The sequence below is a fragment of the Homarus americanus genome, unplaced genomic scaffold (genome assembly GCF_018991925.1).
Source record: "Homarus americanus isolate GMGI-L3 unplaced genomic scaffold, GMGI_Hamer_2.0 scaffold53659, whole genome shotgun sequence".
Classification (NCBI taxonomy): domain Eukaryota; kingdom Metazoa; phylum Arthropoda; class Malacostraca; order Decapoda; family Nephropidae; genus Homarus; species Homarus americanus.
Genome location: NW_024722346.1, coordinates 3,832 through 75,920, shown reverse-complemented (window position 1 = coordinate 75,920; position 72,089 = coordinate 3,832). Strand labels below are relative to the sequence as shown.

Here is a 72,089-nt window from a genome sequence, read left to right as displayed (position 1 = left end):
ACTGTTGTGTCACCCTAGCTGGTACTGTTGTATCACCCTAGCTGGGTACTGTTGTATCACCCTAGCTGGTACTGTTGTGTCACCCTAGCTGGTACTGTTGTGTCATCCTAGCTGATACTGTTGTGTCGCCCTAGGTGGTACTGTTGTATCACCCTAGGTGGTACTGTTGTGTCATCCTAGCTGATACTGTTGTGTCGCCCTAGGTGGTACTGTTGTGTCATCCTAGCTGATACTGTTGTGTCACCCTAGCTGGTACTGTTGTGTCATCCTAGCTGATACTGTTGTGTCACCCTAGCTGGTACTGTTGTATCACCCTAGCTGGTACTGTTGTGTCGCCCTAGGTGGTACTGTTGTGTCATCCTAGCTGATACTGTTGTGTCATCCTAGCTGATACTGTTGTGTCACCCTAGGTGGTACTGTTGCACCTTAGTGTTGTATCACTAGCTGGTGTTGTGTCATCTAGTGGTACTGTTGTGTCATCCTCTTGCTGATACTGTTGTGTCACCCTAGCTGGTACTGTTGTGTCACCCTAGCTGGTACTGTTGTATCACCCCAGCTGGTACTGTTGTGTCATCCTAGGTGGTACTGTTGTGTCACCCTAGCTGGTACTGTTGTGTCATCCTAGCTGATACTGTTGTGTCACCCTAGGTGGTACTGCTGTGTCACCCTAGCTGGTACTGTTGCTGATACTGTTGTGTCATCCTAGCTGATACTGTTGTGCTGGTACTGTTGTGTCATCCTAGCTGATACTGTTGTGTCATCTTAGCTGGTACTGTTGTGTCATCCAAGCTGATACTGTTGTGTCATCCTAGCTGATACTGTTGTGTCGCCCTAGGTGGTACTGTTGTGTCATCCTAGCTAGCTGGTACTGTTGTGTCATCCTAGCTGGTACTGTTGTGTCGCCCTAGGTGGTACTGTTGTGTCATCCTAGCTGATACTGTTGTATCAACCTAGGTGGTACTGTTGTGTCACCCTAGGTGGTACTGTTGTGTCAGCCTAGCTGGTACTGTTGTGTCAGCCTAGCTGATACTGTTGTGTCACCCTAGCTGGTACTGTTGTGTCATCCTAGCTGGTACTGTTGTGTCAGCCTAGCTGATACTGTTGTGTCACCCTAGCTGGTACTGTTGTGTCATCCTTGCTGATACTGTTGTGTCGCCCTAGCTGGTGTTGTTGTGTCCTCCGAGGTATTGCATCTCTCTGGGGACCCAGTTTATAATTTCATTCACCCATCCCGGTCTCTGCCTTTCCCTGGCCCTCCTACCTTCAACTTTGTTCATTATTATGTAACTTATTATCCCCTTATCCCTAATTATATGACCTAAGTATCTTTTTTTTTCTCTATAAATTTCAATAATTTCTCTTGAAGTTTTTGCCAATCTTAGATCTTCTTTGTTTGTTTTCCTGTCCATGTTTCTGACCCATAAAACAGTCCTGCCTATAAATAGTATTTCAGCAGCCCTTTTCTCTTATGGAAGTTAATGCTTTCTTTTTATTAGGTATTTTAGATTGATAAATACTGTTTTTGCTTAGGCTTTTTTATGTATTTATGTTGCATGTCTACCATTACAGTTAATGTTACTTCCCAAATACATACAAAAAAAAATCAATCATTTAAGATCTCTGTTACCTACCATAATATATTTTTTTGGATTTATTTCCAATTTGGAAACAACCATTACTTTCGTTTTTACATCATAACTCTTAACCCATATTCATCACCTTTTTCCACTAATCCGTTAATCAGTTTTTGTAACGCCTCTTCACTTTCCGTAATAAGAGCAGTATCCTCTGTATAGCGTTTTTATATATTTCTTTATTCCTTCAATGCCAGTAAAGATTTGTTTTAGAATTCTAATATCTCCTTCATCAATGCTTATTATTTCCAAGGCATTTGCTTGTATACCGAAGGCATAATATACCTTAGTATACAGTGTGCTGTATCTACACCGTCCAGAACGTGCAGTCATGCTTATGGGGCTTACTTTCACGCTCACTTTCAATAATGTTACAGCACCCACTTATAGCATCATGGTGCAGTTAATGTTAGATTAAATTAAATTCTTAAGATGTTGACATAAACCTCACAGCATAAAATGAAGAAAAATTAATTAATTTGTAATATGAAGCTCTTACCTACAGTATGAGTGTTCGGCCTTCCAAGATAATAGGGAGCCAGGTTGAGACAGAAGCTCCCAGGTGACGAGGCAGTTAGGGGCAGTTACCGTGGGAGGGATGAATGAATTGGAGTTGATGGATGATTTAGGTGAGAAGAAAACGTCTGGGATGATCCAAGGAGAGGATGAGGCTGTGAGAGTGTGTGCACGTGTGGTAACTGTACATGTATGTTAAAGATGCACCTGTGAGAGACTGTGTGTACGTGTGGCAACTGTACATGTATGTTAAAGATGCACCTGTGAGAGTGTGTGCACGTGTGGTAACTGTACATGTATGTTAAAGATGCACCTGTGAGAGAGTGTGTGTACGTGTGGTAACTGTACATGTATGTTAAAGATGCACCTGTGAGGAGTGTGTGTACGTGTGGTAACTGTACATGTATGTTAAAGATGCACCTGTGAGGAGTGTGTGTACGTGTGGTAACTGTACATGTATGTTAAAGATGCACCTGTGAGAGTGTGTGCACGTGTGGTAACTGTACATGTTACGAGTACACTTGTATTAGGTGAGCACTTGTGTTAGGTGAGCACTTGTGTTAGGTGAGCACTTGTGTTAGGTGAGCACTTGTGTTAGGTGAGCACTTATGTTAGGTGAGCACTTGTGTTAGGTGAGCACTTGTGTTAGGTGAGCACTTGTGCTGGGTGAGCACTTGTGTTAGGTGTGCACTTGTGTTAGGTGAGCACTTGTGTTAGGTGTGCACTTGTGTTAGGTGTGGTGAGCACTTTAGTGTGCACTTGTGTTAGGTGAGCACTTGTGCTGGTGTTAGGTGCACTTGTGCACTGTGTTAGGTGAGCACTTGTGTTGTGTAGGTGAGCACTTGTGTGTTGTGTTAGGTGTGTAGTGTGCACTTGTGTTAGGTGTGCACTTGCACTTGTGTTAGGTGTGCACTTGTGTTAGGTGAGCACTTGTGTTAGCTTGTGAGGTGAGCACTTGTGTTAGGTGAGCACTTGTGTTAGGTGTGCACTTGTGTTAGGTGAGCACTTGTGTTAGGTGTGCACTTGTGTTAGGTGAGCACTTGTGTTAGGTGTGCACTTGTGTTAGGTGTGCACTTGTGTTAGGTGAGCACTTGTGTTAGGTGAGCACTTGTGTTAGGTGAGCACTTGTGTTAGGTGAGCACTTGTGTTAGGTGTGCACTTGTGTTAGGTGTGCACTTGTGTTAGGTGAGCACTTGTGTTAGGTGTGAACGTGTGTTAATCGCATACAGGTTCGGGAGGAAGTTAACAATGTGTGCTGTGATACACCTGTGATACACCTGTGATACACCTGTGATACACCTGTGGTACACCTGTGATACACCAGTGAAACACCTGTGATACACCTGTGATACACCTGTGAAACACCTGTGATACACCTGTGAAACAGCTGTGATACACCTGTGATACACCTGTGGTACACCTCTTGTTTCAAACTGCACCAGTGTAATGGCGCCCTACAGGTACAGCAGAGTAAAGTCCTCGGGTATTAATGTAATGTAATAATTCGCGAGTAAATCTGGATATGATACTTGGGGATAATATTTACAGTATGCATGATTGGCTATACAATGCTGGTTATATACTGTTAGTTATATAATGCTGGTTATATAATGCTGGTTATATAATGCTACCAATATAATACAAGCTATATATTCCTAGCTATACACTGCTAGCTATATATTGCTGGTTTTTACTGCTAGCTATTTAATGCTTGCTATATAATGCTGGTTATATACTGCTGGCTATATAATATTTGCTATATATTGCTAGCTATATACTGCTAGCTATATAACGCTAGTTGTATACTGCTAGCTATATACTGCTTGCTATATACTGCTAGCTGTATACTGCTAGCTATATACTGCTAGCTATTTACTGCTAGCTATATAATGCCGGTTATATACTGCTAGCTATTTAATGCTAGGAATATAATCCTGGTTGTATACTGCTGGCTATATAATGCTAGCTATACACTGCTAGCTATATACTACAAGCTATACAATGCTGCTAATATACTGTTAGCTATATACTGCAAGCTATATACTGTTAGCTATATACTTCTAACTATATACTGCTAGTTATATACTGTTTGCTATACGTATACAATACCGTCGGTGAAATACTCCTAGCTACACACTGCTAGTTATATACGGTCTACTATATACTGCTAGCGACGCACTGCTAGCTATTACTGCCAACTATTTACTGCTCGCTATTTGCTGCTAGTTATTACTTCCTACTATATTCTTTTTAATTATATATTCTAGCTATGTACTATACTGCTAAATACAATTATAAATGTATATCTATCTACAAAAATATTAGCCTTATTAGTATTCCTCTGTAGACATGATTATATATGAGAATAATTACATTAGACTCTTTTTCTGCTTCGTCCAAATGTTGTTCAAATCAGACTGAATTACTCGGTGAAAGTCAAGAGTAATTCAATGACTCCTGCCCTGTGATTACTCCGTGTGTGGATGATAGTGATTGGATGGTAGTGATTGGATGGTATTGATTGGATGGTAGTGATTGGATGGTAGTGTTGGTAGTTGTATATGTTCTGGGTACCAAGTTCTATCTACAGGAGCGAACACAAACTCCTGTAGATTTTTCGTAGGTTCTATTTACTGGACAAACAGAGATACACAAGTGAGGTGACGCTCCTTACTCTGTCTGGGGGTCAACTAGCCTTTCAGGCGACATGTGGCAAGTGATACATTAGCAGCTTCCATATGTCGCCAGGCACATTAATTAAGCGTGTGGGACATGGTAAATACATTGCCACACGCTGCTAGCTAGGCTGAATAAATAATGTATATAAATGGAACACATACATAATATACATACAGCATACATAATATACATACAGTAATGGCATTTACGGTGGTAATATTGGTGTTGTTTAATGGTTGAAATAATGATCTCATCTTCCTCAAGTGAAGTCATTTTTAGTTGGGTTGAGGTATCATTAATTAGTTGAAAATTGACTTCATAGGCCTCTAGTGACGTCATCTTAAGTCACAAAAATTGTGACCAAGTCCCAGGTTGCTAATCTGACTTTCTGCCTCATTTACACACAATTGCAGGGTCTCAATTGTTTCTCTTACTTTGACAACACACCATACATATATTGTTTCTCACTATTTATTTATTTAAATTTTTTTGTATTTCTTTATGGTTCTTTATTATTATTATTATTGTAATCAGTATTTTATTAATTTATTTGTAATTGTATTTTTATTATAAATTTTATTTGCTGTGAATTATTATTATTTTATTTTTAATTTTGTATTTTTATTATTTATTTTATTTACTATTATTATTATTATTATTATTATTATTATTATTATTATTATTATTATTATTATTATTATTATTATTATTATTATTATTATTATTATTATTATTATTATTATTATTATTATTATTATGATTATTATTATTATTATTATTATTATTATTATTATTATTATTATTGCTATAATTATTATTTATTATTACATTTCGCCCCCCAGGCCCTAATGTGGGTCAGTGACCTCTGCCCGGGTGGGCTAATCCCCGTAAAAAAATAATAAAAAAAGGTTGAAAATTGACTTCACAGGCCTCTAGTGACGTCATCTTTTAGTTGAGTTGAAGTGTCGTTAGTTAGTTAGAAATTGGTGTTTCAACTACCTCTTTTTTTCTTTATTTTTTTACGGGCATTAGCCCACCTGGGCACAGGTCATTTTATTGTAACTGTATAACTGTTGCTGTATTATTGTAACTGTATAACTGTTGCTGTATTATTGTAGCTGTATAACTGTGATTGTATTATTGTAACTGTATAACTGTTGCTGTATTATTGTAACTGTATGACTGTGGCTGTATTATTGTAACTATAACTTTGGCTGCATTATTATGAGTGTATAACTGTATGACTGTGGCTGTATTATTGTAACTATAACTTTGGCTGCATTATTATGAGTGTATAACTGTATGACTATGGCTCTATTATTATGACTGTATATCTGCATGACTGTGTCTGTATTGTTGTGACTGTATAAATGTATCACTGCTTTTCTGTAACCTGTATGATTTTAACTATCGTATAAAATATACTAACGTAATCTAACTATATTGAGTTTCTATAAATAATTAATATATCACTATCACTGTAACCTAACTCACTGCTGTAACCATGACTATAACTCATCAACTATCATCCTATCCCAGTGATGTAACTGTATCAACATAACTCATCACTGTAACCGGTTATGACAGCATCAAAATTACACTGAGACTCGACCTTAAGTTTAATACCATCAGTTAGTGGACAAAAATAAACGTTCATATAATCTTTTTCGTGAATCCGGACTCAAGGTTAAGTGAAACATAAAACGACCCCCTGTGGACGAGTGAACTCCCCCCCCCCAAGACCCTCTCCGCTCCGTAGCGAACCCGAGTGAGTGGCGCCAAATGGCAAACCCAGCAAACAGGCGTTAATTAGTTGCTTATTTCCTCACCCACACAGCAACATAAACACGCGTTTTGTTGCACCTTATTGCAGCATGTTGACACAGATGCCATTCAGTTTGATCATATTCCCTGACTGTATCAATGTTGCGTATCTCCCCGACCTCACCACCCACCCCTTCCTCCTCCCCCTACTCACCTCCCCGAGTTCCCCGACTTCACCCCCTCCTCCACTCCGACCTCACCCCCTCCTCCTCGACCTCACACCCTCCTCCCCGACCTCCTCCCCCAACTCCCCGACCTCCTCCTCCATCTCCCCGGCCTCATTCCTTCCTCCTCCCTTACCTCCCCCATATCTACCATCTCACCCCACGCTCCTCCACCCCCCTTCACTCTTCCTTTCTTCCCTCACGGCACAACAAAGATGTAAGGCTTGGCTGAGTGGCCGCTGGACCGAGGCAGGATCACGCCAAGCTGATACTGTACATACGACACCATGATGGCGAACAAAGTTATCATGTAAAATACTGGCTAGGACATGTTACCTCGAAAGATAAATATAATAATAATAATAATAATAATAATAATAATAATAATAATAATAATAATAATAATAATAATAATAATAATAATAATAATAATAATAATAATAATAATAATAATAATAATAATAATAATAATAATAATAATAATAATAATAATAATAATAATAATAATAATAATAATAATAATAATAATAATAATAATAATAATAATAATAATAATAATAATAATAATAATAATAATAATAATAATAATCAATAATAATAATAATAATAATACAATAATAATAATAATAATAATAATAATAATAATAATAATAATAATAATAATAATAATAATAATAATAATAATAATAATAATAATAATAATAATAATAATAATAATAATAATAATAATAATAATAATAATAATAATAATAATAATAATAATAATAATAATAATAATAATAATAATAATAATAATAATAATAATAATAATAATAATAATAATAATAATAATAATAATAATAATAATAATAATAATAATAATAATTATATTAATACTATTAAGAATACTACTACTACTATACTACTACTACTACTCCTTTTTTTTATGTGGCCTCCAGCCTCCCCCAATAGCCACACCTATCCTAAGTAGCTATCCTAGCTGTGTTGAATTAGTTGAGCCGCAGATCTATGAGGCATTCAGTGACTGTAGCCTCATAGTCAATATCTGCAGCTGTTGTCGGCTTTGGGGCCGAAGCTCTCGTTCCCCTGAGGCAGAGCAAAGCTGACCGAAGGAGAGAGAAGGACAGTCGACATCTCATCCAGGCTGTAACATAACTTCTGGGCTGCTGCTTCTGTTCGGAGATCACCTCCGCGAGTCTGGCGTAGAAACATCTTGCACTTGGTCCCATCCCACCAGAGGTTGTGAACACTAGAGGAGTGAAGCTGCCTTGATCAACGTTCTGAATTCTCTCCCCGTATGCCCTTATCTTGTCCTTCTCGTTCCTCCTGTGTGTAGCATCGAGAGCTAGGTTACGGTGACATGCGGCTATGGGATAAAAAATCCTGATGTCGAAGAAGGCTCGCTGTCCCTGCGTCCAGAATCCTCGAGCACTGACGTCAACACGGGCTTCGTTGGATGTGTTTGAAGTCCTATGTTGGAAGATCTCACCGTCCAATGGAAGGAGGGTCGGTTCTACCATGACATCACGACAGATTTCCTTCAACATATTTGCTGTGAGATCCCTTACTTCGTCATGCCTCATGCATATGAAGCCCCCTTTCTTGCACACCATGGCGTGATCGACGTCATAGGAAGAGCCACACACGCAATGGGAGGGCCAATCTTCTACTGGCCTTAGAGCATTGGCATCTGTAAGTTCTTGTTTATTGAGACTGAAACCATTTGCCCTTATCGGTAACGTAGGTAACCAGTTCGAGGCGCCCACCTCCTGCTCTATAGCTACTCTATTTTTCAAATTCTCTGGTACTTGCAGCAACAGTTGCTGCAACTTATCACTTTGGCTGTGCTGTCGTTCTGTCGTAATGGAACTTCGAATCTTGTTTACTTCGCTGGTATCCACCTCCCCTGTTGCGTTCTGAGCTATTATGTGGTCTGTGAAGGCTGCCGTGAGCTTAACTGAGTTTTGATGTTACTGTGGCAGCAATCTCCTCTGGATTGGTCAATCCCATACCTCCCAGTCTCGGTGGTAGTGCAAGGAGTGATCTTTCTGCTGGGGTTAAGTGAGGGTGTTTCACTAATTTGGGAATGAAATTAACGCTGATAGCTTCTTCCAGAGGGGGGAGGAGGAGACCAATATCAGGGATAGTGAGCATCAGGTAGTTCCAGCAATGCTTGACTCCATGAGTGAATGCCGGAAAAGCCGCATGAGGCTCTGTGTTAGCAATCTCAGACAGTGCTTGGATTTCCCTAACCCACTCATTCACCTTTCCTGCTCCATGTCATTATTGCCTGGCAAGAATGAACTCTGATTAGATTGTAAACCATAGACGTAAGCAATTTATCTTACCCGTGACACTGATTTTCATAGCCAAATGTACATCAAACTGAATTAAATGAAGCGTAAGTCAGTGCGTGAATTGCCCATTCGGCATACCTGAGCTGCCAGTTAACTAGTATATAAATGCATGTAAGAGAGAGAGCATCACTTTTTAACGCTCCCTCATCCTATCTTAGGTATGTAGCGAGTGCCTCACGCCCGCTTTATTAAGTGGATTTAACTCAGCTGAACATTGTTGAAAATCAGTGTTCATGTTAAAACATAGTTAAATTCTCATGTGCCAAGTAAGAATTAGCGTAACGTAAACATCGTCTGTGTCGATGCCAGGAAGATCTAAAAAAATTTTTCGAATGGTCTGAAAAATGGCAGATGAAATTCAATGTGAACAAATGTAAAGTACTCAGTATAGGAGATGTAAACAGGGAAACCAGATACCAGACGAACAACGATGTTATTGAGAAATTCGACTGCGAGAGAGATTTAGGAGTAATGATAAGTAGGAATCTTAAGCCAAGTAAACAATGTGTATTTGCTCGAAACAAGGCTAATAAAGTACGTGGGTTCATACAAAAGAGTGTTAGTTACAAGACTAACGATGTCATCTTAAAACTATATCTTGCGCTTGTGAGACCTCACTTGGATTACGCAGTTCAATTCTTGTCACCGTATTACAGAATGGATAGATTCCTTGGAAAGAATTTAGAGGAGAATGACAAGACTAATCCCGGGCATTAAGAACCTTGAGTACAGAGACATGTTGAAGCATCTTAATTTGCACTCCTTCGAGAGACGTAGAGTGAGGGGCGACATGATCGAAGTGTATAAATGGAAGTCAGGGCTAGACAAAGGGGACATTGCAAAGATACTCAAACTATCCAACCAGGAGCGAACTCGTAACAATGGTTTTAAATTAGACCAATTAAGATTTAGGTGCGAAATAGGTAAACATTGGTTTAGAAATAGAGTAGTGGACGACTGGAACAAGTTACCGAATATCATCACTAACTCGAATACGCTGCATAGCTTCAAACTTAGGTTGGATGGATATATGAGCAATAGGGGCTGGGTGTAAATGGGACTGCCCAATATGGGCCAATAGGCCCACTGCAGTTTCCTCCATTCTTGTGTTCTTGTGTTCTTGTGTGTCAAGGAATAATCCGAGAACACCGGACAACTCGCAAACTGCAGTGGCTAACCATTACTCCGGAACACAATCCACTAATTGATTAACATCCAGGTCCCAAATTACCGCTGGGTCGACAGAGACAAATAACGTAAAAATAAGTAATATAAAAAGTTTTACCCTGCTCGGGAATCGAACTCGGGTCCAATCGCTTGCAAGGCGAGCACGCTGACCATTACACCATAGGTCATCAAAATAAAAAATATATATATTTTTTTTTTTCGTGCTGGTCAAGCCCCGACCAGAGGTTAGCTAGACCCCCGGACAACTCTTTCGGAGCTTGACCAGCACGTGGTATTGGTATTATTATCTCGACCAAATTTTATGTTACAAAGTCACTTGTGAATTTTTCAGTATTCTTTTTAATAATATTTACTTATTCTAAGCTAAATGTCAACAAATAATTGACTAATATAATATGAAAACAAACAAATATAAACGGAACTCCGCGTCATATATAAAATATGTTACACTAAATATGGATAATTGACGATTAGTGATAAATTCTAGGTATTTCTCTTTTTGGGAAACTTTTCACCGGGCATTAAACGATCCTGTAGATCATAAATATACATATAAATGAATACCTTCATACAAAATGTAATCTGACCTGACCTAACCTAACCTAACCTATTTAAAGTATAATTTAAAGATTATATGGCAGTAAGCAAGGGCTGAAAAGAAATATACAAAATCTTACAGTATACGAATTAATTTTTAATAAGTTGTAATAATATAACCAAAAAGTTATCTCTATTTGAATAAAACGACTGATGATTTGTAAAAGCTTAAACTAAACAGAGATAATTGCCTAATATCGATAACTTCTATGTATTATTTTAAGCTGCTAACTGGCCATCGGAGATCATGTATTTCATCATATTAGGTATTTATGAATTGCGAAATAGAAAACTTAAACTAAATTAACCTATCCTTAACGAATATTAACTTAGTGTTATTAATTTTTTTTTCGTTTTACATACAGGATAATCATCATGGGTGATATGATATTATGATATATTCTGAAGAAAATGTAAATGTGACGTAAGTTTCGGAGAAAAAGAATTAAATCTAAACTTACTCAAAACAACAGTAAAGATTTAAACTATACAGATGAGAGGAAAACAAATACCAGAAATAAGTGCAAGTAATAAATATCTAAATAAACCCTGGAACTATATATATATATATTTTGATGTTCTTTGTCTTTTGTACTATAGACTAACTGCAGTATATACTTATAACATTTAATCACGTAATTATAATGGTTGCCCCTCGTGTACGAGGATGGGCCGGCCTGAGGCGTGAATTTGCTTAAGGTGTAGAAGCTGTAGTCAGCACAACTACTACACCCTAAGTTAACGAGTTGCATGACCTAGTGTCATACAACTACATGGAAGTTGCAAAACTACAGGAAGATCTAAACAAATTTTTCGAATGGTCTGAAAAATGGCTGATGAAATTCAATGTGGACGAATGTAAAGTACTCAGTATAGGAGATGTAAACAGGGAAACCAGATACCAGATGAACAGCGATGTTATTGAGAAATCCGACTGCGAGAGAGATTTAGGAGTAATGATAAGTAGGAATCTTAAGCCAAGTAAACAATGTGTATTTGCTCGAAACAAGGCTAATAAAGTACTTGGGGTCATACAAAGGAGTGTTAGTTACAAGACCAGCGAGGTCATCCTAAAACTATATCTTGCGCTTGATCCCGGGCATTAGGAACCTTGAGTACAGAGACATGTTAAAGCATCTTAATTTACACTCCCTCGAGAGACGCAGAGTGACGGGCGACATGATCGAGGTGCATAAATGGAAATCAGGGATAAACAAAGGGGACATTACAAAGATACTCAAACTATCCAACCTGGAGCGAACTCGTAACAATGGTTTTAAATTAGACAAATTTAGATTTAGGCGCGAAATAGGTAAACATTGGTTTGGAAATAGAGTAGTGGACGACTGGAACAAGTTACCGAATATCATCATTAACTCGAATACTCTGGATAGCTTCAAACTTAGGTTGGATGGATATACGAGCAATAGGGGCTGGGTGTAAATGGGACTGCTCAGTATGGACCAATAGGCCAGCTGCAGTTTCCTCCATTCTTGTGTTCTTGTGTTGTGTACTTACTCGGTCTTGAAGTCAGTCGTGCCGATTACTGCACCTAGGTGTCTTTGGCCTTCCTTTGTTATTTTGACCTCACTTTCGCCAAACACCTCCATTGCCCGCTCATAATTTTCTGACTTCATAATGAGGAAGGACTTGCTGGCGTTTGGGTGGTACCCTATTTGTGGGCCTCGTGATGTTACCAGGTCCCACCACTTTTTGATGTCCTCCACTTTTCCTGCTACTGTAAGGTCATCAGCGTACGCCACTTGTTTGACCTCAGTTGTTTCAAATTTTATTGTGCGTTGGAGCACGGATTGGCCTATTGCGTACATTGCCATTGCAACAGGGTACCCCTGCGTTGTTCCCTCGGTTGACTGTATGATGGTATCACCTCTTAGAGCCTTGTTGTTTACTATATAGAGGTCTGATGGATTCCTATAGGAGTTTTCAACATACATTGCAAAGCTTGGACATTTGATCTTGATGTTGTGCAGTGCGGCCTTGCGGTTAAGTATGTCGAATGCGTTTGAAGCGTCAACCAGGAGAACGGCCTCACAATCACGCTGCTCGTGGCGTGAATTGCAGCTTCCCCTCCAGCCTGGTGGCCAGCACACAGTTGTAGGTTCCCTGCTGCTGCCCTGAGATCATCCTTTACCACCTCCACTATGCATTTTCCGATGATCCGCCTGAGCACTTCCCCCACCCCTATAGGCCTACATCCTGGATTCTTATCCAGGGGAATGAGGTTGCAGGCCGTCAGAGCATGGAGGTGATGGCAGCACGAGGATACCGATTTCTTGCAAGTCGGCAATGGCAGTGCAGCGATCACTTGCTACAGGGCCAAAATGGTTAGTGCTGAGGATGACTCTCCAACCGTTTGCATCCAGACCTGAAGGGCCGGCACCTCCTCGAGTGTTCGGTGCCTTTTTCCACACCATCCCTCCTGTTATTTTCTCGAATAGGACAGCATTTGGTGGGATATAGTCACCCTGGAACCTGATGCCTTCGTCTTCACTTGCAGGGGGGTGTTTTTCTTTCAGTAGTTTTAATGTCTCTCTGTTTATTGGCAGAACCCCACCGGGGGATTCCTCTGTGAGAGATCTTGCCGCCGAAGACACTTTTCCCCCACGCATTTTGTTTCCAAACTTTCGTGCAACGTCATCGGTGTTTTGCTTTCCGTCACCTGTAAATTTTAGTCTCTCCTGCAGTGTTCTTGCTTCACATAGGAGATCCTCAAGGGCCCCATTCTGCCACATTGTCAATCTTCTCTTCATTACTGCCGTATTTTCTTTGTGCTTTGCCTTTGTGTGTGTCCCCTGACAGAATAGATGTGGTATTACTACTACTACTACTACTACTAATAATAATAATAATAATAATGATAATGATAATATCAAAAATAATAATAAATATTTATTACCACTGTTAGAGCCATTGAAAATTAGGCCATAAATCCTGATATTAACTACCCACCCTATATAATTATATTACATCAACCAAAACTTTCCTCCATGATTCAGGCTACACGCCTGGAAAACTTTGGCAGTTATCAAGACCGTGACGCTGTACTCATCATCTTCACACGTCTACAACTTACACATGCATCCCTACACGTGCACCCTTACACGTCCTCCTTCCTGCTTATACCTCAGTTCTGTCTGACTGTGAAGGTGTGAGAGTAACAGACACACGCACACACACACACACACACACACACACACACACACACACACACACACACACACACATGACCATAGGTCACTTGGCAGTGAATGTTCTGGGCTGCTCATAAAGACAACATCATTATGATAATATTATATTTGTTTATTTGTAATGAAATGGCCTTTGAGGTTAGAGTTATTACTTAAACCATCGTCCTTAAGAACGATGGTTTAAGTTATAACCCCTTGCGGACGATGGTTTAAGTTATAACCCTTTGGGGAAGATGGTTTAAGTTATAACCCCTTGCGGACGATGGTTTAAGTTATAACCCCTTGGGGACGATAGTTTATGTTATTACCGTTAAGGACGATGGTTTAAGTTATAACCCCTTGAGGACGATGGTTTAAGTTATAACCCCTTGGGAACGATGGTTTAAGTTATAACCCTTGAGGACGATGGTTTAAATTATAACCTTAAGGACGATGGTTTAATTACAACCCCTTAAGGACGATGGTTTAAATTATAACCCTTAGGACGATGGTTTAAGTTATAACCTAAGGACGATGGTTTAAGTTATAACGCATTGAGGACGATGGTTTAAGTTATAACCCCTTGAGGACGATAGTTTATGTTATTACCGTTAAGGACGACGGTTTAAGTTATAACCCCTTGAGGACGAGGGTTTAAGTTATAACCCCTTGGGAACGATGGTTTAAGTTATAACCCCTTGAGGACGACGGTTTAAGTTATAACCCCTGAACGATGGTTTAGTTATAACCCTTGAGGACGATGGTTTAAGTTATAACCCTTGGGACGATGGTTTAATTTATAACCCCTTAAGGACGATGGTTTAAATTATAACCCTTAAGGACGATGGTTTAAGTTATAACCCCTTGGGGACGATGGTTTAAGTTATAACCCCTTGAGGACGATGGTTTAAGAATAAATGAATAAATACATAAATGAAGATATAATTCGTGTAGAAGTCAAATATGAACCTTCATCCTTTCACGTTATTGTCCAAACGAAATTGAGTAAAAATTGTCTTAATGAGCAGAGGTAAATACAAGAGAAGAAACATATAGAGAAAAAATAAAAATAAAAATTGGAAAAAATTAAAAATCTGTGCTGAGTTTTCTTAATGTAACTACAAATTATAAAATGGAAAAATAATAAAACATAATTTGCATAATAATCAACTCGTCAGGAACAGCAGCGTCGCTAACCTACATCCACTGACTATTAAGTATTAGTTTAGAAATGTGATTTACAATGGACACAACCTTTTAATATTTTAATGTAAGTAAATTGGTCATGTTTCATCCTCTTAAGAACCAGCTGAGATAGTGAGTGTGTTTGATTTATCACTGTATAATACTAAATGATACAAGTTGCTAAAATATCACATGAATTTCTTGTAAGCGTTCGTCACGGATTGATGGATTCTTCTTCTTCTAAAAAAAGAAATAAAGAGAGAGAGAATGTAAACACGTCCATCCATACAGACTCACTCACTCACTCACTCACTCACTCACTCACTCACGAAAAATAAATAAAATTACTGTGCCGCAGCTTCTAATTAACTCAGCCTTATAAATTAACTCCCTGTGATACGAGTTACCTTGTTAAATACATGAGTGAGTGAGTGAGTGTGTTAAGTCACCTGTAGCTCAGTCTTGCTTCTGATGGGCATTACAACACCACATCTTGAAGCAGTCCATCACCTACACCTCACCTGCTCTGGCAATCACACCTGTCTTGTCAGCTAGAGTAAGAATAACTATGGTTCTCTACTTAGGTGCTAAAGTACCTGTGTACACCTGTATCCTCACCTCACACGCTTGTTAACCTACTCATGTCATCTTAAAGTATCATATCCCAAAGCCACTGCACCTCACTAAGGATACATTAAAATTCACTTCAAGGAAAAAAATCCTAGAATTTTAGACAATAATTCAATGGTTAAATCTAATCTCTTCTTATGGCCCCAAAAGTGAAGTGTGCAGGGAAGGAATGCTAATGTGTTGACCTGACTGTGAAGCCGACACTCTCACACTGGCTCTACTCCCTCTCCTCTTACACTTTTTCCTCCCTCCTAAACAAAGCTAAACTAAATCAAATATACAATAACCTAACCTAACCTAACCTAACCTAACCTAACCTAACCAAATCTAACCTAGCCTAGCCTATCTCCCCCCTTAACATATGCGGTCCTAGACCCACGATTTAGGGTGGAGATCTTAGTCTTTTTTCCGGGTCATGGTAATAGTTTAACACACGCGAAAAATATTAAGTAAAAACACCATGTTAATTATCAATATAAAACTAAGTCTCACCAGAAGATTAATTAACAAAGCCAACAAGTTAAATATTGGCAACACAAACACAAAAACATTAACAAATGACCGTAGGAGCTTTATAAAAGTTGCTGATTTATGTTTACACACTTATGTTTACAAACAGACAGACAGACACACACAGACGTGCCAGTAGGTGTGTTACAGGGAAAACAAAGGGTCATAATGGTCAAAAATAAATAAAAAGCCTCAGAATGGAACCATCTGGTCTGATAAACATCTATCATTCATTTATACAGCGTGAGATTCCGTGGTAACTGGCGCAGGTGAGTCAAGAAGCTGGCGATTACATAAGGCAGGCAGGTAAGAAGGCACGCACGAACACACACACACACACCAGCTGATTGTATGTGTGTCCTGCCAAAACCACCGTGACCACCCAACCATGACCACCACAAACTATGAATAACCTGTTAATCATTTATTGCTCCATAGTATATTAGGATTCGTTGTATACAAATGAAAGGAAATCAAACATTCAATTGACGTCATCTCTCTCTCTCTCTCTCTCTCTCTCTCTCTCTCTCTCTCTCTCTCTCTCTCTCTCTCTCTGTGTCAATCTATCTACCTACCTACCAGGCTGAGAAGATTATGTGGAACTCTTACTTGTCCCGGCTAAGTAACTTTTGAAATTTACTTGCCCCTGACATATTTTTGGAGGTAATTTGCTTGCCCGGATGTTTTTTATGAGCAAAGTTAAATAATCATTTAAAAACATTCAAATTTATTGCGTGTATCAGCTCACAGATCACTTGTCTAAATGGTGTCAGTGATGGTAACCTTTGTCCTGTAATGGCACGACTCAGTGGTCCCCAACCTTTTGTAGGCTCTGGGCCACATTTGCCATTGTAAATATAATGGAGGGCGCCAAAACTTTGGATCTACATTCAAGAAAAAAATAATCATATATACAGTCATTTGCAGTTTTACAAAGGTCTACCTGTTACCAGTTACATACGTTTTTACATTTACTCTTTCAGGCTGGTTCTCTGTCTCTGGGCCCAGTCTGGGGTAAATACACACGTCTTGTACACGACAGACTCGAGACAAACGGCAGTTCCTCTCTCTCACTAAAGTCGTATTAAGTTATTACATATTTTCATTATTTTCACTCTGCCAAAAGATCCCAAATATTTTAAAATTTTCTAATAAACCCTTGCGAGCTCCATAACATAGTTCCGCGGGCGACAGATCGGGGACCACTGTGGCATAACTCCTCACCTCACTTCTACAGCCTCTCAGGTTAATGTAGAGGTAAACTACCAACTTACCTATCGATCTATCTTCTCACTCTCTCTTCCTATATACATAAGCCTTTCGTCTCACAGGTGACTGTGCAGACACCTAGTAATGGACAATTAGGCACAGTACACCCACACATCACAATGTTTCATTCTATTTATATCTTATTGTAACCAAAGTAGAGTTGTTGTACGGTGAGAGACGTAAGATTGAAAAACATCATTTAAATCTCCGACAATGATAGCAAAGAGAGTGACCAACCTTTCTAGTCTAGCGTGCTGACTGTCTGGGTCAATTTCCTGCAATTGACAGTAATAAGTGGAATATTACAAGGAGATCTAAACTATTGTGTCCCTCGGGCAACTCAGGCGAGCAGATTCAGGATACTATCTTAATACAGTGGATGATTTATTACAGATACGAGTCATGCAGATATCCAGACGGGCACTTGAGAAGGCATTACAAATTTAGATTCCTCAACGAGTATACTGTATTTATTTTTTTTTCAGTTAATAATACTCAAATCTTACACAATCAAACACATGCGAAACACAATTCTTGTATTTAGGTTCTCCTCCCACAGTATTCAACTCTTGCATCATTTCGTCATCTATCACAAGTATACTTTTCTACTGTTTAAGGCCAACGGTCGACTATTCGAGCCAACACGGCAACCTCCTTCCTTCTTCAAGCCACGGGTAAAACAGGAATACTCTCTCTCCTAATGAGGTCAGCGCTTCAAGCAGCAATTCTGTCGCACTTTTAACATACTAATTTACTGATGATAATTGTGGTCAAGTCTGCACAAATGTTATGTAGAAACAGGGAAGGTGTGTGTGTGTGTGTCTGTGTGTGTGTGTGTGTTTATGGGATTTGCCCACCCGAGCACAGGTCACTGTCCCACATCGGGGCCTGGGGGGCGAAAATGTAATAATAATAATAATAATAATAATAATAATAATAATAATAATAATAATAATAATAACAATAATAATAATAATAATAATAATAATAATGATAATAATAATAATAATAATAATAATAATAATAATAATAATAATAATAATAATAATAATAATAATAATAATAATAATAATAATAATAATAATAATAATAATAATAATAATAATAATAATAATAATAATAATAATAATAATAGTAATAATAAAAAAATAAAAAAATTAAAACGATCAATAGTGAGAAACAATATATGTATGTTGTGTTGTCAAAGTAAGAGAAACAATTGATACCCTGCAATTGTGTGTAAATGAGGCAGAAAGTCAGATCAGCAACCTGGGACTTGGTCACAATTTTCGTGATGCCATATGGCAGCAGGGTCTACCATTAGACAACACATTATGCTTCCAATATCTTCCCAGGCGGTAGTACCTCCCTGTTTGGTAGCTGCCTACTACCTACTACCGTGTGTGTGTGTGTGTGTGTGTGTGTGTGTGTGTGTGTTTTAGAGAGCACGTGCTTAGGTGTACATGCCTGCAAGCCATCTTTCGTGAGAAAATTTTATCTACATATTGTCATGAAATAACACGACCTACAGGAAGCACGCCGCCCGAGGCTGAGTGACCATAATAAGTCCTGAGACACTAAGACTGTGAGGTAAGCAAGTTCATTACTTCCTTTGGTTCACTTGATGCCCCTGAATAGTGCCTCTGAACAGTGCCCCTGAACAGTGCCTCTGAACAGTGAACCTGAACAGTGCCTCTGACCAATACCTCTGAGCAGTGATTCTGAGCAGTGCCCCTAAACAGTGCCCCTGAATAGTGCCCCTGAACAGTGCCTCTGAACAGTGAACGTGAACAGTGCCCCTGAACCGTGCCTCTGAATAGTGCCTTTGAGGATGCCTCTTAACAGTGCCCCTGAACAGTGCCCCGAGACTCTTGTACAAGATCGTTATTGTATTTAGGCACTTCAACACCCAGAGTCTTTATTCACTGTTAACTAATACTGAACTACAAGGTCAACAGAAGGAGTGAGATGCTGACACCTGTGTGAGGGATCTGTAGGGGAAAAAGTTAAAGAATAACTATTTTATTTCTGCAAATTTCTACACTGTGCGTACATGTGTGTGTGTGGGGGGGGTAGACAGTCAGACAGAAAGACAATATATAATTTAACATCTTCACAAGAAAACAAGAAAATATATACCATCCTCACTACTAAGGAAGCAGGAGGTAGTACAGATGGCCGACAATACCTGACACAGCCGGGCGGATTAACCTGGTCTTGGCTTCTAAACCATCTTCTCGTGTTTTAGTTTTTATGTAAAAGTCATGTCCAGCTTATATTAAGACTCGGTGTTTAGGGCACGACTTTATAACGGGACAGTGTGTGTGTGTGTGTGTGTGTGTGTGTGTGTGTATGTGTGTGTTGTGTGTGTGTGTGTGTGTGTGTGTGTGTGACACGAGCAACCAGCAGCAAAAGGGGCAACAACAGCAGGAGCCGACAACTGTGTTACATGTGTTATATTATTTGTGTTGCGTGTGTTATATTATTAGTGTTAACGAGTATGTCGATTGTGTTACTTGTGTTATGCGTTTTACGTTTTTTGTGTTAAATAGTCCTTGTGTTGTGTTACTTGTTTTACGTGTGTTATGTTACGTGTCTTATTATCGTGTTATAATTTAATTGTGTTGTGTTACATGTTTTACGTGTTATATTACTTGTGTTACGTGATACATTATTTTTCTTGCTTTACGTGTTAATTTTTTACTTAACATATGGTTGTCAAATATCTTGTCACTTTTTTTGCCCTCCCCTCCCTCCACTAACACCTTTCACTTTGACTTAAGTTGTCATGTTATCCAATCATTTATTTCCCATACACTGTGTTAAGTTTTACTCTTATTTTTTATTATGTCTTTTTATTTGTTATTATTTCTTAACTAAACAGCGGGACCAGTTGGTATTGATTATGATACTAAGCGAGACAAATTTATCCTGACTCGCTTTCTCGTGACGGACATTTACAAGGTGGCGCCAGTTGTTCTGATTTCCTCTAGCCATAAATCATTGACTTGAGCCCCAATCTTAATGGGTCCTAATCTGAATATTAAGTGGGCTCAAGTTTGGCCTCTTAGGAAGGAGGCCCACGACTTCCGTATTACACAACAGGAAGGCCAGCGTCAGGTACACGACTCACTCCAAAGTTTTAAAATAAAGTCACCACAAGTAAATGCTGGGCATTGGTTGGTGGACTATGTTTGATGTTTCGTTTTTGGTCAGCAAGTGAGCCTGGAGACTTCCCTTGTTGATGCTGTACTTATGCTCGCAACACTTAGTAATTTTGTCAGTATCAATCTAGAGCCCTCAACCTTTTTCACTCCATTCCCCCCTTGTCTTTATGATTTAACAAAATGACAAAAAAGAATGAAAATTCTCTTCTGCCAAAGTCAAAATAAGTAATACAAGTTTTGTTTAATTCAGATTCTCAACATTATTTGGAAACGTACAATTTATAACAGCTCGCCGTGGCTCCCCTAAATTCTTATCGTGGCTCCCTACACAAACAGATCCTAACCTAACCTTGCCCGTCCTTATATAGCCTTACCCCCCACTAACTTATACCTATCCTAAGCTAACATTGAAAGTGAAAGCGGGTCCCATATGCATGAATGCTCGTTAGGGACATATGGATACATCACACTGTATACTAAGCCTTCGGCACACTAGGAGGCAGCATGGCCTGTACTGCACTCGACCGCATTCACTTCCCCAAGTTGTAAACTTAGGTACCCTTAAACTAACATTAACTAAACCTAAATTATCTTAAATCTAGCCTACTCTAACGTTAACCTAGCCTACCCTACCTTTAATCTAGCCTACCCTACCTTTAATCGAGCCTACCCTACCTTTAATCTAGCCTAACCCTACCTTTAATCTAGCCTAACCTACCTTCAATCTAGCCTACCCTAGCTTTAATCTAGCCTACTCTAACGTTAACCTAGCCTACCCTACCTTTAATCTAGCCTACCCTACCTTTAATCGAGCCTACCCTACCTTTAATCTAGCCTAACCCTACCTTTAATCTAGCCTAACCTACCTTCAATCTAGCCTACCCTACCTTTTATCTAGCCTACTCTAACGTTAACCTAGCCTACCCTACCTTTAATCTAGCCTATCCTACCTTTAATCGAGCCTACCCTACCTTTAATCTAGCCTAACCCTACATTTAATCTAGCCTATCCTACCTTCAATCTAGCCTACCCTACCTTTAATCTAGCCTACCCTACCTTTAATCTAGCCTAACCTACCTCGAATCCCTCAGCTAACCTAACCTACCCTAACATAGCCTAGTCTAATCTACCTGTAAACAACATTACCAATAAAATTGTAAGTGGTTCCTATAAACCGTTAGGGGCATTAGAGTTATACTAGGAAGGCTTGGGCCGAGTTGGGTTAAGATGGGTCGAGTAAGTCAAAATGTATTAGGTTAAGTCGAGTTAAGATGTATTAGGTTAAATTGGGTATGTTAGGCTGAGTAGGGGTGGGTTATGCTAGATTAAGTTGAATTAAGTTAGGTAAAGTTACGCGATATTGGCTGGAGAAACCAATGTCAAATAAGGTTGAACTGTATTAAAAAAATAATATTTCGAGTTGAACTTTACCACCACTATCCTCTGTCGAAGACAAGTATTAGGGATGGAGACAGAATTGGGTAAACCTTCCTCAGTCAGTCAATTAGTCAATCAGTCAGTCAATCAGTCAATCAGTCAATCAGTCAGTCAGTCAGTAAGCCAATAAGTCAGTCAGTCAATCAGTAAGCCAGTCAGTCAGTCAGTCAGTCAGTCGAGATAGACAGTCAGCCAGTCAGCCAGTAAGCCAGTAACTCAGTCAGTCAATCAGTAAGCCAGTCCGTCAGTCAATCAATAAACCAGTCAGTCAAGTCAATCAGTAAGCCAATCAGTCAGTCAATCAGCAAGCTAGTCAGTCAATTAATTAGTCAGTCAGTCAGTTAATTAGTCAGTCAGTCAGTCGATCAGTAAGTCAGTCAATCAGTTAGTCAGTCAGTCAGTCAGTAGAGATAGACAGTCAGTCAGTCAGTCAGCCAGTAAGCCATTAAGTCAATCAGTCAGTCAGTCAATAAGCCAGTCAGTCAGTCAATCAACCAGTAAGTCAGTCAGTCATTCAATCAGTAAGCCAGTCAGTTAGTCAGTCAGTCAAGAGAGACAGACAGGCAGCTAAAAATAAAGCATCATTAGACACATGGAGAAACCTTGCCATCTTCTCCACTCACTCACTCACTCACTCACTCACTCACTCACTCACTCACTCACTCGCTCACTCATTCACTCACTCACTCACTCACATAAAAACTTATTTTGTCTGTCACAATTCTTTCCCTGACCTGAGAAAAAAGTATGTGGGTCAGATGCCGAGGAGGAGGAGGAGGAGGCAGTCTCTGTCTGTCTGTCTGTCTGACTGTCTGTCTGTCTGTCTGTCTGTCTGTCTGTCTGTCGTCACACTTCACCTGCATATGCGTCTGGAGAGAGATACATTAATTGTAAGACAGTTAGAGAGTAGACAGATAGGTAAAACTAACTACTCGAATGAAAGTAAACAAATTCGGTTGCAGCCATAAAAAGAAATTAGTTATCCCTATTAAACCAAAACAACCTTTGTGTTTTAAGGTTAAATAAGACGATTATCTCTGTTTAGGGAAGGAGGGAGAGAGAGAGAGAGAGAGAGAGAGAGAGAGAGAGAGAGAGAGAGAGAGAGAGAGAGAGAGAGAGACCCAACTGAAGTAGTTAAGTTCAGATACATATAAATTTTGCTATTGTTCCTAATACCCCAGCAAGTAAGTAAGTCCCTTATACCCCCGTAAATAAGTCCTTCTACCCCAACAAGTAAATCATTTGTACCCCAGTAAGTCCCTTATACTCCAGTTAAGACCCTTATACCCCAGCAAGTAAGACCCTTATACCCCAGCAAGTAAGACCCTTATACCCCAGCAAGTAAGTAAGTCTTTTGTACCCCAGTAAGTGAGTGAACCAATGGGCCATCGCTTGCTGGGGTCCCACCGAGTGTCTTCCCGTTCCCTTTGACACTGTACGGCAGAACCCTGGCAGGTATTAGGCGAGGTAGAGACATGAGTGTCACTGTGCCTTTCCTAGTAATGTGACTCTGGGACTGTGTGAATCTGAATTGAATTTTGCCGTTTACAGCGGCTAGTTTATTGTGCACCCCATACTCATCCCATGAGCGGTAGCGCAAAAGGATTACAGAGTAAGGTTTACAACGGGCCATAATAATTAACCCACGTGGTCAGGATATTATGGCATTGAATGTTACACAGTATTTCAAATACATTGTTTGTTTAGTTCTATACATAATGGGTAACTTATTCACAACTGCGTGAGTTCAGGCGTGTGAGGCAGTATGTCTGGCCTCACACTTTGTTATTCACATTTGTGTGAGAAGTATTCAAGCACATTGCGTATTTGGTTCTATACAGGAGAACTGATATAGTTAATAAGTGCAAAAAAGTGGATACAATCTTAATATGTCGGCTATCTTGCCATTAGAGATGATGTGTTGTGCCATTTCACACACAGTGTGCTTGAACCTGTCCCTAAAAGGTTCTATCTTCACACAGTCGAGGACGCAGTGTTCAAGTGTGTGGCCATATGTATGGCCACACTACATTTAGTCTTGTTCACATCTGCTTGAGGAACATGCTGCCAAAGGTACTTATATCCTAACCTTAATCTAGCGGTTACAACATCTTTAAATCTAGTGATCTTGTTACTTGCTCCATATACATGTTTCACTTGATACATCTCATCATGGTAACCTATGGATCGACTAGTGCCTGTTTGCACTTGTCTACTTGCGTCAAATTCATCAATAAGCTCCTTCCTAATTACAGTTTTAAGGTTTCTTTTTGACAGACCCAAATTGTATTCAACAGTGTCTTTGTTAGACGCGAGTTTGGCGAGGGCATCAACTCTGTCATGTTCTTTGAGGCCTATGTGAGAGGGGATCCACAACAGTTTGATCTTAACACCCCGGTCAACAAGGTACGCATATATGTGTCTGGCTTCAGAGACAAGCCCGTGACAACTTGAGTTGAGGGTTGTCAAGGGCAAGTACAATCATCCTCTTATAGCCCCAAGTATGGTAAGTAACGCACTTTTGTTTGTGATAGATAGATGTAATGCAATTTCCAATTCGCCAATATATTATATGAGGGAAGATATGAGATGAGCCAAATGTACTATCGTGGACAAAAGTTCGCTCCCTGTAGTGAAACTGAGACACGGGAATGAGTCTCCGAACTGACTTACCCTGATTGTTATCTAGTGCGGGTGTGCTGTGCGGGTCGATACTGCTTCAGTTTGGGAAGGAGCGAACTTTTGTCCACGATAGTACGAGGTAGATGCTGAGGTAATAGTTTACAACAAGTGTCATCTGTGATCCACGCTGATAATTACCATGGAAAATTTTCTCCTGCTATATTTCACTGTTTGGGTTGTTGTTGTTCCGGTTGTGTTTAGGTACTACCACTTTGTAAGTTTAGATTAGGTTACGTAAAATATTTTTTTAGAAGAAATGTTCAAACTGAGGGTTAGAAAAAATGCCAAAATTGATTAATGATGTTTTCAATCACTCGATTTAAATCGTGTCACTCCTATCTTACATCACCAGAAAAACAATAAACAAAAGTTAAATATACTATGGACAAATTTCTTAAGGCAGTCCTCTGTAATAGCTGTGCAACAAGCTTGTACACTATTATCAAAAGTAATTTACCTAATATACAATAGTTACCGCAAAATATAGATCATAGATATTACATTTTGTTTTATTTTTATCTTCTTCACGGCTCATGTTTGCTTTGATTTTGGCGCGAGGATGACCTGTTCATCTACATTTATCTTGGATAAGGCGTACCAACCCTCTCGAGTTGCGGCGTTCGGGTTACTAAATAGTAACCCGATGTTCGCGATTGCTCTTCGGGCTTGCTGCCCCGAGTGTTTAAAAAAATGGCCGAATGAATGAATGTGAACAATTTTACTGAATATCTATCTATCTATCTATCTATCTATCTATCTATCTATCTATCTATCTGTCGATCTGTCTGTCTGTCTGTCTGTCTGTCTGTCTGTCTGTTTATCTATCTATCTACCTGCCACGGGTGCTGTACCGTCCCCTCTCCTGCACACATGGGACCCACCACTTGAATAATTGTCTTACATAAAACAAGGACTCTACCGTTAGTTACCTTTTATGGTAACTCTCTCGTGCTGGGAGTGGACATGGTGAACGAGATGTCCTTTACCTCTTCACGCTCTGAGCACCACCCAAAAAACCGTAACTATAGGTGGTCTAGAGCGAAGCCCCAAGACTCGTTACAGGTGAAAGATACCCCAAGGATAGAACCACAGTACAGTATATATAAACAGAAACCTGGGAGTAAAACCCATCAACCAGCAGCTACACATCTTGGTCAGGAGAATGTGATAAACCATTGAGCAATTCCAGTATGAACTCCTATTATGGTTCCCTCCCTAGACCAAAACTCTCTTTTAAGGTCAACGAAATAGGAAATATGGCCTTAAAACCCATGAATATATGATAGGGTAGGCTGCATAGTGCAAGTGATAACAATATTTTCAGTCAATCAGGCAAACAGCTTTACCATCCATAATAACAAGCTCAATGCACACGTTCACACACATCATCCATCAGCTTAGTCAGTCAGTAGCAAGGTTGGTCAGTCCATCAACTGCTACCTCCTCCTACACTTCTTCAATTTCCGAACTAGCAACACCCTTCCTCCATCACGTACCTTCTCTCCCTCTTTCAATCTCTCTCTAAAAATAAAAGTCCAACGGGCCTAAACCATCGTAAATAATACAAGAAAAAGTTGATTCTCGAAGACGGCCGAAATATTCATGATATGAAGCTGTATATCAAATTGATGTCGATCCGCTAAACATTTATCATGTTCTGAAAGTTATTTTTTTACGGATGAACGGACAAACGAACAGAGGATAACCTCGTAAGTCTTTCTATAATCTTATAGAGGGAGTATAAAAACCAAGAAACACCGCCTGTGTGTGAGTATCAAGGAGGCAGACCACTCAACGACACACAGTAACACAAACATTAGTGGCGCCTCAGACAGATAAAGACTTGGGGCTGTACATCAAGTCTGTATCATACACTAAATTCTCGTTATATTATAATAATTCTGACGCCGTTGACAGTGAAGAGTAAAGATGGTCTTGTAAACATTGTGTGGGTGCATTTAACAGCCTCTTAAGAGATCACACTTCACATAACCAAAATATTAAGACAAAAAAAAACTACATTGTAATGAAACAACAGGGTACCTAGAGCTCTGAAAGAAAGAGATACCTCACAATAGCTCGTTTAAATATCTATTCAACGGAAAGAAAGCAGACTTTTGCTCACCGTGTCTCTCTAAACAGCTCATCGCCGTCTCTGTTATTCACATTTACGACAAGTACCGACAAACCTATTAAATGACTCGAGTATTTTGGTGAAATTATCAGATATTTATTTGAGTCCACCACTAGCATCACCAGCTCCTCCTCCACCACTAGCACCACCAGCTCCTCCTCCACCACTAGCACCACCAGCTCTTCCTCCACCACTAGCACCACCAGCTCCTCCTCCACCACTAGCACCACTAGCTCCTCCTCCACCACTAGCACCACCAGCTCCTCCTCCACCACTCGCACCACTAGCTCCTCCACCACTGCACCAGCTCCTCCTCCACCACTAGCACCACCAGCCCTCCTCCACCACTAGCACCACCAGCCCTCTCCACCCACACACACCACCAGCTCCTCCTCCACCACTAGCACCACCAGCTCCTCCTCCACCACCAGCACCACCAGCTCCTCCTCCACCACTAGCACCACCAGCTCCTCCTCCACCACTAGCACCACCAGCTCCTTCTCCACCACTAGCACCACTCAGCTCCTCCTCCACCACTAGCACCACCAGCTCCTCCTCCACCACTAGCACCACCAGCCTCCTCCACCACTAGCACCACCAGCCTCCTCCACCACTAGCACCACCAGCCCTCCTCCACCACCAGCACCAGTCCTCCCCCACCACTAGCACCACCAGCCTCCTCCACCACTAGCACCACCAGCCTCCCTCCACCACTAGCACCACTAGCTCCTCCTCCACCACTAGCACCACCAGCCCTCCTCCACCACTAGCACCACCAGCTCCTCCCTCCTCCACATCACCACCACGCTCCTCCTCCACCACTAGCACCACCAGCTCCTCCTCCACCACTAGCACCACCAGCTCTCCTCCACCACTCAGCACCACCAGCTCCCTCCTCCACCACTAGCACCACCAGCCTCCTCCACCACTAGCACCACCAGCTCCTCCTCCACCACCACCACCACCAGCTCCTCCACCACTGCACCACCAGCTCTCCTCCACCCTAGCACCCCTCCTCCACCACTAACACCAGCTCCTCCTCCCACCAGCACACCACTAGTTCCTCCTCCACCACTAGCACCACCAGCCCTCCTCCACCACTAGCACCACCAGCCTCCTCCACCACTAGCACCACCAGCCCTCCACTAGCACCACCAGCCCTCCTCCACCACTAGCACCACCCAGCCTCCTCCACCACTCAGCACCACCAGCTCCTCCTCCACCCTAGCACCACCAGCTCCTCCTCCACCACTAGCACCACTAGCTCCTCCTCCACCACTAGCACCACTCAGCTCCTCTCCACCACTAGCACCACTAGCTCCTCCTCCATCACTAGCACCACCAGCTCCTCCTCCACCACTAGCACCACTAGTTCCTCCTCCACCACTAGCATCACCAGCTCCTCCACCACTAGCACCACCAGCTCCTCCTCCACCACTAGCACCACTAGTTCCTCCTCCACCACTAGCACCCACCAGCCCTCCTCCACCACCAGCACCACTAGTTCTCCTCCACCACTAGCACCACCAGCCTCCTCCACCACTAGCACCACCAGCTCCTCCTCCACCACTAGCACCACTAGCTCCTCCTCCACCACTAGCACCACCAGCCTCCTCCACCACTAGCACCACCAGCCCTCCTCCACCACTAGTTCCTCCTCCACCACTAGCACCACCAGCTCCTCCACCACTCAGCACCACCAGCTCCTCCTCCACCACTAGCACCACCAGCCTCCTCCACCACTAGCACCACCAGCTCCTCCTCCACCACTAGCACCACTAGCTCCTCCTCCACCACTAGCACCACCAGCCTCCCCCACTACACCACCGCCCTCCACCACTCCCCACCAGCTCCTCCCTCCACCACTAGCACCACTAGTCTCCTCCTCCACCACTAGCACCACCAGCCCTCCACCACCTCAGCACCACCAGCTCCTCCTCCACCACTAGCACCACCAGCCCTCCACCACTCAGCACCACCAGCTCTTCCTCCACCACCACTAGCACCACGCCCTCCCACCACTAGCACCAAGCCTCCTCCACCACTAGCACCACTAGCTCCTCCTCCACCACTAGCACCACCAGCTCCTCCTCCACCACTAGCACCACTAGTCCTCCTCCACCACTAGCACCACCAGCTCCTCCTCCACCACTAGCACCCACCTCCTCCACCACTGTTCCTCCTCCACCACTAGCACCACCAGCTCCTCCACCACTAGCACCACCAGCTCCTCCTCCACCACTAGCACCACCAGCTCCTCCTCCACTAGCACCACCAGCTCCTCCTCCACCACTAGCACCACCAGCTCCTCCTCACAGCACCACAGTCTCTCCACCCTGCACCACAGCTCCTCCTCCACCACTAGCACCACCAGCTCCTCCTCCCACCACTACTTCCAGCTCCTCACCACTCCTCCTCCACCACTAGCACCACCAGCTCCTCCTCCACCACTAGCACCACCAGCTCCTCCTCCACCACCTAGCACCACCAGCTCCTCCTCCACCACTAGCACCACCAGCTCCTCCTCCACCACTAGCACCACCAGCTCCTCCTCCACCACTAGCACCACCAGCTCCTCCTCCACCACCACCACCACCAGCTCCTCCTCCACCACTAGCACCGCTCTCTCCACCACACCAGCCCTCCTCACCACCACCGCTCCTCTCCACCACTAGCACCACCCAGCTCCTCCTCCACCCTGCGCACCACCAACTCCTCCTCCCACCACTAACTACCAGCTCCTCTCCTCCACCACCTACTTTCCCTGCTCCTCCCCTCCACACTTCTTCCCTCTACCACCACCTCCTCCTCCTCCTCCCTGCTCCTCCTCCCACCACTTCTTCCTCCACCCACCTCCTCCTCCCCTCCTCCTTCTCCACCTCCCTCCACCATCTTCCTCTACCACCTCCTCCTCCACTACCTCCTCCTCCTCCCCCCTCACTCCTTTGTTCTTTTTCACTCCTTATTTTACTCTTCCATCACAGTTTATTTCCTCCTTCGGTCTCTTTTCATCCTCTCTTTTCTCCATCTGTTCCTTCTTTTATCCTGCATTCTGAACTGCTCTCCTTCCATCTCTCCTTCTTTTACTACCCCCCCCTTTTCTTCCCTTTGTTATTGTCCATTTCAGCATCAGTGTCTTTTTCTTCTTTCCATCATCATCTCCCTTTCTCCCTCCCACTTCCATCCCTTCCCTCTTACTCTTCTTTCCTCTTCCTTCTATCATCACCATCCTCCCTTCCTCTTCTTTCCATCGTTCTCTTCCCCCACCCATTACTACTCCTCTCTTCCTCCTCCCTTCCCTCCTCTCCACCACTAGCTCCCAGTTCAACATTAAAACCACTCGTGATATGAGATCTATTTACACTACCACTCCTCCCCGTTCCTTCGTCTACTCCCTCTTTCTTTGCTCTTTCCGCCTGACCTTCCCTGACCTTGTTCCTTGGTCTCCCTAACCCTACCACACCGCTACCCCTAACCCCTGGATCAACCTGACCTTGTTCCTTGGCCTCCTCCACCTACCCCTGGATCAACCTGACCTTGTCCTACTGCTGTTGCTGCTGAGGGCCGCTTCATCTTGATCCACCCTCACCCGGCTACCACTTTTTTCTTTGTCTTCTGCTGTGAGGTTAAGGTTAGTGCATTTGAATTTGCGTTTCCTGGGTCGATATTAATAGTAATAGGGAAATGTTGTTCTTGTTAAGCTCTGGATGTTGTTGTTAAGCTCTGTATGTTGTTGTTAAGCTCTGTATGTTGTTGTTGAGCTCTGTATGTTGTTGTTAAGCTCTGTATGTTGTTGTTAAGCTCTGAAGGTTGTTGTTAGGGTCTGTATGTTGTTGTTAAGGTCTGTATGTTGTTGTTAAGCTCTGTATGTTGTTGTTAGGGTCTGTATGTTGTTGTTAAGGTCTGTATGTTGTTGTTAAGCTCTGTATGTTGTTGTTAAGCTCTGGATGTTGTTGTTGAGGTCTGTGTGTTGTTGTTAAGCTCTGGATGTTGTTGTTAAGCTCTGTATGTTGTTGTTGAGCTCTGTATATTGTAGTTAATCTCAGAATGTTGTTGTTAAGCTCTGTATGTTGTTGTTAAGCTCTGTATGTTGTTATTAAGCTCTGGATGTTGTTGTTGAGCTCTGTGTGTTGTTGTTAAGCTCTGTATGTTGTTGTTGAGCTCTGTATGTTGTTGTTAAGCTCTGTATGTTGTAGTTAATCTCAGTATGTTGTTGTTAAGCTCTGGATGTTGGTGTTGAGCTCTGGATGTTGTTGTTGAGCTCTGTATGTTGTAGTTAATCTCAGTATGTTGTTAAGCTCTGTATGTTGTAGTTAAGCTCTGTATGTTGTAGTTAATCTCAGTATGTTGTTGTTAAGCTCTGGATGTTGTTGTTAAGCTCTGGATGTTGTTGTTGAGCTCTGTGTGTTGTTGTTAAGCTCTGTATGTTGTTGTTGAGCTCTGTATGTTGTTGTTAAGCTCTGTATGTTGTTGTTAAGCTCTGGATGTTGGTGTTGTTGAGCTCTGGAGGGTTTGTTCATTGGAAGCTCTGTATGTTGTGATTAATCTCAGTATGTTTGTTAAGCTCTGTATGTTGTCGTTAGCTCTGTATGTTGTAGTTAATCTCAGTATGTGTTGTTGTTAGCTCTGTCTTTTTGTTGTTAAGCTCTGGATGTTGTTGTTGAGCTCTGGAGGTTGTTGTTAAGCTCTGTATGTTGTTGTTGAGCTCTGGAGGTTGTTGTTGAGCTCTGTATGTTGTTGTTAGGCTCTGTATCTTGTTGTTAAGCTCTGTATGTTGTTGTTAAGCTCTGTATGGTGTTGTTAAGCTCTGGATATTTGTTGTTAAGCTCTGTATGTTGTAGTTAATCTCAGTATGTTGTTGTTAAGTTCTGGATGTTGTTGTTGAGCTCTGTATGTTGTTATTAAGCTCTGTATGTTGTAGTTAATCTCAGTATGTTGTTGTTAAGCTCTGGATGTTGTTGTTGAGCTCTGGAGGTTGTTGTTGAGCTCTGTATGTTGTTGTTAGGCTCTGTATGTTGTTGTTAAGCTCTGTATGTTGTTGGTAAGTTCTGTATGATGTTGTTAAGCTCTGGATGTTGTTGTTGAGCTCTGTGTGTTGTTGTTAAGCTCTGGATGTTGTTGTTAAGCTCTGTATGCTGTAGTTAATCTCAGTATGTTGTTGTTAAGCTCTGGATGTTGTTGTTGAGCTCTGTATGTTGTTGTTAAGCTCTGTATGTTGTAGTTAATCTCAGTATGTTGTTGTTAAGCTCTGGATGTTGTTGTTGAGCTCTGGAGGTTATTGTTGAGCTCTGTATGTTGTACTTAATCTCAGTATGTTGTTAAGCTGTGTATGTTGTAGTTAAGCTCTGTATGTTGTAGTTAATCTCAGTATGTTGTTGTTAAGCTCTGTATGTTGTTGTTGAGCTCTGTATGTTGTAGTTAATCTCAGTATGTTGTTGTTAGGCTCTGTATGTTGTTGTTGAGCTCTGTATGTTGTGGTTAATCTCAGTATGTTGTTGTTAAGCTCTGGATGTTGTTGTTAAGCTCTGTATGTTGTTGTTAAGCTCTGTATGTTGTAGTTAATCTCAGTATGTTCTTGTTAAGCTCTGTATATTGTTGTTGAGCTCTGTATATTGTAGTTAATCTCAGTATGTTGTTGTTAAGCTCTGGATGTTGTTGTTAAGCTCTGTATGTTGTAGTTAATCTCAGTATGTTGTTGTTAAGCACTGTATGTTGTTGTTGAGCTCTGTATGTTGTTGTTAGGCTCTGCATGTCGTTGTTAAGCTCTGTTTGTCGTTGTTAAGCTTTGTGTGTTGTTGTTAAGCTCTGTGTGTTGTTGTTAAGCTCTGGGCGTTGTTGTTGAGCTCTGGATGTTGTTGTTAAGGTCTGTATGTTGTTGTTGAGCTCTGTCTGTTGTTGTTGAGCTCTGGGCGTTGTTGTTGAGCTCTGGATGTTGTTGTTAAGGTCTGTATGTTGTTGTTGAGCTCTGTCTGTTGTTGTTGAGCTCTGGGCGTTGTTGTTGAGCTCTGGATGTTGTTGTTAAGGTCTGTATGTTGTTGTTGAGCTCTGTCTGTTGTTGTTGAGCTCTGGGCGTTGTTGTTGAGCTCTGGATGTTGTTGTTAAGGTCTGTATGTTGTTGTTGAGCTCTGTCTGTTGTTGTTGAGCTCTGGGCGTTGTTGTTGAGCTCTGGATGTTGTTGTTAAGGTCTGTATGTTGTTGTTGAGCTCTGTCTGTTGTTGTTCTGGATGTTGTTGTTGAGAGCTCTCTGGCGTTGTTGTTGAGCTCTGGATGTTGTTGTTAGCTCTGTCTGTTGTTGTTGAGCTCTGGGCGTTGTTGTTGAGCTCTGGATGTTGTTAAGCTCTGTGTGTTGTTGTTAAGCTCTGTTTGTTGTTGTTGAGCTCTGGATGTTGTTGTTGAGCTCTCTGTGTTGTTGTTGAGCTCTGGATGTTGTTGTTAAGCTCTGTCTGTTGTTGTTGAGCTCTGGGTTTTGTTGTTAAGCTCTGTTTGTTGTTGTTGAGCTCTGTCTGTTGTTGTTGAGCTCTGTGTGTTGTTGTTGAGCTCTGTCTGTTGTTGTTGAGCTCTGGATGTTGTTGTTGAGATCTGGATGCTGTTGTTGAGCTCTGGATGTTGTTGTTGAGCTCTGGATGTTGTTGTTGAGCTCTGGATGTTGTTGTTGAGCTCTGTTTGTCGTTGTTGAGCTCTGTGTGTTGTTGTTAAGCTCTGTTTGTTGTTGTTGAGCTCTGGATGTTGTTGTTGAGCTCTGGATGTTGTTGTTGAGATCTGGATGCTGTTGTTGAGCTCTGTATGCTGTTGTTAAGCTCTGTTTGTCGTTGTTAAGCTCTGTTTGTCGTTGTTGAGCTCTGTGTGTTGTTGTTAAGCTCTGTTTGTTGTTGTTGAGCTCTGGATGTTGTTGTTGAGCTCTGGATGTTGTTGTTGAGATCTGGATGCTGTTGTTGAGCTCTGTATGCTGTTGTTAAGCTCTGTTTGTCGTTGTTAAGCTTTGTGTGTTGTTGTTGAGCTCTGGATGTTGTTGTTAAGCTCTGTGTGTTGTTGTTAAGCTCTGTCTGTTGTTGTTGAGCTCTGGATGTTGTTGTTGAGCTCTGGATGTTGTTGTTTAGCTCTGTATGCTGTTGTTAAGCTCTGTTTGTCGTTGTTAAGCTCTGTTTGTCGTTGTTAAGCTCTGTTTGTCGTTGTTAAGCTCTGTGTGTTGTTGTTAAGCTTTGTGTGTTTTTGTTGAGCTCTGGGCGTTGTTGTTGAGGATTATTTAGTATATTTTGTTTTCATTAATATTTGTTATTGTATTTAATTATTTTGGTTCAGATGTTCATTATTTTACACATCCTAAGTATCTGTAATATTATCTCGAACAAGGTATTAATAGTAATAATTTTATAGTAATTATTCACTCCCATTATCTAATTGTATTAATAAGTCATATGGTTCAAATTATCTCGTGGCCCTCCGAGAAATACACCATGGCCCTCCGAGAAATACATCATGGCCCTCCGAGAAATACATCATGGCCCTCCGAGAAATATAACCATGGCCTTCCGAGAAATACACCATGGCCTTCCGAGAAATACATCATGGCCTTCCGAGAAATACATCATGGCCTTCCAAGAAATACATCATGGCCTTCCGAGAAATACATCATGGCCTTCCGAGAAATACAGCATGGCCTTCCGAGAAATACATCATGGCCTTCCGAGAAATACACCATGGCCTTCCGAGAAATACACTATGGCCCTTCGAGATATACACCATGGCCCCCAGGTTGGGAACCATTGCGGTTAGAGTGTTTAATCATCAGGTGAAACAAGTTTGGTGATCCGTGAAATTAAACAACATAAGGAGGCGAAGATCCCAAATAAGGCTCAATTTCTATAATAGTGGGAAGACTTTAAGATATCTGAGAATTAGACAAAAATTGATACAATATTGCGCACGTTCATACCGTAAAATTTCACTCGTTGAATATTTTATGAGTGAGGATACGTTGATGTAGCTCCACTGGATAGAGGGAGGACAGAGTAATTGAGTCTTCGTGTGAATAAATTGAAATAATCAGTACTTATAACAGTTAAGTTATAGAGCCAGACAATTACCCTCTTAGTGGTTTTAAGAATATGGCAGATGTCTTGTGAAAATTAAATTCTATTAGACAAAAACTATGTTGCAGCACCTGGCAGGCTAAAGGCTCCAATATTAAGGAACAATGATTCTAACATTGTCACACTGTTTTACAAGTCAAATTTGGGGCAAAAATATGAAATTTCGGGAACATAAATGATCTTTTGGGATAGTAAATTCGTTAAATCATCTTACATCCAAAATTTAATCGTACACTCAACTAATAAAGTCCGTCCCCCACCCCTAAACTCAAAATCCCAAGATTCAGACTCATGAATCCGAAGCATTTATGGACAGAACAATGACCCGACTCTCCGGCAACTGTTAATACAATCGGGTGATGTATGGTGAGAGTGTGAGACGCACGTATTTGAAAACCTTGACACATTACTTAGTATTCATTTCAATAAGCCTTCATTACTTATATACTATTTACTGTCATATATGAGTTTACTTTCAGTAAGCAAGTTATATATAAATCTCCATCGAAATTGTTACTGCTAACTCGTGTCTCACCCATGCTACACGCAGACAATATACCTATATGTGACAATGTTATATGTCTATATGTATTTTTTTTTTCAGCAATGGTCCAGCTGGCGAATTTTACAAAAAATGTTCTGAAGCTAAACCCTAAGCGTAGAGAAGATGGTTGCTGCTGACCCGCTGACACTAGTCTAAACACAAGCACGCCCATACAGCACCTAAGAAATAACCCAAACTAGTTTTACCTGGTGAGAGTATGACGTACATCAGTCAACCTTTTGATATATTCTTATTAACATAAACAGTCAGCTCACATCTTGTTGACATAAACAGTTAGTTCACATCACTGCCTCTACAGTGTGTCATATTAAAAAAAATGTGAATAAAAAAAAAACAGATCTAAGTGGATACAGCGGTCATAAGCTTAAGGGTCGCTGGTTCGCCCCAGGGGCATCCCGAGGCTGTGAATGAGTAAGTAACTTTAGGGTACAGTTGGGAGAGTGGGGGGAGGCCGAGCATCCTTATGTGAAAAGTGGGTCCTATAGGCATGACTGCCCGTTAGGGACAGTGTATACAGCACACTGCATACTAAGCCGGTGCCACTATAGTGTGCGGTCTATCGTGATGTTTACACTATAGTATGCGCTCTACCGGGATATTTACACTATAAAGTGTGGTTATGTTACAAATAATTTCAACTAACCTAACCTAACCTAACCTCAGTTCAGGTATTAACCCATTAGCGCCCATGGTGAGTAGGATTATCCATAATCTTCTTGAATTAATACACGCAAGGACCTGGGCGGGCTCACTAACTCCGAAAAAAAAAAATAATAATAATAATGTGATTACCCTCCCGGCTACATTAGCCAGGAAGAAGTAATTGAACCACCTCCTGCCCCAATATACACATTTACACATAAAACATTAATAGGGGAATAAAGATGAGAGTGACCTACCAGCTCCACTAAGAACCTGGCAGGCCTCTCCATACAGTGTACCCTTAGACTAACACAACTAACACTTAACTAACACCTCAAAAAAAAAAATATATATATGTGACTACCCTCCCAGTTACACAAGGACCTGGGCGAGCTCACTAACTCCAACAATAATAAAAATAATAATAATAAGCAGCATTATATAAATAAACCAATATTAATACAAAGGTCTGACGACCCAAGGGAGCAGAACAAAGACAAAACACCAATAAGAAAGATGAAGCGGTCTGGTTGAGCCCAGATTCTTTCTACTCCTACTGTATTTCAGTTTCACCACTTTTTCCTCAACCCCTAATAATCTTCTTTCACCTCTTAACTAAAGACTTCGTACTCGTACTCGTACTGCACTCGACCGCATACACTCCCTCAAGTTGTAAACTGAGTGAACATAACAAATGACTGCGTAGTTCTTAACAATTAGTGGGAATTACAATGGTTAATAAAATTAAGTATAATATTTCCCCATAATGATGAGGCTAGTGGAGGAGGTCTGGCCTGTTGACGGTGTGACCTGACCTGACCTGACCTGACCTGACCTTAAGTTTCTGGCCTTCGACGGTAAAGGTCAAGAAGACCAGATATCTTGTTTATTGACTGCTGACCTCGTCTTCCTCCCACTTTCCTTTCTTCTTTCTTTCTCTTTCTTCTTTACTGCCAGAACATGACGACACTAAGCGTTAAGAAAGACTCTTTCAACTAAAAACGTGAGCAGCTTTTATTTTATTTTAGGGATTTTTTATGCATTTCTACTGTTATTATTATTATTATTATTATTATTATTATTATTATTATTATTATTATTATTATTATCAATATTATTATTATTATTATTATTATTATTATTATTATTATTATTATTATACTATGGTGCAGCAGGTGATGAAACACGACACAGCAGTTAACACCTTTACCCTGGACTGTTGTAGTCATGGCCGCCTCTCATCTTACTCCTGGACTGGCTATCACAGCGAATCAAACCTATTACATTAAGTCTTATTATCATACTACAACTATATCGACATTTTATACAGACAGGCATATAATTAACTCCTTAAAACGCTGATTGACGAACTCTGTGCCTCAAAAATTTACATAAAATTATCTTACACATATACAATTTACTACTGAGTATCAGGTGCATATATTATTAACGCCTAACTACGAATATAATATAAGCCAATGAAATACGTACAAGATTTACTATGCTGTTGTAGTTGAGGTAATTGACGAGGGTATATAGAATTAATAGCAATAACTATGTTTCTTCTAAGGTAAAGTGGAGAAGGTTCGGACACTCGGACAGTATCCCAATTTATGGCCACATTGGAGAAATGAGAAAAATGAAAGAAAGAAAGAAAGAAAGGTATTAAAAACGAAGGAAGGAAGAGATCATCCCACACATCCCAAATTCCCACCAAACCAAAAAGGGGGTGAGAGTAGAAGTTGAAACACAGAGGCAGTCATGACCTAATACATCAGAGGAATAACTGAAAGAACGGATGTGGTTCTATATAATGTGTGCTAGAGGCTCAGTTGATGACGTCTCTGTATTTATAGAGGTAAAAGTCAGCTGACTGTGGGTGCCTAAGCCAGACTATACCACCTTATCATGGAGACAATACGTAAAGTGGATCTGTAAGGATTGTTCTGCGTGTGATTCGTTCATGTCAAAAAACAAACAACTGCGTCGATCAAAGAAGACGTTTTTAACACCTTATGAACGTAAGCTGGGTACTGGGTATGACACTGGGTACTGGGTATGACACTGGGTACTGGGTATGACACTGGGTACTGGGTATGACACTGGGTACTGGGCATGGCACTGGGTACTGGGCATGACACTGGGAAATAGGCATGACAGTAGGGTACTGGGCATGACACTGGGTATGACACTGTGTATGACACTGGGTACTGGGCAGGACACTGAGTACTGGGCATGGCACTGTGTACTGGGTATGACACTGGGTACTGGGCATGGCACTGGGTACTGGGCATGACACTGGGTACTGGGTGTGACACTGGGTACTGGTATCACACTGAGTACTGGGTATGACACTGGGATGGGCATCACACTGAGTACTGGGTATGACACTGGGTACTGGGTATGGCACTGGGTACTGGGCATGATACTTTACTGGGTACTGGGCATGGCATTGGGTACTGCATGACACTGGGTACTGAGCATGACTCCGGTATAACACTGGGTACTGGGTATGACACTGGGTACTGGGCATGACACTGGGTACTGGGTAGACACTTTTACTGGGTACTGGCATGGCACTGGGTACTGGGCAGACACTGGGTATAACACTGGGTACTGGGTATGACACCTGGTACTGGGTATGACACTGTGTATGACACTGGTACTGGTAGACACTGGGTCCTGAGCATGGCACTGGGTAATGGGTATGACACTGGTACTGGGCATGGAACTGGGTACTGGGCATGACACTGGGTACTGGTATAACACTGGGTAATGGGTATGACACTGGTACTGGGCATGGTACTGGGCATGACACTGGGTACTGGGTATGACAATGGGAACTGGTATGGCACTGGGTACTGGGTGGTGACACTGGGTACTGGGTATGACACTGGGTACTGTATGACACTGGGTACTGGGCATGGTACTGGGTACTGGGCATGACACTGGGTACTGGGTATGACACTGGAACTGGGTATGGCATCAGTAATGACACTGGGTACTGTAGACACTGGGTACTGGTATGACATTGGGTACTGGGCATGGCACTGGTAGGACACTGGGGCATTGGGTATGACATTGGGTACTGGGCATGGCACTGGGTACTGGTATGACACTGCACCTGGTATGACACTGGGTATGACACTGGGTACTGGGTATGACACTGAGTACTGGGTATGACACTGGGTACTGGGCAACGGGTACTGGGTATGACACTACTGGGTACTGGGCATGGCATTGGGTACTGGGTATGACACTGGGTACTGAGCATGACACTGGGTATAACACTGGATACTGGGTATGACACTGGGTACTGGGCATGACATTGGGTACTGGGTAGACACTACTGGGTACTGGGCATGGCACTGGGTACTGGGCATGACACTGTACTGGCATGACACTGGGAATAACACTGGGTACTGGTATGACACTGGTACTGGAACTGTGTACACTGGGTACTGGCATGGCATAGGTATTGGAGGACACTGGGTACTGCATGGTGCTGGGTACTGGGCATGACACTGGGTACTGGAATGACACAGGTAATAGGTGGGACACTGGGTGCTGGTGGACACTGGGTACAGGGTTGATACTGGTACTGGGTAAGGACACAGACTGTGGTATGACACTGGGTACTGGGCATGGTACTGGAATGGGCAAGACACTGGGTACTGGGTATGACACTGGGTACTGGGTAGGACACTGTACTGGGTATGACACTGGGTACTGGGTGTGACACTGGGTACTGCATGGTACTGGGAACTGGGCATGACACTGGTAATGGGTGACACTGGGTGCTGGGTTTGACACTGGGTACAGGGTATGATACTGGGACTGGATGACACTGGGGACTGTGTTGACACTGGGTAATGGGCATGGTACTCGGTACTGGGCAAGACACTGGGACTGAGCATGACACTGGGTATAACACTGGGTACTGGGTAGACACTGGGTACTGGTTATGAAACTGTATGACATGGTACTGAGCATGGCACAGGGTAATGGGTATGACATTGGTACTGGGCATGGTACTGGGTACTGCAGGACACTGGGTACCGGGCATGACATCGGTATAACACTGGGTACTGGGTATGACACTGGGTACTGGTTGTGAAACGTGTATGACACTGGGTACTGAGCATGGCAGTCAGGATGGTACGACACTGGGTACTGGGCATGGTACTTGCACGGCATGACATCGGGTACTGGGAATGACACAGGGACGGGGTATGACACTGGGTGCCGGGTTGACACTGGGTATAACATCAGAACTGGGTACGACCGGGTACTCATGACACTGGACTGGCATGACACTGGGTATAACACTGGGTACTAGGTGCTGACACTGGGTACTGGTTATGAAAATGTGTATGACACTGGGTACTGGGTAGTACAGGGTACTGGGTATGACACTGGTGTACTGGGATTGACATGGGTACTGGGCATGGTACCGGCATGACACTGGGTACTGGGAAAGACACTGGGAACTGAGTATGGCACTGGGTACTGGGCATGACACTGGGTACTGGGCATGACACTGGGTACTGGGTAGACACAAGGTACTGTATATGACATTGGGTACTGGGTATGACACTGGGACTGGGTATGGCACTGGGTACTGGGCATGTCACAGGGTACTGGGTAGACACTGGGTACTGGTGTGACACTGGGTACTGGGCATGGCACTGATACTGTAGACATCATACTGGGTATGACATTGGTACTGGCATGGCACTGGGTACTGGTGACACTGGGTACTGGGTATGGCATTGGTACTGGGCATGGCACTGGGCACTGGGTATGACAGTACCTGGTGACACTGGGCGATACTGGGTACGATGACACTGTGTATGACACTAGGTACTGTAGACATGGGTACTGGGCATGGCAGTGTGTAGAGGGTATGACACTGGGATGAGTAGACACTGAGTGCTGGGTATGGACACTGGGTACTGGGAGGAAACTGGGTACAGGGCATGACAATGGGTACTGGAAGACTTTTACTGGGTACTGGGCATGGCACTGGGGACTGTGTATGACACTGGGTACTTGGCATGGTACTGGGTACTGGGCAAGACACTGGGTACTGGGTATGACACTGGGTACTGGAGACACTGGGTACTGGGTATGACACTGGTACTGTGATGACACTGGGTACTGAGTACTGGAACTGGCATGACACTGGGTACTGGGTATGACAGATCAGGTATGGCACTGGCATTGGCATGACACTGGGTACTGGGTGACACTGGGTACTGGGTAGACACTAGGTACTCTGTAGACATTGCGTACTGGGTATGGCACTGCACTGGGCATGTCACTGGGTACGGGTAGAGACCGTACTGGGTATGACATGGGTACTGGGTATAGCACTGGGTACTTGCAGGACACTGGGTACTGGTATGGCACTGTGTATGACACTGGGTACTGGAGGACACTGGGTACTGGGCATGATCGGCACTGGGTATGACACTAAGTACGGCATGAAACTGGGTACTGGGCATGGCACTGGGTACTGGGTATGATACTGGGTACTGGGTTTGATATTGGGTACTGGGCATGACACATTGTACTGTATGACACTTACTGGGTATGACAATGGGAACTGGGTATGACACTTAGAACTGGGATACACTGGGCACTGGGTATGACACTGGGTACTGGGCATGACACTGGGTACTGCAGGACACTTTACTGGGTACTGGGCATGGCACTGGGTACTGGGCTTGACACTGGTGCTGACTCTGACACTGGGTACTGGTATGACACTGGGTACTGGGTATGACACTGTGTATGACACTGGGTACTGGGTATACACTGGGTACTGAGCATGGCACTGGGTAATGGGTATGACACTGGGTATTGGGCATGGCTCTGGATAATGTGCATGACACTGGGTACTGGGTATGACACTGGGTACTGGGTATGACACTGTGTATGACACTTGGTACTGGAGGACACTGGGTACTGAGCATGGCGCTGGGTAATGGGTGCACTGGGTACTGGGCATGGCTCTGGGTACTGGGCGACACTGGGTACTGGATGACACTGGGTAATGGGTATTACACTGGGTGCTGGGTTTGACACTGGGTACAGGGTATGACACTTGGTACTGGGTATGACACTGGGATCTGTATGATACTGGGAACTGGTAGGACTGCTGTACTGTATGACACTGGGTACTGGGTATGACACTGGCAATTGTCGTGGTACTGTACTGCATGACACTGGGTAATGGGTATGACACTGGGTACTGGCATGACACTGAGTGCTGGGTATACTGGGTACTGGGTATGACACTTGGTACAGGGCATGATAATGGGTACTGTAGGATATTTTTACTGGGTACTGGGCATAGCACTGGTACTGGGCATGACACTGGGTACTGGGCATGACACTGGGTATAACACTGGGTACTGGGTATGACACTGGGTACTGGTTATGAAACTGTGTATGACACTGGGTACTGAGCATGGCACAGGGTATGGGTGACACTGGGTACTGGGCATGGCACTGGGTACTGGGCAGGACACTGGGTACTGGGAATACTGGATGTGGGTATGAGAGACTGGGTGCTGGGTTTGACACTGGGTACAGGGTATGATACTGGGTACTGGGTATGACACTGGGTACTGTGTATGACACTGGGTACTGGGCATGGTACTGGGTATGGACAAGACACTGGGTACTGGGTATGACACTGGGTACTGGGTAGGACACTGGGTGCCGGTATGACACGGGTACTGGGTATGACACTGGATTGGGCATGGTGCGTACTGGGCATGACACTGGGTACTGGGTATGACACTGGGAACTGGGTGGCACTGGGTACTGGGCATGACACTGGGTACTGGGAAGGACACTGGGTACTGGGTAGGACGCTAGGTACTCTGTGACATTGGGTACTGGGTATGGCACTGGGCACTGGGCATCACTGGGTACTGGTAGGACACTGGGTACTGGGTATGACACTGGGTACTGGGTATAGCACTGGGTACTGGGTAGGACATTGGGTACTGGGCATGGCACTGGGTACATGGCATGACACTGGGTATACTGGGTACTGGGTATGGCACTGTGTATGACAGTGGGTACTGTGTAAGACATCTGGGTACTGGGCATGACACTGGGTACTGGGTATGACCTAAGATACTGGGCATGACACTGGGTACTGGGCATGGCACTGGGTACTGGGTATGATACTGGGTACTGGGTATGATATTGGGTACTAGGCATGAACTGTATAGGTGGACACTGATGTGATGACACTGGGTACTGGGCTTGACACAGGGTATAACACTGGGTACTGGTATGACACTGTGTATGACACTGGGTACTGAGCATGGCGCTGGGTGTGGTATGACACTGGGTACTGGGCATTGCTCTGGGTACTGGGCATGACACTGGGTACTAGGTATGACACTGGGTAATGGGTATTACACTGGGTGCTGGGTTTGACACTGGGTACAGGGTATGATACTGGGTACTGGGTATGACACTGGGTACTGTGTATGATACTGGGTACTGCGTGGGACACTGGGTACTGTGTATGACACTGGGTACTGGGTGCTGACACTGGGTACTGGGTACTGGGCATGACACTGGGTACTGGGTATGACACTGGGAACTGGGTATGGCACTGGGTACTGGGCATGACACTGGGTACTGGGTAGGACACTAGGTACTGTGTGACATTGGGTACTGGAATGACACTGGGTACTGGGTATGGCACTGGTACTGGGCATGTCTGGGTACTGGGTAGGACACTGGGTGCTGGGTTGTGACACTGGGTACTGGGCATGGCACTGGGTGCTAGATGGGACACTGGTCTGGGTATGACATTGGGTACTTGGCATGGCACTGCGTACTGGGTGGGACACTGTGTACTGGGTATGACATTGGGTACTGGGCATGGCACTAGGTACTGGGTATGACACTGGGTACCTGGCATGACACTGGGTATGATCTGGGTACTGTGTGACACTGGGTACTGGGTGGGACACTGGGTACTGGGCATGGCACTGGTACTGGGAATGACACTGGGTACCGGGTATGACAATGGTACTGGGCATGATACTGGGTACTGGGTATGATACTGGGTACTGGGTTTGATATGGATACTGGGCATGACACTTTGTACTGGATATGATACTGGGTTCTGGTTATGACACTGGGTACTGGGCATGACACTGGGTATTGGCTGCAGCATTGCGTACTGGGTATGACTGGGTACTGGGTATGACACTGGTACTGGGTCGGACACTGGGTACTGGGCATGACACTGGGTACTGGGTATGATACTGGGTACTGGGTATGACACTGGGTACTGTGTGTGACACTGGGTACAGTGTGACACTGGGTACTGGGTATGACACTGGGTGGCAGGTAATTGGTATGACACTGGGTACTCTCCATGACACTGGGTACAGGGTATGATACTGGGTAATGTGTATGACACTGGGTACTGGGTACAGGTATGATACTGGGAACTGGGTATGACACTTCGTACTGGGTAGGGCACTGGATACTGGGTATAATACTCGGTACTGGGCACGACACTGGGTACTGGGTATGACACTGGGTACTGGGCATGACAATGGGTACTGGGAACTGGGCATGACACTGGGTAATGGTTAGAAAACTGGACACTGCGTATGATACTGGGTACTGGGCATGAAAATGGTACTGGGTATGACACTGGGTACTGGGTATGATTCTGGGTACTGGGTATGACCTGGGTTTTGGGCATGGCACTGGGTACTGGGTTCTGTGTATGATCACTGGGTACTGGGTATGACACTGGGTACTGGGTAGGACACTGGATACTGGGTACTGGTCATGACACTGGGTACTGGGCATGCCACTGGGTAATGGGCGTTGGGCATGACACTTGGTACTGGGTAGGACACTGGATACTGGGTTCTGGGTATAATACTGGGTGCTGGGCATGACACTGGATACTGGATTGGACAATGGATACTGGGTACTGGGCATGACACTGGGTACTGGGTATGCCACTGGGTACTGGGCATGACCCTGGTGTGGGTATGACACTGTACTGGGTACTGGGTTTGACTGGATACTGGGTATGACACTGGGTGCTGGGCATGACACTGGGTACTGGGTATGAGACTGGGTACTGGGTATGACACTGGGTACTGGGTATGACACTGTGTACTGGGTATGACACTGGGTACTGGGTAGTGACATGTGTATGACACTGGGTGCTGGGTAGGACACTGGGTACTGAGCATGGCACTGGGTAATGGGTATGACACTGGGTGTGGGCATGGCTCTGGGTACTGGGCATGACACTGGGTACTGGGTATTACACTGGGTAATGGGTATGACACTGGGTACTGGGCATGACACTGGGTACTGGGTAGGACACTTTTACTGGGTACTGGGCAAGGCACTGGGTACTGGGCATGACACTGGGTACTGGGCTTGACACTGGGTATAACACTGGTGCAGGTATGACACTGGGTACTGGGTATGACACTGTGTATGACATTGGGTACTGGGTAGGACACTGGGTACTGGGCATGGCTGGGTAATGGGTATGGCACTGGGTACTGGGCATGGCTCTGGGTACTGGGCATGACATTGGGTACTGGGTATGATACTGGGTACTGGGTATGACACTGGGTACTGTGTATGACACTGGGTACAGTGTATGACTGCTGGTACTGGGTATGGACACTGGGTAGCAGGTAATGGGTATGACACTGGGTAATCTCTATGAAACTGGGTACTGGGTATGATACTGGGTAGTGGGTAATGTGTATGACACTGGGTACTGGGTACTGGGTATGATACTGGGAAGTGGGTATGACACTTCGTACTGGGTAGGAGCACTGGATACTGGGTATAATACGGTACTGGGCACGACATTCGGTACTGGGTATGACACTGGGTACTGGGCATGACAATGGGTACTGGGCATGACACTGGGTACTGGGTATGACACTGGGTACTGGGTATGATTCTGGGTACTGGGTATGACACTGGGTACTGGGCATGACACTGGGTATTGGGCATGTCACTGGGTACTGGGTTCTGGGTATGATACTGGGTACTGGGTATGACACACTGTAATGGGTATGACACTGGGTACTGGGTATGAGACTGGATTGTGGTATGACACTGGGTACTGGGTATGACACTGTGTACTGGGTGATGCACTGGGTAATGGTATGACACTGTGTGTGACACTGGGTACTGGGTAGGACACTGGTGCTGGCATGGCGCTCGGTAATGGGTATGACACTGGGTACTGGGCATGACACTGGTACTGGGACACATTTACTGGGTTACTGGGCATGGCACTGGGTACTGGGCATGACACTGGTACTGGGATTGACACTGAGTATAACACTTTTGGGTATGACACTGGGTACTGGGTATGACACTGTGTATGACACTGGGTACTGGGTAGGACAGTGGGTACTGAGCATGGCACTGGGTACTGGGTATGACACTGGGTACAGGTATGACAATGGGTACTGGGCATGACACTGGGTACTGGGTATGATACTGGGTACTGGGTTTGATATGGGTACTGGGCATGACACTTTATGGGTATGTCTGGGTTCTGGTTATGACACTGGGTACTGGGTATGACACTGGGAACTGGGTATGACACTGGGTACTGGGTCGGACAATGGGTACTGGGCATGACACTTGGTACTGTGTATGACCTGGGTACTGTGATATGACACTGGGTACTGGGTATGACACTGGGTAGCGGGTGATGGGCATGGCACTGGGTGGGCATGACACTGGGTACTGGGCTTGACACTGTTATAACACTGGTACTGGGTATGATACTGGGAACTGGGTATGACACTTCGTACTGGGTAGGGCACTGGATACTGGGTATATCTCGGTCCTGGGCACGAATCTTGGTACTGGGTATGACACTGGGTAGTGGGCATGACAATGGGTACTGGGCATGACACTCGGTAATGGGTAGGAAACTGGATACTGCGTATGATACTGGGTGCACTGGGCATGAAAATGGGTACTGGGTATGACACTGGGTACTGGGTATGACGCGGGTACTGGGTATGATTCTGGGTACTGGGTATGACTGGGTATTGGGCATGGCACTGGGTTCTGGGTATGATACTGTTGGTACTGGGTATGACACTGGGTATTGGTTATAATCATGGTGGGTTGTTATAATCATGGTCGTGGTTGTTATAATCATGGTCGTGGTTGTTATAATCATGGTCGTGGTTGTTATAATCATAGTCGTGGTTGTTATAATCATAGTCGTGGTTATTTATATCATAGTCGTCGTTGTTATAATCATGGTCGTGGTTGTTATAATCATGGTCGTGGTTGTTATAATCATGGTCGTGGTTGTTATTAATCATGGTCGTGGTTGTTATAATCATGGTCGTGGTTGTTATAATCATGGTCGTGGTTGTTATAATCATAGTCGTGGCTATGACCATAGTCGTGGTTGTTATAATCATAGTCGTGGTTGTTATAATCATGGTCGTGGTTGTTATAATCTGGTCGTGGTTGTTATAATCATGGTCGTGGTTGTTATAATCATGGTCGTGGTTGTTATAATCATAGTCGTGGTTGTTACAATCATGGTCGTAGTGTTATAATCATGTCGTTTGTTATAATCATATTCGTGGTTATTATAATCATGGTCGTGGTTGTTATAATCATAGTCGTGGTTGTTATAATCATAGTCGTGGTTGTTAAATCATGGTCGTGGGTGTTATAATCATGGTCGTGGTTGTTATAATCATGGTCGTGGTTGTTATAATCATGGTCGTGGTTGTTATAATCATAGTCGTGGTTGTTATAATCATGGTCGTAGTTGTTATAATCATGGTCGTGGTAGTTATAATCATGGTCGTGGTTGTTATAATCATGGTCGTGGTTGTTATAATCATGGTCGTGGTTGTTATAATCATAGTCGTGGTTGTTATAATCATGGTCGTGATTGTTATAATCATGGTCGTGCTTGTTATAATCATAGTCGTGGTTGTTATAATCATGGTCGTGGTTGTTTATAATCATAGTCGTGGTTGTTATAATCATAGTCGTGGTTGTTATAATCATGGTCGTGTTTGTTATAATCATGGTCGTGCTTGTTATAATCATAGTCGTGGTTGTTATAATCTGGTCGTGGTTGTTATAATCATGGTCGTGGTTATAATCATGGTCGTGGTTGTTATAATCATAGTCTTGGTTGTTATAATCATGGTCGTGGTTGTTATAATCGTCGTGGTTGTTATAATCATGGTCGTGGTTTATAATCATGGTGTCGTTTGTTATAATCATAGTCGGTTTGTTATAATCATGGTCGTGGTTGTTATAATCATAGTCGTGAGATGATCAATTTGTTGTTATAATCATGGTCGTGGTTGTTATAATCATAGTCGTGGTTGTTATAATCATGAGTGTGGTTTGTTATAATCATGGTCGTGGTTGTTATAATCATAGTCGTGGTGTTATAATCATGGTCGTGGTTGTTATAATCATAGTCGTGGTTGTTATAATCATGGTCGTCAGTGTTATAATCATATATGTCGTGGTTGTTATAATCATGGTCGTGGTTGTTATAATCATGGTCGTGGTTGTTATAATCATAGTCGTGGTTGTTTACAATCATGGTCGTGAGTGTTATAATCATGGTCGTGGTTATTATGATCATAGTCGTGGTTATTATAATCATGGTCGTGGCTGTTATAATCATAGTCGTGGTTTTATAATCATAGTCGTGGTTGTTATATTCATGGTCGTGCTTGTTATATTCATGGTCGTTACTTTTATAATCATAGTCGTGGTTGTTATAATCATGGTCGTGGTTGTTATAATCATGGTCGTGCTTGTTATAATCATGATCGTGGTTGTTATAATCATTCGTGTTTATTATAATCATGGTCGTGGTTGTTATAATCATAGTCGTGGTTGTTATAATCATAGTCGTTGCGTTATATTCATGGTCGTGCTTGTTATAATCATAGTCGTGGTTGTTATAATCATGGTCGTGGTTGTTATAATCATGGTCGTGCTTTATAATCATGATCGTGGTTGTTATAATCAAGTCGTGGTTTATAATCATAGTCGTGATTGTTATGATCATAGTCGTGGTTGTTGTATTCATGCGTGAATGTTGTATTCATGGTCGTGCTTGTTATAATCATAGTCGTGGTTATTTATGTCATGGTTGTTATTATAATCGATCGTGGTTATTGATCATGGTCGTGGTTTTATAATCATATTCTTGGTTGTTACAATCATGGTCGTGGTTGTTATAATCATAGTCGTGGGTGTTATAATCATGGTCGTGGTTGGTTTATTCATGGTCGTGGTTTATATTCATGGTCGTGGATGTTATAATTATAGTCGTGGTTGTTATAATCATGGTCGTGGTTGTTATTATCATAGTCGTGGTTGTTATAATCATGGTCGTGGTTGTTATAATCATAGTCGTGGTTGTTATAATCATGGTCGTGGTTGTTATAATCATGGTCGTTAGATTAGTTACCATCTGCTTAAGTCATCACCTGTGTTAAGTCATCATAGACATCATCTACGTTCGTCAGTTTTAGGCCCATCTCCTACCTGACCGACCATCGATGTTCTTTCCGCACGTGGGTGTTAGTTTTCAATGTGTCTTATTATTTACGCTGGTGGATGTAAGACCTCCTACCCTCACTGACGCAGCTATGGTCAATTTGGTGTTATTCTTGTTTATAAATGCCTTCTAATCTGTCTCAAGTCTATCCGTCCTGTCAATTGCCATCCCAACTGTGTTCGTCTGCGTGGTGTTTTGAATGTAAGCCATTCTGTACTCTTTGTGTAGTCAAATCTGTCTGTCTTATCCGTTGTTGGCGTGTGTCTGCCTGTTTGTCTTGTGAACCAGTCAGCCAGCTGTCTGTCTGTCATGTTAGTAGCCATATTGTCTATTTGTGCATGTATGAATCTGTCTATTTTTGTCAACCTCCTGTCTGTTTCACTGTCTATATTCACCCTGGAGTCTATTGTAGTCATCTTCTCCATGCATTCCTGTTATCTTTTTATCTCTTCTCTTTCTTCACATACAGTCACCCACAGGAATAAGTATACACAGCTGTAAAGTCGTCTGGTAACATTGATACTGGCATTCAGAAGCATGAGAAACTCAGTTCCCCCACCTGTTATCTCTAACTAATTTCTGTTTCCCCTTCTTTATTCTTCCTATTTACTCATCTTCCTTCCTTTACTAATCCAAACAACATTAAAAAATAGGCTAAAAAAAAGTGGAAGGAGGAACCTTATGATAACTGCAGTTTGGGCAGTAGCTACAGCGAATGAGGGTGCGCCAAGTCCGTAGACTTGCATCGTTTTCGAGCGTAAATAAAATGGTTATGTAATGGCTTCCTAAAGAAACCATTGATATGGGACCAGGTTTCTTCTACTCTACGAATTTTTGCGATTTTTCCACCAAGTTTGATGAAAAACAATTGTGCGTTTCGGCTGCACAGAACAGACACACACCCGCACAAACAGACACACGCCTAGTCCTAAAGTACATTAGATTAAATATCGTACCACTTCCCCTGCAGGTGTCTGTGTCTGTTCTCTTACTTCAGCTGAAACAAAACACAGCCAACTATCAATTTTCTCTTAGCAGTCCACTTGCTCAATTTATCTTGGGTCTTCCTGTGATCTTCGTATTGTTTATATTTTTTCGGGGGAGGGACTCTACCGACTCATGGAAAGAAAACTGTAACATCTGCATTTGGCAACATCTTCAGTGTTCATTTGTCTCTTATGGTGTCTTATTTAAACCCATCTCTTCCTCGTCGCTTCACAGTCCACTCCTCAAGCGTCATCAGCATTAAGACTTGACCACGGTGGGGATACAGCAAGTCCCCCTGCCAGGACCCGACTAAAATGTAAAACCAATCAGTCCTACACCAGACACATTCTTCACTTCTCCTTGACACTTGGGATAGCTTCTCTCCTCATACTAACGTGCTGAGAGTCTGTGAGCTGGGTTAATGAGGAACAGCTACAGAGGACGAAGGCCATCAGTTATGTTGTGACTTTGGCGTAACAGTACCTGAACTGAATCCCCAATACATGTACAGTATGTCAGGTGTTTTGGTAACAAGTAACTTCAGTTGGCACCTGAGGAACCTGGGTGTTATGGACTGTAGAGGATGGGTGCAAACTGTGAGCGTAGAGTATGGCTGAAGGGAGTGCAAAATGCCGTTTGAAAAATTACAATAGAGGAATAGTAAGGACGGAGCTATGGTACCAGTTGATCTACCATACACACGAAGACCTAGGTCTAGGTGATGCATCACAGCTCGGCATCAAACTCTTCTTAGCTTCTACATATTTTTCTTCTAGCAATAACAATATAAGTTTCTGTTTGGATATGTTAACTGCCATCCTTCTTTCCCATGTGTCTTGACTGTTGGGTGACCGTACATGTTCAAGTGCATGTGGAGTGGTGTATTATTATTGACCTGGTGACTTTTTAATTTGGCAATTTCTTAAATAAATTCAAGATTGTTCCCTACACTCCTCTCCTCCCGTCTACCTTACACCTACCTATATAATAATAATAATAATTATGATGATGACAATAATAATCATAGTTACAAAGACATTCGTGAGTGTATTGATAATAAATGTGAACAATGCAAACAAAATACATTAAATACAAAATAAAAGCAATAATAAAAACAAAACAAAATTATTTCCTCTCAACGTGAAGAAAAATACTGTAAAAGCTGTTAGAAGAACAGTTTGAACATTTGTAAATAGAAGAGGACTGGACATAACATGATAGGAGATTGAGCAGTAACAATTTGTGGACAAAAGTCACAATGACTCAATGATGCCTGATACTCAGTCTGTTCAATACCAGTGGGTTATACTAGTAACTCCTCCAACACAGTCACTGGGATAGTTTAGAATCACGCGTCCCCATGTTTATGGCGTGACTGTGGTCGGATGGGAGCTAGTGGTGGGAGTGAGAAAGCCTGAGCATACCGGTAAGTCTTTCCTGGGTACGTAGCCTGTGTGACACACCACCGCCAGGAGATGTGTGTGGTGTACAGGAACATTACGTAAACTATTACTACTAAATTCATAATTTCCCTACTGGATGATGATATAGTTGAACAATACAATAAATAACAAGACTTCCATTCCTGTTTCTTTTACCTCAAACTGGTGAAATATGAAGCATGAATTTGAAGGAAAGTTTAACCCTGTCTCTCAATACAAGAACAAACCTAAATACCCTTTTGTGCAATTAAAACTCGTTATACAGTGAGTATGCAGCGCTTCCTGTTCAAGAGTCGTGGTTTGGTTTAAATTCGGCATCCTAGTTCACCCAATTAACAGGTACTGAAGTTTACAAGTTGGGGAAGTAAAGGTGGTCAGTGTGTAGCAACGGCCATGCTGCCTTCTTGTGTACCAAAGGATTAGTATACAGTGTGCTGTATTCACAGTCCCAAACGGGCAGTCAGGCCTTGGGGCCACTTCACTTTCACTACTTCCTCCTGGCTAAAATTATAACAATTCCTCAACCAAACAGCACAAATAAAGACGATCTGAATGGACCCCGCTAGGTTTATGTTGCTTTGTTTTATCATTGTCTCCTAACTTCTTTGTTTTACATGATGATTTTTCTCCAATACTTAACAAGGGCGTTGTTTATGCCTTCTTTTTCATTTGGTTTTCTCTTATGTTTCTAACTGAAAGTAATATTCAATTCTTCTTCTTCTTTTTTAACTCTGAGGCATTGCATGGCTTCATTCTCGTCTCCCTTATCTTCCTTACACAGAAAAGATTAACTCCTGGTTACTTGAAGTCATACAACAGTATGATAATGACATGAAAATATCCATAAAGTCCGCCTTTCCAAATTTCATTCGCATAACACGAACATAACAGTCCTGCCTATCGCTATCAGCTCGTCACCCGTCGCCATGCGATTTGCTAAATGTCACTTGATTCTTCCATCACACGCTAAAAATAAAACGTTGACTTACTGCTAATACAAAATCAACCGGATATTACGGACAATCTAGATCAGCGGTCAATTACCTCTCCCGGATGTTACGTCACCTTATCTCCTGGCCAATGTAATACTTGATGCAAGATAATAATAAACGATTATATTATTTCTCAACAACATAACTCCTTTACGTGATTGATAAATTGGATACATGATTACATGTAATTAATTACATTAATTTTACGTGATATCATAGACAGCAATTTTTTCCATTCACAAGGTCGTGGTATCATAGAACAGGATGAAGGAAGGACCTCTATCATATGTGGTGTCCTGCCTAGAAGGAGAGTTGGCAATGAATGGTTGTCAGGACGAGTCGTGTCAACGACCGTCTTGTGACAGATCTTTCAGTCAATATCAGTTCATTGATTGACAATGGACAACTTCTGACCAGAGGACATGTCTGATGATGGGGTACAGTTATCTAGGGCAACTCCGGCTGGTTCTCTCCAGAGGGCAACTCAAAGATGTGAAGATCTTTAAACTGCTAGGGGAACATGTGAGCACGGGGTGGAGGAGACTGCAGTGGGAGCAGGTAAACAAAAGCGAAAGGTTACAGAGAAATAGTGCAAGGAATGATGACAAAGCTATATTAGGCAGGGGAGTTAAAACCTAATGCGACAAAGAGAGAACTCAGATCACGACTAACTAAATGCCTACTATGCAAACAGTAAAGTTGTGAGAACTAAAATGGATGAAATAGGAGCATTCGTATGTACCGAAAAAAATATATAATAGAATTCACCGACATGGATAAACTTAGAATCAGGTGAATTACCTGGTTTTAAAGTAGATAAATTTAGATTTAGGCGCGAGATATGTAAACACTGGTTTGGAAATAGAATAGTGGACGAGTTGAATAAGTTGCAAACATCATCGTCAACTCGAATACGCTGGATAACTTCAAACATAAGTTGGATGGATATATGAGAGATAGGGTTGGGTGTAAATGGACTGTCAACATGGGCCAAGGCGCTGCAGTTTTCCTCATTCTTATGTTCTTATGTTTCATACTGATAGGCAGATTAGAAAGGAGGTGGGCTAAAAATCTGTGACAGGGGTAATCTGAAGTGTGAAATAAATAAAACAAAAACTGAATTGACTACAGAAACAATTTGGATGGAATTATGATGGTAGGGAAAAAATTAATCATAGGGTAATCTATAGACCTCTAATCTTGATAGAGTTACGAGCAACTTATTTGGGATGAAATGTGCAGGACATCCAGATATAGCAAATTCAGTATTGTGGCGACTTCTTTAGTCGAATAGATTGGATCGGCCTCACGAAACTCAAGAATTAGGATTTTCTTGAAACAGTTCAGGACTGTTTCCTAAGTCAACATATTAGTAGAATCATTTTCATCAGATCCATAATTTTGTTCAATATCTTTTAGTGTTGATTTGTGTACTAGGGACTGTTCAAATAAGATTTAGCTCCTATGCTGTACTGTACCTCTGAAAAATGTCAGCTAAGCTCAGGGGCTCAATTCAGAAAATTTAAACATGACATAGGAATAAAGATTGGAATTTATAAAGAAATTAAAGGGAGGGAGGAGCATCTCGAAATAGGTATAATGAACTATCTAGGAATGTTAAGAAAAAATGTAAGGAAGGCAAGAGGGACTACAAAATCAGGACGAGAATTCAAAGCGAAAGTGGGGCCTTTAAGAGTCAGAGAGAAATGATCGAAGATAGTGAGAAAACAAGCAGAGCATAAAACAGCTGCTTCTTATCAGTTTTCACAGAAGAAATTCACGAGAAATGCCAGAGGTGGAACTGATATTTAGAAATGAAAGAAGATAAATTAAAGAATATCACTATCAGAAAGAGGATGTTCTTAAGAAGATAAATAAATTAGAGAAGATAAAGTCCCCAGGGCCGGATGATAATTTTCCTCGAGTTTTGAAAGAGTGTAAGGAACACATTAGCGGACCTCCTTGATTTATTTACACATCATTGAACACGGGGTTGTGCCATACTTGTGGAAACGGCAAATGTTGCACCCTTACAAAAAAGAGTGACAGAGCATCAGTGTCAAATTACCGACCGATTAGTTTGACGTCAGTAGTGGAAAATTTTTAGAATTAATTATAGCAAATAGTATCCAATCGCATTTAGAGAAAAACACATTAATCTACGACTCTCAACATGGATTCGCAAAGGGAAAATTTATCTATAAATCTGCTGCTTTTTTACGAAAGTCTTCGAGTTAGTAGATAATGACGAAAATTACGATGTTATTTACTAAGACTTTAGCAAAGCGTTTGACTCAACACTGCATCAGAGGCTTCAGAAAAGCTAAGGCTCTTGGTATCGAGAAAGTTTTAATGGATAAAATCATGGCTCACCGATACGACACAGAGGTCAGCATAGATGATGATATCTGAGTGGGGCTGTGTAACCAGCAGGGTTCCTCAGGGGTCAGTACTGGGCCACTTACTTTCATAATCTACATAAACGATCTAGATAAGGGGATGAGCAGTGACATAAGCAAGTTTGCGGATGGCACCAAATAGAACAACAGATTAATTCAGTGCAGGATGCGAATACACAACAGGAGGATTTAAATAAACTGCAGGAGTGGTCAGAACAATGGCAAATTAAATTTAACACCAGCAAGTGCAGTGTACTTAATATTGAAAGAACAAATACTGGCAATGTACAGTCACCCAAAAGTCCTGTAGCCAACCACGAGCCGAGATTCAGACTAGTGAACCTGAAGCAGTGGACACTGATACATTATTCTGTCCATAAATGCTTCGGATTCAGAAGTCTGAATCTCGGGATTCAATTCGCGACAGAAACTTTTTGGGGTGACTATACTATCTTACCAGACCTACTGCCTAGAAACAGTGAGTTAATGTTCTAATAAGACAAACAGAGTATTGGGTTTTATATCTAGAAGTGTAAGTAATAAAGAGTGCGGAGGTCATATTACAACTAAATCTTGCGCTCGTCAAGCTGCACCTCGATTATGCTGTTCAGTTCTGGTGCCCATATTATAGAATGGATATCAATTCACTGAAGTCGGTGCAGCGAAGAATGACGAAAATGATTCAGGGACTTAGAAACCTTCCATATCAAGATAGATTAAAAAAAGAAACTAAACTTGCATTCCTAGAAAGACGAAGAGTGCTGGGAAATATGATAGAAGTATTTAAGTGGGTGAAAGGAATCAATAATTGAGATATAGATAAAGTTCTTATAATATCTGAGCAGGATAGTACTCGTGGCAACAGTTTAAATTGGATAAGTTTAGGTTTTAGGAGGGAGATAGGAAGAACTGGTTCACAAATAGAGTTGGTAGACAAGTGGAACAAGCTTAGCAACTTTGTAGTAAGTGCTGGAACGCTGGAAAGTTTTAAGGAGGCTAGATAGATTCATGGACATGCACAGGCCAACCGGCCTATTGCGAGCACCTTATTTTCTTATGTTCTTATGTTAACACCACCATCACCAGTAACACATTACTATCATCACCAACACCACCACCAAAAACACCACCACCTAACAACACCGCCACCATCACCAACAACAACACTAACAACACCACCACTAACAACACCGCCACCATCACTATCACCAACAACAACACCATCACCACTAACACATTACTATCATCACCAACACCACCACCATCACCAACACCACCACTAACAACACCGCCACCATCATCACCAACACCATCACTATCACCAACAACAACACTAACACCACCGCCACCACCATCATCACCAACACCAAAACTAACAACATCACCACTAGCCACTACTAATTCACCACCAACATCACCAGCACCACCAATATCTCCAACAACACCACTACTAACCACCACCATCATCACCAACACCACCAATATCACCAACAACACCACCTAACCACAACCATCATCACCAACACCACCAACAACAGCACCAGCACTATCATCACCAACACTACCACCATCATCTCCAGCACCACTAACCACCACTAACACCATCACCAACACTACTACCATCATCTCCAACACCATCATCACCAACAACAACACCACTAACACCACCAACCAGCACTAATACCATCATCTCCAACACCACCAACAATAACACCAACCCACCCCCCATCATCCAGCGCTACTACCATCATCTTCAACACCACCACCATCATCACCAACACCACCAACAACAACATTACTAACCACCACTAACACCACCACCACCATCAACACCAACACCACCAACAACAACACCAACACCACCAACATCATCACCAACACCACCACCATCATCTAACCCACTACCATCATCTCAACACCACCACCATCATCACCAACACCATCAACACCACTCAACCACCACTAACACCACCACCACCATCATCACCAACACCACAACAACAACACCACTAACACCACCACCATTATCACCAGCACTACTACAATCATCTCCAACACCACCACCAACATCAACACCACTAACCACAACTAACACCACCACCACCATCACCAACACCACCAACAACAACACCACTAACACCACCACCATTATCACCAGCACTACTACAATCATCTCCAACACTACCAACAATAACACCACTAACACACCACCATTATCACCAGCACTACTACAATCATCTCCAACACCACCAACAATAACACCAACACCACCCCATCATCACGAACACCACCAACAACAACACCACTAACACCACCACCATTATCACCAGCACTACTACAATCATCTCCAACACCACCAACAAAATAACACCAACACCACCCCATCATCACCAGCACTACTACCATCATCTCCAACACCACCACCATCATCACCAACACCACCAACAACACCACTAACACCACCACCATTATCACCAGCACTACTACAATCATCTCCAACACCACCAACAATAACACCACCCCATCACCAGCACTACTACCATCATCACCAACACCACCACCATCATCACCAACAACAACACCACTAACACCACCACCACCATCATCACCAACATCCGGAACGTGGCCAACACCCCTCCTCCCTCTACAGGCGTCACCATTCACGTGACCCGATGAGGCACGGCAGATCGACGAGCCACGAGGGTCAGGTCAAAATTACGGTCACTTACTTAAGGTCAACTAGTGGCGGGTCAAGGGAGGTGAAACTCGCTCCTCGCTGGTTGATACAAACGACACCAGGTGACGTAAAACATGTTAATTGCTATGGTATTCATTGTTTTATATTATGTAGTGAGTTGAAAACAAAACAAAACGCTGAGTTATATTGCCTAAGATATGTTTATTTTGTAAGGACCAAAGAAACGTTCAGTAATATTATCTGAGCAATACCGTAATTATTAATGGTTGTGTCACCTGAAGATTGGTCCAGCTTATTTCACCTGATAATTACTGTAACCATCGGAATGCTACTGGTAGATATTTTTCATTTGCAGGTGAAATAAGTTTAGGTGTCTAAATTTCAGGTGATGTCAAATATCTAGCAATTTTGTTAGAGACCAACTGAGGAACAACACCAACAACAACAACATGATGACGGTCGAATCTGACTGAAAACAGGGTTTGCTTTTTGTAACTGGGTCATGACCATATGTGCTGGCCAGATAAGCGTCAGGATTTAAGAATAAGTCTTGCTTCACCAATCACTAAAATCACTGTTTGTTCCTCAGACAGCACTGGTCAACAGCCCGTGATGTCACCTCCTGAGCATCCCAAAAGTGACCTCAGCCTTGACAGTAGTGCAGCTTTATTATGTAAATTCTAAGCTAGCTAAGAAAAACTATAGTAGTAAACAGTAATGCAATAATAAGCCAGGTTGAAGGACCCTTGTTAAAATTTTCTGCCGATATATATATATATATATATGCTGATAACCATAAGGAAGAAGAAAACACGAAGTTCCCAAGCATTTCGTGTAATTCACATCTTCAGGGGTGAGTACAGAATAGAGAGAGAAATACAAATCAAGGTGTATATATACAGAGGAGGTGAGACCAGGTCCACAATGGTCAGGTATTAGGTAATGACTCTACTAATCTTTAAATAGTACACAACGGTTGGTGGTCAGGTCAGATGGTCAGGTGACCAGGCCTTCTCACCTGGTCACAAATCTTCCTTCACAACTAAAACCTGGAACGTCAATGTAGCATTTAAAACTCATGCACTGTTAAACAAATGTTAATCAAGAACTCCCCAACAACACAATTGGTTGCATTTATAAAGTTCCTTGCAAGAATGTAATATATGTTTTACGTAGGCCAGACAGGTAAAGATCTTGTAACTAGAATTCAACACAAATGCAGTGTTAGGACAGGCCAGGAATCCAATGCTCTGTTTGTTCATTTGAGGGATAACAAGCATTGCATTGACTGGGATAATGCCCCTCAATATTACCATGTAATTCAATTGATAGTAGGAACATCATAGAATCTAGTCTTATTAAACATACCGAAGCATTCAACATGAATTTGAGTAACGGCATGTACAAGCTGGACAATTTTGTAATTAAGAAGATTTGTGACCAGGTGAGAAGGCCAGGTTCTGACCATCTGACCTGACCACCTTTCGTTGATTAGATCACGCGCACCTACAGTCATTTACTTGCATATATATATATTGTTACGCCGTCTCTTAATTTACTTAAATATCCAGGTTCTAGGCGTAACCAAACAAAAGTGAAGTAAATTAAAGAATAAAAATAAATAAAGTAAACCTTTAAGAATTTAATGGATTAAATATTAACACAATAAAGAGCCTCGTAGGCTGTCACAACAAATTGATTCACCATCGAAACTTTTAAGACACAAGTGATACAAAACATCGAAACATCAAAAGAATAAAAATAAAGCATTGGATTACGTTAACACTGCATAAACATATAAAAATAACACTGAAATTAACTAACGTGAAACACTGAATTACTTGAATACAACTAAGCAAATACTGATGGACACAAACAGAGACATAAATAGGTACTCACATAGATATACCACATTGGTGGCGACAGGAACAACAAATTAAATTAAGTTTAAGTAACAAGTGACACTCAAAGGATGTGTACTGTGACAAGAGGACTGAACTGACTCAAGTCAGGTTGGTGGGTCCTATATATAAGGTCGGCTCCCGCCACGACCCGCCGGTGGGTCGTTTAACGATGCAGATGGTCGTTAGAGAACAAGAATGCTGGTTACAATACAAAATGAAGAAATAAGATGGGCTGAACAAATAATGACAGTTAAAACCTTAACAGCACAGGGTAGGTGACTAGAATATATAATAGTAAATTTAACACATCATTACAGGAATAATATGGAACATGGGTATGTTATATATAAAAATAAAATACGACACGGTCGTAACAATATATATATATATATATATATATATATATATATATATATATATATATATATATATATATATATATATATATATATATATGTGTGCATATACATACCATCATCACTACATGTAATACCATCAATCATCACTTTACATAACACCATCGATCATCACTACCTATAACACCATCCATCATCACTATACTTAACACCATCCATCATCACTATATAACACCATCAATCATCACTATACTTCACCATCCATCATCACTATACTTAACACCATCCATCATCACTAAACAACACCACCCATCAACAATATACATAGCACCACACATCATCACTATACTTAACACCACCCATCATCACTACATATAACACCACCCATCATCACTATACTTAACACCATCCATCATCACTACATATAACACCATCCATCATCACTATCCTTAACACCATCCATCATCACTATACTTAACACCATCCATCATCACTATCCTAACACCATCCATCATCACTATCCTTAACACCACCCATCATCACTACATATAACACCATCGATCATCACTATACTTAACACCATCCATCATCACTACATATAACACCATCCACCATCACTATACTTAACACCACCCATCATCACTACAAATAACACCATCAATCATCACTATACTTAACACCATACATCATCACTATAGTTAACACCACCCATCATCACTTTCAAACTGTCATCACTACAGTAATAAACTGAGCTTAGGTTTTTACTTAATGAAAGTTCCCTTCATTACTTATATCTACAGTATGAATGGTGAAATTTTGAATTGGCTCAGTGGGGGTGCTGTAAGTCTGGGTCAGTATAATATAATGACGCTCTAGTACAACAGATAACACAGTCTGTGGTATCTGTTGTACTATGAGGCCCAACCCACGCCACGTTTATGATGTTGTATAATACAAATACGATTTGAGTATTTTTATTGTTACAATACACTTTTGTGTTACAAGAGAGGTGTGTGGCCAAACGTATCGTTGCATTGCAGCTGAACCCTCTCTCATAGCGGAGGCCGCACACCTCTCTCAGCGTTGTGGCCACCTCTCTCGTAAGCGGACACACCTCTCCGTAGCGGGGCTGCACCCTCGTAGTGGAGGCCGCACACCTCTCCATAGCGTTGTGGCAGCACACCTCTCGTAGCGTTGTGGCAGCACACTCTCTCGTAGCATTGCAGCACACCTCTCCCGTTGCGTTGCAGACACCTCTCTCTCGTAGCAAGCGGGCGCACACCTCTCTAGTAGAGGCGGCCGCACCTCTCTCGTAGCGTTGTGGCAGCACACCTCTGCGTTGAGGCCGCACCACTCTCTCCTAGCATTGAGGCTGCACACCTCCTCGTAGCGGAAGGCACACCTCTCGTAGCGTTGTGGCCATTTCTCTCGTAGCAGGGCGGCACACACCTCTCGTAGCGGGCGGCCGCACCCTCTCGTAGTGGGTGGCCGCACACCTCTCTCGTAGCGGAACGGCCGCACACCTCTCTCGTAGCGTTGAGGTCGCACACCTCTTTCATAGCATGAGGCCGCACACCTCTCCAGTAACGGGCGGCAGAACACCTCTCTCATAGCGTTGAGGCCGCACCACTCTCGTAGCATGAGGCGCAGCACTTCTCTCTGTAGCGTTGCGGCCACACCACTCGTAGCGTTGGTCGCACACCTCTCTAGTAGCCAGGGCAGCCGCACCTCTCTCTCAGTAGCGTAGTGGCGCACTTCTCTCATAGCGTTGAGGCCGCTCACCTTTTAGCGTAGTGCACCTCTCTCGTAGCGTTGAGGTCACACACCTCTCTAGTGCGGGGCACCTCTCTCGTGGTAGTGGCTGCACTTCTCTCCATAGCGTTGAGGCCGCTCACCTCTTTAGTAGCGTAGTGGCGCACACCCTCTCAGTAGCGTTGAGGTCACACACCTCTCTCTAGTAGCGGGCGGCCGCACACCTCTCTCGTAGCATAGTGGCAGCACACTTCTCTCATAGCGTTGAGGCCGCTCACCTCTTTAGTAGCGTAGTGGCCGCACACCTCTCGTAGCGTTGGTCCTTTTCTAGTAGCCGGGCGACGCGCCTCTCTCTTAGTGTAGTGTGGCACTTCTCTCATGCGTTGAGGCCGCTCACCTCTTCAGTAGCGTAGTGGCCGCACATCTCTCTGTAGCGTTGAGGCTGCACACCTCTCTAGTAGTGGAGAGGCCGCACACCTCTCTCGTGGCGTTGAGGCTGCACTCTCTCGTAGGGTTGAGGCCGCACCTCTTAAGCGCGGGCAACACTTCTCCGTGGCGTGGTGGCACACCTCTCTTGTAGCATTGCAGGCGCCTCTCTCATAGCGGAGGCCACACACCTCTCTCGTAGCGTTGTGCACGCATTTCCTCTCGTAGCGTTGTGGCAGCACACCTCTCTCGTAGCGTTGCAGCCACACACCTCTCTCGTAGCGTTGCAGCCACCTCTCTCGTGGCGGGCGGTCGCACACCTCTCTAGTAGCGGGCGGCCGCACCGCCTCTCTCGTAGCGTTGAGGTCGCACACCTATTTTGCGCATTGAGGCCGCACACCTCTCTCATAGCGTTGCGGCAGCACACCTCTCTCAGCGTTGAGGCGGCACCACTCTGTAGCATGAGGCCGCACACCTCTCTCGTAGCATTGCGGCAGCTACCACTCTCGTAGCATTGAGGTCGCACACCTCTCGTAGCGGGCGGCCGCACCTCTTTCCGTAGCGTAGTGGCCGCACACTTCTCTCATAGCGTTGAGGCCGCACACCTCTCATAGCGGAGGCGCACTCTCGTAGCATTGGGGCAGCACACCACTCTCGTAGCGTTGGTCGCACACCTCTCTGTAGTAGCGGGCGGCCACGCCTCTCTCGTAGCGTGGTGGCCGCACACTTCTCTCGTAGCGTTGAGGCCGCACCTCTCTTGTAGGGTTGAGGCCGCACACCTCTCTATTGCGCAGGCGGCAGCACACCTCTCCGTGGCGTAGTGGCCGCACACCTCTCTCTATGGCGTTGCGGCGCACACCTCTCTCATAGCGTTGAGGCTGTACCTCTCTCATAGCGGAGAGGCCGCACACCTCTCTCGTAGCGTTGTGGCCACACCTCTCTCGTAGCGTTGTGGCAGCACCTCTCGTAGCGTTGCAGCCACACACCTCTCTCGTAGCGTTGCAGCCACACCTCTCTCTCGTAGCGGAGCGGTCGCACCTCTCTCGTAGCGGGCAGCCGCACACACCTTTCTCATGGCGTTGAGGCCGCACCACTCTCTCGTTGCATTGAGGCCGCACCCCTCTCTCGTAGCGTTGCGGCAGCTACCACTCTCGTAGCGTTGAGGTCGCACACCTCTCTAGTAGTGGGTGGTCGCACACCTCTCTCTAGTGGCGGGCGGCCGCACCTCTCCGTGGTGTAGTGGCAGCACACTTCTCTCTTAGGCGTTGAGCCGCTCACCTCTCTAGTCAGCGTGGTGGCCGCACACCTCTCTCGTGGCGTTGAGGCCGCACACCACTCTAGTAGTGGAGCGGCCGTCACTCTCTCGTAGCGTTGAGGCCTCTCTCGTATGGTTGAGGCCGCACACCTCTCTGTGTGGAGGGGCAGCACACATCTCTCGTAGCGTTGACCGCACACCTCTCTTGTAGCGTTGAGCAGCACACCTCTCTCATGCGGGCCTTCTCGTAGCGTTGACGCCGCAAACCTCTCTGTTAGCGGGCGGCAGCACACCTCTCTCGTAGTGTTGAGCCGCACACCTCTCGTAGCGGGCGGCCGCACCCTCTCCGTGGCGTTGAGGCCGCAAACACCTAGTATGGCGGGCGGCAGCACACCTCTCTCGTAGCGTTGAGGCTGCACACCTCTCTCGTAGCGTTGAGCCGCAACCTCTCTAGTAGCAGGCGGCAGCACACCTCTCTGGTGGCGGGCGGCAGCACCTCTCTGTAGCGGGCAGCACACCTCTCTCAGTGGCGGAGTGGCTGCACACCTCTCGTAGGGTTGCGGCAGAACACCTATTTCGTAGCGTTCAGGCCGCACACCACGTTAGTAGTAGCAGGCGGCACGCCTCTCTCATAGCATTGAGGCCGCACACCTCTCTCTCATAGCATTGAGGCTGCACACCTCTCTCGTAGCAGAGCAGCAGCACACCTCTCTCGTAGCGTTGAGGCGCACACCTCGTTAGTAGCGGAGCGGCACGCCTCTCTCATGCTTGTGGGCCGCACCTCTCTCATAGCATTGAGGCTGCACCTCTCGTAGCAGAGCAGCAGCACACCTATTTCGTAGCGTTGAGGCCGCACACCTCGTTAGTAGCGGGCAGCCGCGCCTCTCTCCGCATGAGGCTGCACACCTCTCTCCTGCATGAGGGCTGCACATCTCGTAGCAGACAGCAGCACACCTCTCTCGTAGCGTTGAGGCCGCACACCTCTCTCGGTAGCGGGCTGCAGCCGCTCCCTCCTCATAGCGTTGAGGCCGCACACACCTCTCGTAGCGTTGAGGCCGCACACTCTCTCATAGCGTTGAGCACACACACACCTCTCTAGTAGCGTTGAGGCCTCACACCTCTCTCAGTGCGTTGAGGCCGCACACCTCTCTAGTAGCGTTGAGGCCGCACACCTCTCTGTAAGCGTGGAGGGCCGCACACCTCTCTAGTAGCGTTGAGGCCGCACACCTCTTCTCTCGTAGTGGAGTGGCCGCACACCTCTCTAGTAGCGTTGAGGCCACACCTCTCTCGTAATTGGAGTGTACACACCTCTCTAGTAGCGTTGAGGCCGCACACCTCTCTCGTAGCGGAGTGGCCGCACACCTCTCTAGTAGCTGAGTGGCCACACACCCTCTCTGTACTGGGTGGCCGCACACCTCTCTTGTAGTGGGGTGGCCGCACACCTCTCTAGTAGCAGGCGCAGCACACCTCTCTAGTAGCTGGTGGCCGCACACCCTCTCTTGTAGCTGGTGGCCGCACACCTCTCTTGTAGTGGAGTGGCCGCACACCTCTCTTGTAGTGGAGTGGCCGCACACCTCTCTCTATGAGTGGAGGTGCACACCTCTCTCGTAGTGGAGTGGCCACCTCTCTCGTAGCCTTTACTTTTAATTTTTATTCTTAGTAGCATCATCCTGACTGTACTCGACCAAATTGTAAACATAACTTTTTAGCTGATGTATAAAAATTACTCCTCACCATTATTAATAAAATACACGGTAAGGATACCAGCGTAAGAACCCTTTCTCAGGCTCTTCTTATTGGTGCAGGCCAGCCGGGTTCACTGTTTGTGGCGGCTGATGTAAAGATTATCCTAAAACCCGCTATACTTATATTAACACTAACTAAACTTTGATATACTGTAGTTAGTTGCTGATAGAGATGAATATTTTCACTAACAATCTAATAATTCCTGGAGAAAAATCATAAAGTTAGACCCATTTAACCTAAGTTAGGGTCATCCACTTTATAAAATTATAAAATGTTGATAAAAATCTCAGCTCGGTATTTCCTCCGCTGCTCTTAATCATAATACCGGTTTTCATCAGTGTCTCATCAGCAACAGGTAGCCACTCGCGCCGCAGCCTCACACACCATCACCACTGGTGTCCGCCATCTGCCTAATATTAATAGTCTTAAATCTTATAATATGCAGGGCGAGCCTCCGCTTGTGTACAGGGTACACTGTCATTGTTCATTCCCGTTGTTGTGTACACGTACCTAGTAATATACCGAGTTACAGACAGATGATGGTAAACGCTTCTGTAAACCTGGGTGACGTGATATTGTTGGTCGAGGACGTAAAATGTTTTTGGGGACAAGGCCCATAATCATTACGGTTCTAAACCCAGAGACAAACGACGAGACGTGTCAGGTGAGCAGCTCAACCCTGAGCCTCACCCACTGAAATACTACACCCATCATCTTGACTGACACTTGCGTCACACTGGTGCATCTTGCGCTAAGATATACACCTCTAGTTTCTATCTCGGAATAAGGAGGTGTGTATAATGTCTCTTGTCGGGCGTGTCACCATGAGTGGTTTATGGCGAGAATAATTGTGTTGTTTGACGACAATTATAATAATGTGATGAAAATAGTGTGATAGTGGTAGTGTTGGGTGTGATAGTGGTAGTGTTGGTGTGTGATAGTGGTAGTGTTGGTGTGTGATAGTGGTAGTGTTGGCGTGTGATGTAGTGGTAGTGTTGGTGTGTGATGGTGGTAGTGTTGGTGTGTGATAGTGGTAGTGTTGGTGTGTGATGGTGGTAGTGGTGTGTGATAGTGGTGTTGGTGAGTGATAGTGGTAGTGTTGGCGTGTGATGGTGGTAGTGTTGGCGTGTGATAGTGGTAGTGTTGGCGTGTGATAGTGGTGTTGGTGGGTGATAGTGGTAGTGTTGGTGGGTGATAGTGGTAGTGTTGGTGTGTGATAGTGGTAGTGTTGGCGTGTGATAGTGGTAGTGTTGGTGGGTGATAGTGGTAGTGTTGGTGGGTGATAGTGGTAGTGTTGGCGTGTGATAGTGGCAGTGTTGGCGTGTGATAGTGGCAGTGTTGGCGTGTGATAGTGTGGTAGTGTTGGTGGGTGATAGTGGTAGTGTTGGTGGGTGATAGTGGTAGTGTTGGTGTGTGTGATAGTGGTAGTGTTGGCGTGTGATAGTGGTAGTGTTGTGGCGTGTGATAGTGGCAGTGTTGGTGTGTGACACTGTCGGTGTGTGATACTGTCGTGTGTGTGACAGTGTCGGTGTGTGATAGTGTTGGTGTGTGACAGTGTTGGTGTGTGACAGTGTTGGTGTGTGACAGTGTTGGTGTGTGATAGTGTTGGTGTGTGACACTGCCGGTGTGTGACAGTGTCAGTGTTTGACAGTGTTGGTGTGTGACAGTGTTGGTGTGTGACAGTGTTGGTGTGTGATAGTGTTGGTGTTTGACACTGCCGGTGTGTGACAGTGTCGGTGTTTGACAGTGTTGGTGTGTAATAGTGTTGGTGTGTGACACTGCCGGTGTGTGACAGTGTCGGTGTTTGACAGTGTTGGTGTGTGACAGTGTTGGTGTGTGATAGTGTTGTGTGAGCACTGCCGGTGTGTGACAGTGTCGGTGTGTGACAGTGTTGGTGTGTGTGATGGTGTTGGTGTGTGACACTGCCGGTGTGTGACAGTGTCGGTGTTTGACAGTGTTGGTGTGTGACGGTGTTGGTGTGTGACAGTGTTGGTGTGTGACGTGTTGGTGTGTGACAGTGTTGGTGTGTGATAGTGTTGGTGTACTGCCAGTGTGTGACATTGTTGGTGTGAGCATTGTTGGTGTGTGACAGTGTTGGTGTGTGACAGTGTTGGTGTGTGACAGTGCCGGTGTAGTGCAGTGTCGGTGTGTGACAGTGTGTTGGTGTGTGACAGTGTTGGTGTGTGACAGTGTTGGTGTGTGATAGTGTTGGTGTGGCTTACTGCCGGTGTGTGACACTGTTGGTGTGTGACAGTGTTGGTGTGCGACAGTGTTGGTGTGTGACAGTGTTGGTGTGTGTTAGTGGTAGTGACCATTTTTGTGAGGACTGAGGATGTATTCTACCTGTTAAATGTTTTCATTTGTTGTTTTGTTTCTCTCACAACATTTGTCGTGTTTGTTGACGGTGATCGGTTTGTCCACGGCAGAAGCACTTTTCCCGGATAAATAAAACTGCTTCTGTATTGGTCGTGCTATACTATCTCTCGGTGTTACTTGTTGAGTATACAGCCATCAACTGCCAGACCATTACACTGTAACTCTGAAAATATTGAGAATTGACAATTTGGTCATTTAGTTATTTATCTTTATTTATGACTTAGAATACACCCAATGGATCCTTCAACCTCTTCCTAGTCACAACATATGGAGGAGATTAAGGCTTATAAAATGTCACTGACTTGACTTACGAGAATGTAACTTGCATTGCTGGAATTCTTGTAGATAGCGATTAATTGAGTATAAACATCCTTTATTTGCACCTCACACACAAATAAGAGGATTTAGCCTTTTGGGGGGGTGTAGGGTCCCTTTATCCCCCAATTAGACCCTTCTCCTGCGGGGATGTATGTCTCAAGCATTATGAACGGCAGTGGGGTTTATTTTTTGCTTATAAAATATCACTGACTCGACTTAGAGAATAAAACTTTTGCATTGGCAAGATTCTCTCGTAAGATAGCGGTTAATTTGAGTATAAACATCAATTATTTTGCACCTCATAATAATTTTAGTAATTTAGTACATTTGGTACAGGCTGTGATTATTTATGTGGTTGCAGTTTCAAAGCTTTGTGGCATCATTAATGTATAATGAGTCTCCAGGACAGGAAACAGTGAGCATTAACAGCACTAAGTCCCATTGGAGCAACGTCACAAGTGGAGTTCCCCAAGGCTCAATACTTGGACTAATATTTATTATATACATAAAAGACATAGATATCGGCATAGACAGCAACATAAGTAAATTTGCTGATGACACTAAAATAGGACGTGTTATCAAATCTGACGAGGACTCAGCAAAACTACAGGAGGATCTAAACAAATTTTTCGAATGGTCTGAAAAATGGCAGATGAAATTCAACGTCGACAAATGTAAAGAACTCAGTATAGGGAGATGTAAACGGAAACCAGTTACCAGATGAACAACGGTGCCATTGAGAAATCCGACTGCGAGAGATTTAGGAGTAATGATAAGTAGGAACCTTAAGCCAAGTAAACAATGTGTTTTGCTCGTAACAAGGCTAATAAAGAACTTGGGTTCATACAAAGGTGTTAGTTAAGACTAGCGAGGTCATCCTAAAACTGTATCTTGCTCTTGTGAGACCACACCTGGATTACGCAGTTCAGTTCTGGTCACCGTATTACAGAATGGATATAGAATCCTGAAAGAATTCAGGGAGAATGACAAGACTAATCCGGGCATTAGGAACCTTGAGTATAGAGACAGGTTAAAGCATCTTAATTTGCACTCCCTTGAGAGACGTAGAGCGAGGGGCGACCTGATAGAGGTGTATAAGTGAAGGCAGGGCTAAACAAAGGGACATTACAAAGGTACTCAAACTATCCAACCAGGAGCGAACTCGTAACAATGGTTTTAAATTAGACAAATTTAGATTTAGGCGTGAAATAGGTAAACACTGGTTTGGAAATAGAGTAGTGGATGAATGGAACAAGTTACCAAATATCATCATTAACTCGAATACGCTGAATTGCTTCAAACATAGGTTGGATGCTCATTATGAGCAATAGGGGTTGGGTGTAAACGGGACTGCCCAGTATGGGCCAATAGGCCCGCTGCAGTTTCCTCCATTCTTATGTTCTTATATGCTCTGGTTTATTCATTGATCAGTTGTCCAAGTACAAAAGTGGCGCCCTGTTGAGTTATCGTGTATCAATTAATTTTAAATAGAAATTATAATGTTAAATGTAATAAGACAACGGTTTAGTAGTGCTGTTAATGTGTGTGTTGTGTAAGTGTCTTGGCATGTCACCTCACCACCTGACTCCTGAACAAACTCTTCATCAACTTCTTCAAATCCTACAATGTGCTTGGCAAGCTAAACACACACACACACACACACACACACACACACACACACACACACACACACACACACACACACACACGGGAATTAGACAACAAGTATCCAGTGGGGGTCTTGTTGTGTGACTGCATTTTTTTTCTTTTTACAGAATTAGCCCACCCGGGCACAGGTCGAACAAACCACAACAGGGCCTAGGGGCAAAAAATAAGAACAGAAAGAAATAAAATATTTGAAAAGAAAAAGGTTTACACCACGAAGATGCCTGAAAATCAGCTTTTAGAGTGAGACAGATTGTATGAATATGGAAACACAGAAAGTAGAGAGCATTCCACAGTTTGGCTGTGTGAGGAAAGGATGCACTATAACAGGTTATTCTAATGTGACCGACATCCACAGACAAACGGTGGTACCGTAGGCAAGGCATGTGTTACGGGCCACAGCCTTGCCGACGGTACAGGATGCCAAATCCACCGAACATTGCCCGTTAAAGTACCTGTAAAAAGAGAGTGAAGTAACATTGCGGCAAGAAAGGGGAAGAAAGTTTGTCAACTGAAGGAGGTGAGTTAATAAGACGAAATGCCTTTGATTCACCCTATCTAACAGTTGGACAGAAGAGCCATCCCAGATATGAGAACAGTACTCAAGTTAGAAGTTATATACTTGAAGCAACTGCGAGGTGAAGTAGCTATTATGCTTCAAGGTCGACTGAGAAAATGGGAGTTCAAGATTGTTTCGAAGATCTTAGAAAGAGATGAAGTTGGGGGCAATGGGGTGATAGTTAGAAGGATTAGAATGTTCACCCTTCTTCGGGATGGGCTGACAAGGCATGTTCCCAAGAAGAGGATAAGTTTGGGTTTTGAGGCAGAGGCGAAAGGGTGAGAGCACAGGGCCAGGCTTAGCACACTCCCTCAGAACAAGAGGGTTATTCCGTCTGGTCCATGCGCCTTCTCATCATCAACAAACACACCGCAACCCCTGCAGTGGAGATTATAGGAAAGTGCATGGGTTCAGTAGGAGAGGCAGGGTAGGAGGGATAGAGTGGGAATCATCTAAGGTGGAATTGGAGAAGAATAAGGTAGAGATTCCTTTGTAAGGGGGGTTGGTTATTGAGTTATCAGGTCGGAAGAGGAGGGAGAAGGGTGCGAATTATAAGATCAGCTGTTGGGGAGCTTATCGCTGAAACACTGGTTGATGTTACCTCCTTCCACTCCATCTCTAATCACACACCTTTCTGCTTTATCACTCCATATTTAAAAATGTTTTGTAATATAATGTTGAAGGTTTAACTTTGCTCATTATGCTTATACTATCACAATTTCTAAAATACTTTAGGTTTGTGTTTATTAAAGGTATCTTCAGGTTATTGGGCTATCCTACTCAAGATATGGGTGATTTAAAATTCCATCAGAGGTCAGTAATATGGATCACTAATCCTCTACCTACATCCGCTTGACATTGAGTCAGGTCAGGTCCTTCAAAATTTTTATCTTTATTCAAGATATTTTCAGTTTCGATTATTAGCTTATGAAGTGGAATTTGTTATTATATTAACATCTTTAATAATTGCATCCAACAAAAAATGTCACCTGTGACTTATTTATGGGGGTAATATGATGGCTCAAGAACACATTGCCTTTTGTGGGGTAGTTTGAGATAAACAATAAAATATTACTGTGAAAATTTAGACAGTAATTTGAAAGTAATTTTTACTACATTTGTAGATGTTTTAATGTGTTAGTGA

The 72,089-nt window shown here is 43.3% G+C and overlaps 1 protein-coding gene across 1 annotated transcript; it reads right to left on the bottom strand.

The window, feature by feature from the left end:
• Positions 1-39,020: 39,020 nt before the first annotated feature.
• LOC121862721 (mucin-2-like) lies at positions 39,021-63,638 on the bottom strand (the record flags this gene model as incomplete). Its single annotated transcript, XM_042361037.1, has 13 exons — positions 63,500-63,638; positions 47,292-47,591; positions 46,515-46,814; positions 45,709-46,380; positions 44,971-45,562; positions 44,071-44,600; positions 43,151-43,741; positions 42,278-43,009; positions 41,627-42,066; positions 40,969-41,152; positions 39,776-40,666; positions 39,415-39,612; positions 39,021-39,226 (listed from the first exon to the last, which is right to left on the bottom strand). Coding segments are annotated over exons 1-13 (5,775 nt in total), but the record flags the coding sequence as incomplete, so codon positions are not given.
• Positions 63,639-72,089: the final 8,451 nt, after the last annotated feature.